We start from the raw sequence: 63,329 nt of genomic DNA on the forward strand, positions 1-63,329 counted from the left end.
TATTTGAGACTAGAGTTTAGCAGAACACCTTGAGCATGCGCAAGGCACTTTGAAACCCCGACGTCACTTCCCGTCACACATTCATGTGGGGCACTGGTGTCTCCAGCACTGCGACAGACGTGCAGGTGCAGAGACACACCAATGGCCAGCCCAGTTAGGAACAGTCACGTGGACGAGAGACACAGCACAGCGGTACATATACACATTTACACACATATGTACACAATAGGACATATTAAGACATAAAAAGGTCAGTCTCGCCACAGGTGACAACACAGGAGGCATTATGCTGAGTGAAATAAGTCAGAGAGAGATGATCACCCTATCCTTTTATTTATTTTTAAGCATATTTTATTGGTTATGCTATTACAGGTGTCCCATTTCCCCCCCTTTATTCCCCTCCACCCTGTACACCCCCCCACCTTTGTCCACCTTTGTTCATGTCTGTAAGTCATATGTACAAGTTCTTTGGCTTCTCCATTTCCCATACTATTTTTAACCTCCCCCTGTCTATTTTGTACCTACCATCTATGCCTCTTATTCCTTGTACCTTTTCCCACATTCTCCCGCTCCCCACTGATAACCCTCCATGTGATCTCCAATTCTGTGATTCTGTTCCTATTCTAGTTGTTTGTTTAGTTTGCTTTTGTTTTTGTTTTAAGGTTCATTTGTTCATAGTTGTGAGTTTGTTGTCATTTTACTGTTTATAGTTTTTATCTTCTTTTTCTTAGATAAGTCACTTTAACATTGCATATAATAAGGGTTTGGTGATGATGAACTCCTTTAATTTCACCTTATCTGGGAAACACGTTAATCTGCTCTTCCATTCTAAATCAAAGCTTTGCTGGATAGAGTCATCTTGGATGTAGGTCCTTGCCCTTCATGACTTGGAATACTTCTTTCCAGCCCCTTCTTGCCTGTAAGGTCTCTTTTGAGAAATCAGCTGACAGTCTTATGGGAACTCCTTTGTAGGTGACTGTCTCCTTTTCTCTTGCTGCTTTTAAGATTCTCTCCTTATCTTTCATCTTGGGTAATGTAATTATGATGTGCCTTGGTGTGTTCCTCTTTGGGTCCAACTTCTTTGGGACTCTCTGAGCTTCTTGGACTTCCTGAAAGTCTATTTCCTTTTCCAGATTGGAGAGGTTCTCCTTCATTATATTTTCAATTGAGTTTTCAATCTCTTGCTCTTCCTCTTCTCCCTCTGGCACTCCTATGATTCAGATGTTAGAATATTTAAAGTTGTTCTAGAGGTTCCTAAGCCTCTCCTTATTATTTTGAATTCTTGTTTCTTCATTCTGTTCTGGTTGAATGTTTCTTTCTTCCTTCTGCTCCAAATCACTGATTTGAGTCCCAGTTTCCTTCCCATCACTGTTAGTTCCCTGTACATTTTCTTTTATTTCACTTTTCATAGACTTCACTTCTTCCTCTATTTTGCAACCATACTCAATCATTTCTGTGAGCATCTTGATTACCAGTGTTCTGAACTCTGCATCTGATAAGTTGGCTATCTGTTCATGGCTTAGTTGTATTTCTGGAGCTTTGATCTGTTCTCTCATTTGGGCCAGATTTCTTTGTCGAGGCACACCTGTTACACTTTAAGGGGCAGAGCCTTAGGCGTTCACCAGGGCGGGGCAACCTGCACTGCTGCTGCCTTGTGGTGCTGTATGTGGGGGAGGGGTTAAGGGAGGAACAGTGCTGCTTGCATGGCTCTCACCAGCTTTCAGTCACTTCCCCCACTATCCACAAGCAAATTGGGTTCTTCTGGTGCTGATTCCTGTGTGGGTGGGTTTGTGTATGTTCTAGAACACTGTGGGTCTTTCCAATGAACTCTCTTTCGAGGCTGGGAGTTTCTCCCAGAGCTGCAACCCCCACAGATGTTTTCAGCCAGAGGTTTTGAGACTTTCTTTCCCCACGCTGGAACCCTGTTTTGCACAGTCTGTCTCACTCCCCAGTTGTTCCTTTTGGTTTATCCACATGCACATGTAGGACCTCTCAGTCTGCCCGCTGCTGCCTTGCTGTTCATCCTCTACACCCCTGGCTTCCCATCTCCGTCCCTCCTACCAGTCTGAATGAATGTTTCTTCTTTAACTCCTTGGTTGTCAGACTTTCATACAGTTCTATTTTCTGGCAGTTCTGGTTATTTTTATTTTTAAACTTGTTTTTGTCCTTCTTTTGGTTGTGTGAGGGTGGCAAAGTGTGTCTACCTATGCCTCCATCTTGGCTGGAAGTCCTCTATCATCTTGTTTATATGGTGTATCTACACAAACAAACAAAACTGAGTTCATAGACAGAAAATAACAGATTGGTGGCTGCCAGAAGCAGGGGTAGGAGGTGGATAAAATGATTGAAGGGGTCAAAGGGTACAAACTTCCACTTATAAAATAAGTAAGTCCTGGGGATATAATGTATAGCATGGTGACTACAGGTAATAATACTTTAGTGCCTATTTGAAAATTGCTAAGAGAATAGATCTTAAAAGTTCTCATCACAAGAAAAAATATTATAATGTATGTCATAATGGGTATAACATTTATTGTGGTGGTCATTTTGTAATATACACAAACATTGAATAATGTCATATGGCATAATGTCGAGATATCCCTCCTGAATTTTTACCCATCACACGTGGGTGTGGGACCAGCCCGTTCTGTGTCTGTGCCTCTCCTACCAGTCGGGTGTATGTGGTTTCATTAATTGTGTAGTTGTCAGACTTCCATTCAGCTCAATTTCTGATAGTTCTGACTGATGGTTATTTTATATTTTAGTGATAACTTTTATGTGGTTGTGCGAAGAGACCAGCCATATCTGCCTATGCTGCCATCTTGACTGGCAGGCTTTCTCGGTTTTTGAAAAAGAAGAGAAGGTTGGCCTTTTCCTGCCATCACTGCTGGAAACGATTGGGCCCTCTGTGGGGACACAGACTTTTCCCTGAGTGAGTGAACGCTATGGGACGAAGAAGAGGATGTCTGGGGGCCTTGAAGAGGGAGAAAGTGACTTTTTGTGCTATCCACTCCTTGTCAGTAGAGAGCTGAGCTCCTACTTCCGAGCACAGTCCCTAGGGTCATTCACATCGTCTGCTGGCCTCCATCTTGTTCTCTATTCACACACACACACACACACACACACGTGCACACAGAGACTCCCATGTACACACAACTGCCCAGAGCATGCTGGACCCAGCTGATCACATGCTGAACCAACACCGGCCATGGATAGGTTTGGAGGGGCTGCGACATGGGCCACACCCAGGAGCACGTCCCACCTGAAAGGACACTGTCGTCACCAAGGCCCCCAGCCAGCCAGTGGCTTGCACGCCGTGTGCCAGCTGCTGTGGCCCTCGCCCTGTCTGCCTGGTGGGCGGACTGGCCTGCAGCGCTCCAGACTCCTTGTGGCCCATGTGGCCTGTCTTGCTCACAGTCCACAGACAAGCAACACGTAACTCATTTTCTGGTCCGATGATGACAAGACAATCCCCAAAGTCCCCACTGGGCTAGGAACAGTGGCCAAAGTGCCTTCTGGCCAACACCCGTCTCTTTGGACAGTGACCATTCATTTCCCAGCTGTGTTTTCAGCAGAAAATAATTAAGGCTCCAAATGCTGCCAACGGGGTGGCCCTGTGACTGTCCTGGAAGTAGCCCCACAGAAGAGCTTCTTGCCCTGGCTGGAGCCCCACCCATCGGTCCTTGCTGGGGCCATGGTAGTCCAGCTCACGGGCACTGGTTGCAGCTGTCCTCTCCTCGTGGACGGCAGCTCTTACGGCCTCTCTGACCTCAGCCCTGCCAGCCAGCTTGCCCGCCATCCTGTGCGCACCTACACCATGTTGTCCGGCTACAGAGCCCATTCTTGTCTGTCCTCAGAACAACCTGGGAGCTAGGTTTTCTCAGTCTCATTTTACAGGTGAGGAAACTGAGGTCAAAGGCCAGCCAGAAGAGGACCAGAACTCTGAGCAAGCCAGCCCTGGATTTCTCAGCATTGTCTCCCCTCCCCCACACTCTCCACCTCTAAAGCCAGGTCCTGACTCCACATCCTGCGCCAGCACAGTCCTCTCTAAGCTCCACACCCATACCCAGCAGCCTGTGGACTTTCCACTGGGGGACAGGTGTCCACAGGCACCCCAAATTCAGCAAAGTTCAAACATTTGCCCCCACCTGCTCAGCCTGCTGCCATCTAGTGTTCCAAATGGCTCTCCTGTCACCCTCAGAAATGGATATGAGGGCCGGTCCTGGCTCTCTCCCCACTGCCACCTACTGATAGCAGCACAACCTGCCAGAGCCGCCCCGCTGCCTCCCCTCCCACCTCAGGCCTGCCCCAGAGCCCCACTCTCCTGCCTCCCACTGCCCCGGAGAGCTTCCTAAAGTGCACAGCCCACGGGCCACTTCTGCTAAGGACTTCCCCAAAGCCTCCCACCAGAGGGCTCGGGAGCACTGGATGCAGCACGCTGGTGCCAGGACAGCAAACGGACTTGCAGCGAGCACGCCTGCATCCCTGGCAGGCTCCCAGCTGCTCCATGAGCTGTGGGATCTGCGAGATCACCCACTGCCAGGAGCAGATCTGCTCCATGGGTGGGTGGTCCAGGTTACTGCAGCCGTGGGCTCACAGGTAACACAAACACATGTGGTGCCACCCGCATTCTCTGAGAGACTCAGGCCTTTCCAAGGGTTGGTGCCTGGAGGACCCACCAGCCCTGGGTCCCTGCTCAGTGACTGGACAGGCTGCCTGCAAGCCCCACACATGGCTTAGTGTGAGGAGCGAGGCCATGGAGTGCCCTGGAACCAGTGCCATGGCCCCTGGGGGAAAGGCCAAGAGAGCCAGGAAAGCCAGGTCCCCACCCAAACAGGGCAACGTGCCTGAGAAGCCAGCATGCATGCCTTCAGGCAGGGCTGGATCCAGAGGCACAGACCCACTTTCTGTTGCTTTATCTCCGTTCCTGGCTCCTCCCCACCAGGGTCAAGCTAGCTACGGGGTCACCAGTCTTGCATCCTGATACCTCAGTCACTTCACTGCAGAAAAGCTCCTCTTTCCCGGTGGGTAGCACTCAGCGTCCTGCGGGGCCAGTTGGGACAGCCAGTGCCAGCCAGGGGGAGCACAGCAGAGCGTGGACACCAGCCCCTCCAAGAACACAGCCACGCTCAGCTCAAGCAGCTTCTGCCCCTTGGGTCGGGGCCAGCTCTTCTGGTGGGTCCCGAGAACCTGAAAGTCCAGGACACAGCCTGGAACCTTCCTAATCTCAGCCTAGTAGACGAGAAGGCAGGAAATGAGAAGGTAGGGTTGGAGTCTTCACAGGAACCCACGCCAGTTTCCTCAGAACCAGGAGGAACTTCAGTGCGGAAATCAGGACAGTCCTGGGCTGCACCCTCGGCAGGGTGACTGAGCATTTTCTGAAGGGAGTGTGCAGGGTTAAGGGAGGCCAGTGGGTTGGCTCAGCCTTGGGGTGCCCAGGCAGAGCATAACCACCCTGAGACCTACAGGTGCAGGACCCAGACAGGGCAGTGGGGGGAGGCCACCAGACAGAGCCTGGGGCCCTGGGGAGACAGCAGCCCTGCCCTCCTCAGACTCTGGCTGGGTGTCTGCCACCAACTGCACCCAGCCGGACATTCAGGGCCCCAGTGAAGGTCAGCTTCCTGGGCCAGAGGAGGGAGTGAGGAGTGGACCTGCAGGGACACGTCTAAACACCTGGCCAGAGGCAAAATCACCAGAGAGGACAAGGCTGGACACGGGCTCCTCAGAGGAATGCAGTCTTGCCCAGGCAGGATCCACCTTGACCCTGACCTCTGTCTCTCCCACCACGTGGTGGTGAAGTGAGTGGGCCGGCAGCTCCACGCTGCCCTTGGCTGCATCACAGTGCTGCCCCCTGAGGGTGTGCTCTGGGAAGCTTTGGGCACCCCACACTTGGGCACCTTCTAGGGGCCCCTGGGCAGAGCTGTTCAGAACCACTCCCCTCCCAAATTGCTTGCAGAAAGGCCATCACGAGCACCTCTCTCACGAAGCACCCAGACCTGGCCCTCTGCCCACCCAGGTAGCCCCCGTGCAGCCCTGGCGACCCCTGGTATGTGGGAGGACTCTGACAGCCTGGCCAGCCCTCGGACCCTGCTGGTTTTCTGAGTCTGCTTCTCTGGACTTCCCACTGAGCGTGTGAGCTCCTCACCTGCCCCCGCCAGCAGTGTCGCTGGGGTGGGCTGAACGGCCACGCAGGGGCCCACTGCCCTCACCCTCTACCAAGCACTATCCTCAGAGCTGCGGGCAGCTCCCCGGGCCTGTTTCTTATTCCCAGCAAGCTTAGAATGGCTTTCCCATTTACAAAGGGTCGAAATAAAAAAAATATATATATATATATATATATATGCAACGTGGATCCTCTGTGCCCCATAACCCTAAAATATTCAGCAGATGAATTCTCTGCTGAGTCCCTGCCCAGCTGTCAGCTGGAGGCCCAGCTCCTTGCCTCCCAGAGTGCGCAGGAAATGCTCTGGCAAAGGAGAGGCACCGTGGGCCGTGGGTCATAGGCTGCGCAGTACCCAACCTCTGCTCTCCAGTCCTGCGGCGCCGGTGCTTGCCCCCATCGCTGTGCTTGCCAGGGCACCGTCCTGGAAATACCTCCCTTAAATTTTTTATTTGAAAGTGCATCTTATAAGCTCTGGGTCTCCCTTCCCCTTGTTGATCTCTCCTCCTTGGCCAGCTTGAGTGAGATAAGAGGCCACATACTAAATCTGACAAGCTCAGGGGGCCCTATGTGCCAGCTTTAGAAACTCAGAGACCAAAGTAGCCACATAGAATGGTCTGAAATTATTAAAACTTCCCAGCTGAAAGCCAATCCTGGTGGGTAGTCAGGTCCTAGGCCTGGATCTTCCCCGACAGAGGTCGCATCTTTGCCTTCACTGAACCTGTGTATTGTCTCAGATCCTGCACCCAGGATAACAAACCTTGGAATGTCAGGGTGGGTTCCTTTTTCCAGACCCCTCAGGACACAGTCACTGCACCAGGGGGAGACCACAACGCCCTCCTAGTTATTGTGTCGGGTTAGTTGTTGACTACCCTTCACCTGCCTGTGTAAGCGAAGTATTACATGTTTACCCACGTGCAGTTTTATCCAATCTCAGAGACACGCCCGCTGTGGTTTCTCCCGAATCGCTGATCTGTCCGTCAGCAGTGGATTTTGTGTAACCCCTACATTCTCTCCGCTGATGCCAATGTATCAAATAAGGTGCAAAACTGCCATTCTCTGGAGCATTTTCTCCATCCCTGGAGATTTTGCTTTCCAGTAATTGTAGTCAGCTTGTCTCGAATAAACTCGTGAAGATTTTCTACAAGTTTCGGTGTTTCTCGTGGCATCAGGACACATGAGCCGAGCGCCCGCAGGCCCCACTGCTCTCTGTCACCCCATCGTTTCCTCGTCTCCACTCAGCCTCCCTGCCTGTGTCGCCTGCGTGGGCCCCGGGCACTGGCCCAAGACGAGGCGGAGCAGATTCATAGTGGAGCCATTCTTACTTCCTGTGCCTGACTTTGCTCCTGCCTGCCCCAAGGCCCTTGTGTGTACGCTGTCCCTTCTGCCTGGAATGTTCCCCACTTCACTGGCCACTGGAGCACCCTCTTAACTTACGAAAGTCACCTAGAACCGGAGCCCATGCCCTATTTTCTATCCCCCCCTCCCCGTGCACCAGTGCCTGTGTGTGTGAGGGGGACCCAAAAAACCCTGGAATTTATGTATGAAAAATTGTGTATTTATTCTCACACGTTTCAATGTCAGTCGCCTTCACAGTGCTCTTCATTGGATGCACTACACCCATTGAGACTTTTTCCACTGCTCAAAACAGTTTTTGAACTTGCTGATTTTGATGCCTTTTAGCGCTTCTGCTGTTTTTTGTTTCGCCTCTTCCACATCGTCAGAACGTTTCCCTCTGAGGACTTGTGTTTTGTGAAGGGAACAGTGCTCAGTTCTTCTTGTCAAGTCAGAAAAGAATTACAGATCAGCAAGCTGACTGGTTTACAGGCAAAGCTTGTTAGAGACACGTTCTCGTGAAATATTCCGGGCCTTGGCAAGATAGGGAGGGAGGCAGAGGGTGTTGGTAAAGGCAAAGCAAGGGCAGCGGCAGAAAGCATCAGGGCCTTTGCCCCGACTGGCGGTAGGTGTGGTGCCAGCTTCCCCCAGGGGGACAGGAATGTGACAACTCAAAAGTAGGTGTGTGTGGAGGAATCCAGAACCCTTCTCTTACTCCAGACCACGTTTGTCTATCTTGCTGTAGAGCAAATACATGACAGGAGGCGGTTAATTAAAGTTGGGGCACTTTCCCAAAGTTATTTATGGGCTCTTTCTGCGAGCACTAAGGAGACCCTTGTAAAACATACAGTGACCAGAGGCAGGCAATTAACCAAAGTTGTTTTATGGGCTTTTTCTTTGAGGGCTATGGGTGCTCTCCCACCTTCTTCCCGCATTCTGCTAACTACTACCCAACATTTCCAACAGGGGAAACAAACAAAAAAGTCACTTGGGGAAAGATTGGGTGAACATGGAGGGTGGGGCATGGGGGTCATGTGTTTTTGGTCAAAAACTGCTTGAACAGTCATCCTGGTGTGGCCAGGTGTGCTCGTAAATCACCCATCATGAAATGGGCAAATGCACTGAAAGAGTCTTCAAAAAAAAAAATTCACTGAAGCAGAACGCAGCCTCTCACAGCAACACCAGTTGGCACAGATGGGTGCCTAGCAGGGGAAGCCAGGACTACAAGGGGCCTGCCCTCCAGAAGATAACTCTGGCTTTCTTGCGGTCCTCCCTCCTATGTGCATGTTGGTGTATGGGTTTGCCCAAGAAGCCTATGAGCTCCTCCTGGATGCACGCGGGGTTGGTTTCCGCTCTGCACCCACTAGCGCAGCGCAGGCCAGTGGAAGTGTCAAGAACTTCGTGGCCTAAATCATAACTGAGCTGTATTTCACTCCATTGTCATGAATATGAGACCTTCCCCAGGTCTGGCAGGACTCCAAGATGTGCTTTTTTGTGTCTGAGGAGCTCTGTGCCTGAAAAGATTGAGCCCGGAATATTTCCCTGCTCAGAGTTCTGTGAGCTTGTGGTGGGCGGGGCCACAGCCCTGGGCAAAGGCAGGCAGGGCTGTCCCCGGCCTGCTGGTCCTCACCAGAGCCTCCAGGGCTTGGACTGCGCTCCCCACTCCCCGCTGTCCCAAAGCCAATGCTTGGTGCCACCCCAATTTCTGCTGGTTTCACCCAGACCCAGGCCCTCTCCTGGCCTGGCAGACCAGAGCAGGGCAGGGCAGAGCAGAGGCCCAGCTTTTCTGGGCACAACGGCACCAGCGGAGCAGGGACAGAGCAGTGTTCCTGGGCCGGATCCGGGCTCTGCAGCGCAAGCTGAAATTCTTTCTCATCGAGAACCAAACTGCCGCTACAAGACAGTATTTGCAGTGCGACCATATCGTTGTTTGAATAATAACTGTATGTGCAAAGAATAACACCAATGAAGTGTAAAAACTGACAACTTTTTCATTCTGTTTTTCCTAAAATGAATATGCATTTCTTCTGTGGAAAAAAAATTATACAAGTTAATAATTAGCTTTCTATTTTTTAAAAAATCAACTGGCACCATAAAAGAACACGCTAGCCCGCCCTCGAGGCAGACCGCATCCCCCTCAGTCCCTGCAGGGGTGTGAGAGGTGACGGGCCCCGGCTCTGTGAGCTCCTCTGGGAGGGCGCCTCTGTGCAGCCCTGGCCTGTGCAGGGCGGGATGGGTTGGAGGGGGCGCGGGGCACTACAGCTTTCCCCTTTTTTGTGTCCAAGCCAAGCTTCTGAGGCCTTCCTCCCCAGTGCCCTACTCTGTTAAGGAATTCCTGCCTCGCCCTCCCACCAGCTCTCCATTTCTGGCTGTCCTTGAACCCTGGTCAATCTCTCAGACTCTCCCTAGCCATGGGCCTTTCGCACCCCACTCACTGCCCATCCACACCACCCCAGCCACATAGGAGGGAGGAGGGTGCAGATGAGGTGGCTTCCTGCCTCGCCACTCCTTGTCCTACCCATCTGAGGTCTGAGCTGAGGGTTAGTGGCTCTGAGGCAGGGCACTCACCTGGGTCAGGACACCTGGGGTGTCCTGGGCTCCCCGAACCCTGTGCACTATGGGCACCATTCAAGGACTCCAACAGAATCTCCTCCCAAGGCAGACGGAGAGGAAGTGACCAAATACGAGGCTCCCAGCTGCAGGCCTCAGCACACTGCACCCCCACCCCTTGACCCTCCCTCCACCAAAGCCTGGGAAACCCTGTGCTCCATGGCTCTGGGCTGGGTATCTGGGCCCAAGGAGCTGTCATCGAGGTCTGCGTGGCATGTCTGCTTCCAGAGGGCTGTGGGGAGGTCGGGAGGAATAGGACAGCACCCTCAATTGCTGGGCAGCCCTGCCCAGCTGGGGCACCTGGAGGCTGGTGGTGAGGACCCTGATGACAACGTGGGACCTGGTAGAAGCTCGGTCAGGACTCCCGCAGGAGGTAGAGGGCAGTGTCTACCACAGCACGCTTGCCAGTGGAGACCACGTTCTTTCAGGGAGTCCCAAGGAAAGCATTCAGAGAGACCCACGCGTGGGAAGTTGTGGCATGGTACAATTAGAAGGCTGCTCACAGGTCTCCAAGCTCTCATCTCCATCCCTCCTGCTGTGGAAAAAGTCCAATTTTGTCTTCATCAGGGCCAGAAATAAGGCCAATGTACACAGATTCTGTGCCCCAGGCCCCAGGCGGCTGTGAGACCCACAAGGCCGCATAGAGCACGCAGGGCTGGCCGTGCTGCAGGGAGACGGATGGGGCTCTTTGTTAGCTGGGAGGGCATTGTGCTGGGCCCAGGAAGGACTGGGAGCGTTTCCAACATAACCCATCAACTTTCCAAGCTTTTGTGGGATTCTGATGGGTCCACCCCCTAACCACACCACTTCCTACCTCTTCCAGGGTTGGTTTTTATCCAATCCAATCTCTTTCCCAGGCTAGAGTAGCAGGCCTTCATGGTCGCCTTCTTGGCTCCTACCACACATGGGCTTTCCTCTTGCTTTACTGCCCTGTCCCCTTCCCCCATAATCCTCACTGGGGACCACTGGTGGTTTCCTGGGGCGTATGTGAAGCTGTAACTTCCTGGTGAAGCAAGCAGACTTCTGCTCCCTAGTTGACTTTGTTTAATAATGTCTGATTCCCTTTGCTTTCTTCCTTTATTGATACCTAACTACCTAGGCTAACGCTACAAACCCGTGACCCTCCCCACGACCCAGTGGGAATGTCGCAAGGAAAAGCAGCTGAACAGGGCTTGTGGCAGGGAGATAACAGACATGCTCCGTGTCTACAGGACAGACGTGGGGCTCTGCCAGACTCGGGGGCAGATCTCTGGGTTGCTTGGGAAAAACCAGGTCAGTAAGCAAATCTCCCAACTGTATAAAAGTTTACTTGAGGTTTGAAAAAGAAAACCTGCAGGTGAAAAAGGCACGTCTGTGGTGGCTTTTGCAATTCTCAGTGCGTGGTCCACCCTCCTAGCCAGAGGGGTCTGGTCATTTTGTAAAGGGGTGCAGCCAAAGCAGGGACCCCACATAGGGATTTATAATGGGAACCAGAACTCAGCGTCCACGAAATATTAGAAAAAATATATATATATGTAGGATGTCCTCACCCCCACAAGCCTGAGCTGGGGGTGGGATGCATGAAACAGGGCCATTGAGAAGAGCTTGGAGATGATTGGCTCCACACCACAGTGCCACACCTGCCTGGACTTACTATGGCAGCCCAGTAAAGCTGGAAAATACTCTAGTGCTGGCAGCTGTGGCCAGTTGTGGGAGGAGTCAGAAACGGGGCTGCAGAGGAAGATTGGCGCTGGGATTTAAACCCAGGCGCGGCAACCATGTGGCGTCTTTTTGGGAACATGTGGCTTGGGCAGAGAAGAACCATTGACTTCTATTTCTGTTTTCTGAGAGACAGTGCCCCAGACTGGGCAGAGGGGAAAGGAAGGATTGTGTGTTTGTGGGTGTTCTCAAGGACTTTGGGATCTCGATGAAGACATTAAGTTATTACTCTTAAGTTTGTATAACTCTTTAAATAAATAATCCCTTTCCTCTTCACCAATCTCTGGCATTGAGAGATGTCTTTCCCTGGTGGTGGGCAAGTGAACCTAGTACGGGGTGGGGGAATCCCCAGAGCACAAAGGTGGGTCCATTCTGTTACAGTACATCATTCAACACCCCCCCTACACCCCGGGTCTGTTCTGTAACAATTTCTGGAAAGTGGAGCCTGACCCGGCCATGGACATCAGCCGTGACGCCGGACACCACAGCCCGCTGGTCCTGGCCCTGCCCCACCAGGTGCTGTGGGCCTCTGTTGCTCACTACTCCGGCTCACCCTCCTGGAAGCATGTGCGTGGGCCAGGTTGGGGGAGCCATGTGTGCCTGGCCCCATATCCTCCCTCGTGACAGGGCCAAGCCTGGCCTCCTGTCCAGACCAGCCCTCACTTCCCAGCTGTGTGACTTTGGGCAGAATGCTTAATCTGACCAAACCCCAGGGCCTGCTTGGGCTGTACCTGGACAAGGTCCGTGACAAGCTCAAGGGCAGGAGGAGGCTTCAGGCTGCAGGACCTTATGCACTGGGGCCACCAGCTACCTAACTGCTTTCTTGCACCTCAGCTTGCAGTCCCAGTAAGTTGGAGGAACCAGGACTCTACCTGGTTACAAATGAAAGAAGTCGCCTGCAAGTGTCTCGAGCAAAGACCAAAGTTTGCTGCAGTCAGGGGTGGGTCCTGGCTTTGGGCCTGGCCCAGTTCAGGGCCCTGAGAATGATGAGCGGGCCCCCAGCATCACCGGTCTATCCTGTCGCCAGCTGTGCCACCACAAAGGAGACCAGCTCATCTTTTCTGTTGGCTTCCCCCATCCAGGTGCTGGAGGATCTAGTGGCCATGTGGCCCAGCCCTGAACACTGTGCTCCCAAAGACTCTTCGGGGCTGGTCCCCATAGCAAGGGGGACACTGGGCCAGCAGCAGCTTTGGAGACCTCCACAGGGGTCATAGCATTCATGCCACTCCTCACTATGGAGCTGTGGACCCCAGAGACAGGTGGGAGACAGATCTGGGCTCTGCTAGAACCTTGGGGCCCCTAGTGGCTGGTTGCTAGCAGAGGGCTGCTGACATCATCCTGTCCTCACCTCGGTCACAGAGGGTGGAGGCTGGCCTGGAGCAGAACAGTCTGTCCTGTCCACTAGCTCTAGCCCCCGGCATGGGACTTTTGCACATTCCTGTTCATTCCTCCCTCTGGACTCTGTTCTGGTAACTTCCCCAGGCCCTACATTAACCTGCATCAGCCCAAACCTCAGCCGGGACCTGGCAGAATCTGGCCCCGCCCTCAGCCCTGCCTGTCCTTCCCTGTGTGCCCCCCTGGAATTGTCTGCGTCCCAGCACTTTGGAAGTGCCGGGAGGGCCCAGGCTGTGTCCACTTCCACTCCGCACTAAATGCTTAGCACCAGGACAGGCAGGCACCACGCTGCTGCCCGGGAATGAGGGTGACCCAGCAAGCAGAAGCTGAGCGCAGTGGCTGCTGGACCAGCTGCAGTGCTCCAGTCTGGACGATTCCAGCCAAGCTCCCTCCTTATTGTCACTGTGATTTCCTCAATGGGCAGATGTGTGCCATGGCCACCTCCTCCCGCAGGGCCTGCAGAGCCCACGTGAAAAGAGATTACATCAGGAAATGCTCTAGCCACGACGTAAAAAGCTTCGTTTTGTTCTCTAACAGGGCCGGGGAAGATCTGTTTGGAGTTTCAGGATTTTTTTTTTTTTTTTAAGTAAAGTAAAAAACACCAGATGGCTTCAAAGTGCGCAAATGCTGGGCCAGTCCTCGTGACCTCCCGAGGGAGACTGAGGCCGGGAGCGCAGTGTGGAGGGGAGGGGACGGCCGGGAACTAGGCTGGGAGCGCCGGCCTCTGTGAGTCACCGCGGGCGGGATGGGGGTGAGGGGGCTCCTGGCCCCGGGGAACGGGAGCGCGCCGGGGGCACGCCCGCGCAGCAGCTAAGGGGCAGCTTCCCGGGAGCAGCTTCCAGCTGGGCTCCGGACCCGGGGAATCCGGGAACTCCCGCCTCCGGTTCCAGCTCTGCGGTAGGGACCGAGTTCGGATTCTACCACCGTCTCCATCGCCCATTTTGTCAAAGTCCCTTTCTGTCTCCGAGGAGCCTCGGTTTTCTCATCAGTCAACCAGGCGCTGGAGTTCTCTGCTTCGCGAGCGGGGACCAGCCTAAAGGCCACCTGGAGCTGGGTCTCAGGTGCCCTGAGGGGTCTGGCCGCAAGGGGGCGCACACCGCAACCCGCGAGTCACGCCCGGCCACGTGCTCTGGGCCCTATGCCGAATGTCCAGACCCTCGCCGTGTCCCGGGCCCGCGTCCCACCGTCCGCTTTCGCAGACGGAGAAACAACCACCTGCCCAAGGTCCTGCGCTCCCCAGCGTTGGTGGCCCAGTCTGCCGGCCCCTCCCCCTCCTCCCAGCCAGTCTTCAAGACTCCTTGCCCGACGCCCGCGTTCCGCGAACGTACTGGCGCCTAGAGCAGCCTCTCGCCAACTCCCTGGACTCCAGGGGCCTAGTCCCGGCCGTCGTCAGGACAACCGGGGGCCAGTGGGGAGCAGGGAGGGGAGGAAGCCCCGCCTCAGCCCCGCCCCTGGCGGAGGGCTGTGGGCTTTAAGGGCCGGAGGCCGGCGCCCCGAGCGCCAGTGTGCACAGAGTGCGTAGTGTTGGAGGAGCGCGAGACCCGGGAGCCGCGAAGGACGCCAGCAGCGGCCACGATGTGTGGTGAGTGCGGCCCCTTCCCTGCGGCGGCGCGGACTCCGGCGCCCCAGCCTCTCGGCGCCTGAGCCCGAGAAGGGGTTGCTGGGGACCTGGAAGCGTCGCGGGATGGGGGCGTCCATCGGACTGGTTCCCCGGAGTGGGTGTCCCAGGGTGGTGGGGGCAGGGGAGCGCCCAGTCCCGCTCTTGCGCTTGGCGAAGGCGATGCGGCCGAGTCTACTCAGAGCGGAGGGAATTGGTTCTGTCTGGCTGCAGGACGCTTGCAACACAGTGATGACCACACCCCCTGTGCAGTGAGAGAGCTTTTCTCTGCTTGCCCCAAGTATCCCACGACGCCGGCCTTGCTAGTCCCGGGCGCGGGGTGCCCCAGCCAGCTTTCAGTGCCCCGCGCCCACCGAGGATAGATGACTCCCGACCTGCGCACTACTGGCAGCATTGGGACCAGCCCTTAGTGTTCTCCCCACGGGCCTGCGCACCCTCCTTGCGTCCCAGCATGAGCCCCTGTCCCTAGATATGTGGATTTTGTGTTGTCGTCTCTTTGCTGGAACGCAGGGAAGAGGCAGCAATGACCTCGAGCTTTGGGGCCAGGGAGCGGGTCCAGAGCCGTAGTGGGGTCTGGCTCTGGGCTTCCTGGATACCGCGGCGACCCGTAGCTGTCCAGCAAGGTAGCCCTGCCGAGGGGAAGGCAGCACGGCCCCGAGTGCACATCTGCAATTCCTTACTCTCCTGGCTGGGCCGCCTTCGCTGGCTGGAGAGAAAACTGGGAACTTCTTCTGGGACAAAAGGTCACTGTGCCTTTTTTTTTTTCCTTGAGTAGGATTCAGTTACCCACTCCAGCCTCCTGTGGCTGGAGGACCTGGTGGAACTTTTGAAGCCATGAAAGGCCTCTGTCTAGCTTCCCGAGGGCTGCGAGGTGGGGTGCGCCAGCGGGGAGCCCTGGGCCAGAATCTGTGCAGGCCTTGTTTCTGAGGCCAGGCTCTCCTGAAAAAGTGAAAAGGGAACCACCAACCAAGGAGCAGGCAGCCGGCATCGGGTGCAGCCTCGCCCAGCCCCGGCAGGCGTCAGTCTCAGTGCTGCACCCTCAGTGCGGCTCTCTGGGCTACGAGCATCATTTGTGATTTGGAGGGCTGCCTGTGGGCAGTTCTGGGGAGGCAGATGAGGCAAAGGCGGAGGTTTTGCCAGAAACCCACTGGATTTGTCAGTGTGGCATTCAAGGCCCTGGGCCAACTGGTGGTCTTAGGGCCAAAGTAATGCACTAGGAGGGTCCACAAGTTTGTTCTATTTTATTAAAGGGCCACTCATGTTCTGTCCCCCAGGGAACAGATGAGTGCGTAGCCCAGACTCCCTGTGTCCTACACTGGTGCACGGCACCCCACCCAGCGGCCTCAGGGAAGTCCCGGAGCCACTGTAGAATTCCCGATGGGGAGGTTGGCTGTGTTTCCAATAGCCGGGAAAGGTTCAGCTGGGTGTTTGTGCGTCTTTTGCACCTCTCCGGCACGTGCCAAGCACACAGATGTCTAGAATTGAACATACTGGTCTGGTTTCTTTGGATTGTGGTCTGTGTATGTTTAGCAAATGGTACTGGGTTTCCTTTTACGGTTGTTTTGTAATGAATTCATTTAAGGTTTAAAAAATATAGTCAGCTTTACAGACACACATAGAAGAAATGTGTATTCGTTTAGTACAAAGATATGGCAGAAGTTGCGAAGGTGCACCTGAATGAACCGCTTACCCTCTTCGTTCTGCATTTGGGGAAACTGAGGCTCGGAGAAGTCTGTGCACACCTGTGTCTGAGCAGGAGGAGTTCGAGGCCTTTTCTCCAGGCTGGCTGTGGCCCAGCTGAGATCTGCCATCGCCAGGACATTGCCACGGGGGTTGGCAGGGGTGGGCAGGCGTCCCACTGCTGGACCCTCCTTGGCCGTGCTCTGACTGGCCCTGGCTCTCCCTGGTCTTCACTGCTTCTCCCACAGGAAGCTGGACCCAACACTGGCTGGTGCCCACACACTAAGCAGATGAGTCTCAAAGTTTCAGGGCACTGAGCATTTAACGGAATGGCACTCAGGTGTTCATGGTATTTTTGCTGAGTTTCTGCCAGTAGATAGGTTACTATAGTCCCTCCCTCTCACCCTTCTTCCCCTCCCTCCTTCCTTCTTCATTCAGCCACTAGTGGGTTTTGCGGGCCCTGCGGCCACATGGGCATATCCCCCCCTTGGATTCAGGGTAGGCAGGCGGAGGGATAGTTTGGAGGTGGGGTGCTGACCAGGGACCAGACAACTGCTGAGGTCAATGCTGTTACAGAGGGAAGACCTCGGGCATGGGCTACAGCTGGAAGCCCTATGCCCGGCCAGCCCACAGTCATCTCTGTTTGGTGCACTGGATTTCAACTTTGTTTTTTACATTAGTTATCAAATTACATAATCGGGGAAAACTCACATAAGTAGGTGGAATTTTTTACTTTTCTTGAAAAAATTCAGAGATGAGCAATCCTGAGTCCATATTTCTGAATAGTGCACAGTGGCCCATAGGAGGAGGGGTGCAAGCTCCCCAGTTCTCCCAGCCCCCACCCAGCAGGTGGCACCTGTGCAGTCTGAACTTGGGACCCCAGCACAGTGGCAGCTGGGGGCACTGACCAGCCTGGGTGGAGAGGGGTCCGCGGGACAGTGCCTTGGGGCCTGAGCCCCACAGAGGGTGAGTGACAGGTGTGCCCGGTGGCCGGCCCAGCACATGCCAGGGCGTTGCAGCCTGGAGTGGCACGTGTGGGCATCTGACAGAAAGGACTGCACTTCCGACCCACAAAGTATTAAATCTTGCCTGTTCTTCACTGCTGGAGGGAATAAAGGACTTGATTATGGAGAATTGGAGAATTCTTAGTTTTTGCTAAAAGGCACAGAGAGACCTTGCCTCGGATTCATCCTCTTTTGTCCCGGGCAGTACTAGTTCCGCCGGCTGCTGTGCCATCACCGGACTTGCTGGTTTCAGACGGCGCGCACCTGTTCTCACTTGGCTCTGGACACTGGAGGCTCAGAAATCAGCACCACTGGGCCAAAACCCACTGCCCACCATGCCACCCTCCTCCCGAGGCCCGGCGGTGGGGGGCAGGGGGATGGTAGGGGGCTCGGGTGGGAGGGATTGGTTCCTCACCTCTGCAGCTCCTGGGGGCTGCCAGCGTCCCTTGGCCAGTGGTTCGTGGCTGCAACTTCCACCTCCTCCAGGCCCACTCCTCTCTCTTGAGGACATTTGTAACCACATCGGGGGCCACCCAGAAAATTCTGGGTCATTTTCCCTCTCAAGAGCCTTACCTTAGTCATATCTAGAAGGACCTTTTTAAAAAATATAAAGATTCCAGACAGAGATTCCAGTGATGAGAACCTGATATCTTCAGAAGCCCTTAATCATCCTGTGACAGGTGGGTTCCTGCTTTCAGGTGCCTTTCCCAGGAACAGCCCGTGCGGCCAGTTCCAGACACTCAAGCCACGGCCACAGGGACGTTGCCCACATCCCCGCCCGCAGTCAACTCGAGTCCCCTGGGCACAGCACTCTCACACTGGACCCACTACTGGCAGAAAGTGAGCCTAGGTGTCCACTACACACCCGGCCTTTCACTGGTGTAACACCCAGTTTAACCAAATGGTTTTAGTCCCCGCGTCATATCCTTATGGCTCTCGCTGCATCTTGCCCTTCACACATGTGCATGCACTTCCCAGTCATACCCTCCCTTCTGGAAGCAGGCCTGGCTTCATGGCCCAGAATCAAGAGAGGCCAGGACCCCACCCTCCCACCCCCCAAGCTCTGTTTGCTTGCACAGCGATCTTCCGGACAGCTTATCAGGTCGCACGGGGTCTTACCTTGGGGCTCAGCGGAGGAGAGGGCAGCCCAGGAGATAAGGGGAATCGGCAGGAGCTCACCTTTGTCCCAGGGCCCTATCACATGTGACACTCCTTCCCTCCCTGCAGCAGTTCGGTTTGTGGAAGGATGTCTCAGGAGGGCCGGGGCTGGAGTGGGTGGGCCACAGACCCTGGGCTCAGGTCGCTGGGCTTCGTTCCTCTTTAAGCCATAGGAGACTCAAGACACAGAGCCCACTACTTCGTGATGAGCAGGTAAATGCTTGACAGCTGGCTCCCTGGTCTGCCGGTTTCCATGGCGGGAATACTGTCACCGTGGCTAACCTCAGGGCATCAGTGTGAGGTCCCTGAGTGTGGAGTGGGGAAGAGAGGTGCACGGTAGCCTCTGCGGAGCCAGTTCTGTCAGCTCTCTCCTGCCGCTGCCCGAGTGGTGGGACTCCCGTGGGCACTCTCGGAGCGGGGGCCCAGGCTGGCGGCCGTCCTCCACCCTGTCGCTATGGCTCCCCGCCCCCATCGGGCAGCCTCACTCCTCTGGGGTTCCCACATTCTGAGACACCTCTGGGTGTCTTGTGATGTAGCATTAGTAAAGGATGCTTTTAAATTGAGGGATTATATTTATATGGAGCAACATTCACTCATGAGGGAGATAACTTGAGGCTCCAGATACTCTTGGGAAAAAATTCCGAAGATTAGTTCAGTTAAGTAATTTACAATTAAGTAATTTAACCTGAGCATCTGCCTCTTTCTCATTTTCAGTGGAAGTGTTTCTGTCACTGGTAATAAAGTCTGGCTTTTTTAATAACCCAATGTTGGCAGCTTAAATAAGACTTTATTTATTCACAATCTAGAGTATATAGTTCTTCCCCTTTGGTGTTGGTGAAACCCTCATTTGACCAGAACACCAGGAGCTTCTTTTTTTTTTGAAGTTTTTTTAAAAAATATATTTTATCGATTATGCCATTACAGTTCTATTTCCTCCCTTCATTCCCCTCCACCCTGCACACCCCTCCCCCACCATTCCCCACCTTTAGTTTATGACCATGTGTCTCAAGTTCTTTAGAGTCTATATTTCCCATACTATTCTTGCCCTCCCCCCTATCTATTTTCTACCTACTGTCTATGCTACTTATTTTCTGTACCTTCTCCTTCTCCCACTCCCCTGTTGCTAACCCTCCATGTGATCTTCATTTCTATGGTTCTGCTCCTGATCTAGCTGTCCTTTTAGTTTGTTTTTGTTTTTGGTGTGGTTCTTAATAACTATGAGTTTGCTGTCCTTTCACTGTTCATCTTTTTTATCTTCTTTTTCTTAGGTAAGTCCCTTTAACATTTCATATAGTAAGGGCTTGGTGATGATGAACTCCTTGAATTTGATCTTATCTGAGAAGCACTTTATCTGTCCTTCCATTCTAAATGAAAGCTTTGCTGGATAGATCAATCTTGGTTGTAGGTCTTTGGATTTCATGACTTGGAATACTTCTTTCCAGCCCCTTCTTGCCTGTAAGGTCTCTTTTGAGAAATCAGCTGACAGTCTGATGGGAACTCCTTTGTAGGTGACTGTCCCCTTATCTCTTGCTGCTTCTAGAATTCTCTCCTTCATTTTAATCTTGGCTAATGTAATTATGATGTGCCTTGGTGTGTTCCTTCTTGGGTCCACCTTCTTTGGGACTCTCTGAGCTTCCTGGATTTCCTGGAAGTCTATTTCCTTTGCCAGATTGGGGAAATTCTCCTTTATTATTTGTTCAAATAAGTTTTCCACTCATAGCTGTTCCTCTTCCCCTTCTGGTACCCCTATAATTCGGATGTTGGAACGTTTAAAGATGTCCTGGAGGTTCCTACGCCTCGCCTTCTTTTTTTGAATTCTTGTTTCTTCATCCTTTTCTATTTGGTCATTTTTTTCCTCCTTCTGGTCCACTCCCTTGATTTGAGTCCCAGTTTCCTTTCCATTACTATTGGTTTCCCGTGCATTTCCCTTCATTTCAATTAGTTTAGCCTTCATATGTTCCTCTAATTTGTGACTATAATCAACCAGTTCTGTGAGCATCCTGATCACCAGTGTTTTGAACTGTGCATCTGAAAGTTTGGCTATTTCTTCATCGCTTAGAGTTATTGGCTCTGGGGCTCTGAGTTGTTCTTGAGCCATAATGTTTTGATCTGTTCGTGCCTGTTACGTATGAGGAGGTGTTCACCAAGGTAGGGCCACCCAGGTCGCTGGTTTGTGACGCGCTGTATGTGGGGGTGGGGTCAGAGAGGGACAATGGCGGTCCCCTCTGCCACTTTCCGCCACTGGGGCCTGCATGGTCTGTCTCACCGCTCGCTCCTTCACCGGTTTATCTGCGCTGGAATGTGTGACTGTGGTCAGCCCTCAGTGAGTCCACCGCCTTGCGCCCTCAGTGGGTCTGCCCAATGCCACTCCACACCTGGGATCCATCCACGGCTGCCAGCGTGCCTGGGTTGTGCGCCCGGGTCGGTCCGGTGGATCTTTCCTGCCCGACCCCGCTCTGCTGCTGGCTCTGCCCCTCTTACCAGTTTGGCTGAAGGGTTCATTGTTGTCAGACTTCCGTGTAGTTCAATTTTCTGTGGTTTGGCTGCGTTTTTGTTGCTAAAACTTTGTTGTTTTTAAACTTGGTTGTGTGAGAAGGTGCAGTGCTTCCACCTACGCCTCCATCTTGGCAGAAGTCCCCAGGAACTTCTTTATTTACACAAGGAGATGCCTTGCCCACCTCTTTCTCTGAAGGAGGCCGGTTCCTGCAACCTCAGGGATTCCCTGGGGCCCTCACTGTCACCCCTGGAGTCCCAAGATGGCCTGAGGCAGCACAAGGCTGTCCCCAGAGGGGCCAACCCCCTGGGCCCTGAGCCAGTGTGTGAGAGCCCCATGGTGGGGCCTCTGCCCTTCCTCTGCAGCCCTTGCGCTTGGCCAGTGCCCTCCACTTCCTGTGGCCCTTGCACAGAAGAGGAGACAGCCCCACCGCCCCCAGCAGGCCACACTCACACCCACACTCACACTCACACTTTCACACTCACAGGCACAGATGCTCAGGAATTTTATGAGGCCCAAACCCAGCTGGCCATTTCCTCTCTCTGAGCAACAACTAGTACAATTTGGGACTGGTGATAGTATCACACTGGACTTGGCTCATGGACTGAAAAGCAGGAGTGAGATGCTCAGTTTCTGAGAAGCTGGGGATGGGGGCGGGGGAACATGTGTGTGCCCTTCGTCTGGGAAGGGCCCCCTGCTGGCTGGGCAGCAGTGTGGCTCTCCCAGTGCAGCCCCGGCTTGTGTGTGGAACTTTCCGAGCACTTGCACGGCCGGGGCAGTGCTTTATTCACAGCCACTGCCCAGAGAGAGGGGGGGTGTTTTCCAAAACTACAGCCACAGAATCAGAAGGTGGCCCCCAGCCAGCCCACTGCAAACTTGACCTCTTCACTCATCCTCCAGGCCCCAAACAGCCTCCCCTGCTACTGCACTCTGAGCACTCCAGGGGGTGTAGAGAAGGTTCCAGGAGCTCAGTACCCCTGGTTCTGGCCAGGCGTTCTTCCAGTGAGGTCATTGTCATGACCTGTCACTTAGAGATGGAGGTGCCCTGGGAGGGATGCAGCGGGGGCCAGGCTTGCTGTGGTCATGGGCCCTGTGGGGAGTCCCAAGCAGGAGTATCCCATGGTGCACTGGGGGCCCCCAGGGGTGGGGGGGGTCAATCAACATGGCTGGAACCTGCCCTGGGGACGTCAGAGGTCGTCCATAGGAGCCAGGTGGGCACCTTCCCTCAGGCCAAGTCTCCAGTGTGCCAGCTGTCCTCACTTTTCAGGGCAGGATTTTAAGACAGGTTTGAACAGAGGTTGGAGGCACCTGCAGGCAGACAGACTGTCTGGGAATGACCTGATGCCCTGTCTGTCCCTGCAAGTCACAGACTCAGCACAGGGCACTGCGAGTGTCAGATAAGGTTCTGGAAGTCTGGGCGTGGGGGCCCCATAAATGCTGGCAGTGGTGGTTGACTCTGCACCCTCCGCAAGCAGAGCTCGGGGGTTCTTCTGGGGGTTGATGTAGAAGAGGGTCTCCTCACTCTGGCCCTGGGGTCATCACAGTGCATGGGGGCAGGATGGTGGCAGGTTTATGGGGACATGAACCTCGTGCTTGAGGGTCTCGGGATGACCCTGGACACTGGCAGTGCCACACTGTCCTTGTGAGAGGGGCTGGCCCTCAGGGCACTCAGCACTGCCCACCTCTGTCCCTTCTGCCTGGCACGTACTGAGGTTTCAGAGAGCAGGTGTGCTGTGCGCGGCCGGACGGGGCTGTCTTAGGCCCAGCTCAGAGGTCACCTGCTCTGATCCCTCTGTGCCCAGTCCGTCCATCCTTCCTCCCTTCCTCCCTTCCTCCCTTCCTCCCTTCTTTCCCAGTGGGGAGTCAGTCGAAAAGCTGGGACGCAGGGCTACGTAGGCAACACGCAGGGTCACTGCAGCTTTTTAAAGAGGAGGCGTGCAGAAGGCCTGCATGCATCCGACCCAGTGGAAGGCGAGCCGCCTATGGGCGGAGTCAGCCCAGGAGCTCCGCCCCTTCCTGCCTCTCAGTCCCAAGCCCCTCTGCCACCTGGGCCTGCTGGCCTCTCTCTGCCCACCCCATGCAGGTGCCCTGCGCCTGAAACCCCTAGCACGGTGATGGTGATGAGGCCTTTGTGAGCCACAGAAATGTTTTGGAAATGAATTACATCTTGACCAGCCCTGGCTGGCATGGTTCAGTTGCCTGGGCATCGTCCCGAAAACTGGAAGGTTTCGGGTTCTATCCCCTGATAGGGCATGTGCCTGGGTTGTCGGTTCATTCCCCCTTCAGGGCACATATGAGAGGCAACCGATCAGTGTTTTTTTTTCTCTCTCTCTCAAAGTAATGAAAAAGGTGTCTTCGGGTAAGGATAATCAATAAGTGAACTTTGACCAAGCTGCAGCCTAATCACTCATTTGGTGTAATCATGGTTTCCCCAGGAGAAACCCAAGAAGAGCTACTGGCAATGGTTGCATTTTACCCTGGGTGTTAGGATGACCCTCTCTCAGGGTGTCGGGTGGGCCCCGGCACTTGCACCTTGCACGGCCAGGAGGGAGGCCCCCACCTGCTCCTCTTTGGGGACTCTGACTGTGCAGCGGGCACAGACTGTCCCTGGGCTTTGCAAAGGCTCCACAGGGTTCAGCGACTTGTATTTAGCAAGGGCTGCCGGCATCAGTCACCGCCCTCTGTACCTTCAGCAGTCACGCTGGTGAGCTGGAGGGAAGAGGCCCACAGGTGGGTGACCCAGAACTTGTCCTCCCACACACCGCAGGTGTACTCAGACTGCGTTTTCTCCTTTTGGGTGGGGGTCCTTCAGGTGTGTGGGGCCAGGGAGCCCCGGGGACTCGGAGTCAGAGTGGGCTGCGTGGCCACTGCGTGCCCACCACTCTGAGTTGCAGAGCCGCACACGCTGAACTGGTGCGCACGGGCTCCAGCAGAGATAGCTCAACCTCGCCCAGAGCCCACATGTGGTGGGAAGAAGCTTCTGCCCTGACGTCAGTGCCCTCTCGGGAGGCAAACACTGGCCCTGTGTTTTGGGGGTCTCCCCCCGCCCCATCCCCACCTAGTTCACACACACTGTATAGTCTGCATTTTCCTCTTGACACATCCTGGAGAGGTGGCCTGTTTTCTGAGAGAGCGGACGGCTTCACCTGGTTCCTGCCAGGGCTGCCTGTCCCCGGCTCCGAAATGGCTCTGCCGGTGGCCGCACCGTCACTTACCGTGTCCCTGTAAGGGACCAGGCTGTCCCAGGCCTCAGCTACCTGGAACAGCAGCCAGCAGCTGCTTCCAGGGGAGCACACTGGCGTCTCTGCAGAGGCGTCTGTTGGAGGCCGTGCTGGGAGGCTGCTCTGAGCAGCAGAGGAGCCCCTTTCAGTGTTGAGAGGGAGCCAGAATTGCCTTCCCCAGGGGGCACATGAATTTAAACTCTCACTTACTGTCAAGTCCATCTTTACTGATCTCAGAGGTAAAAAAAATGGATTCTTTTGGTAGCTTTCCTTTATTGTGGACCGAAGGGATTCCAGCGGGAAATTCTGATGTGAATTGCACCCAGAAAGACCCGGAAAGGCAGCTTTCTTTTATTTCATTATTTTAAAAAAAACGGCAAGAGCACAGTGGAAAGGCTCCCTTCTTCACTTCACCACAGGGAGAGGTTAGGGACGACCAAGAGGGGGATCTTTGAGGGGAGGGGGGCCGCACCCAGTGAGGGAACGGACTTAACAGATGTCAGCCTGCAAGACCGGCTTATGTTGAAAATTAAATTGACGCCTCCTTGTGCAAAGGCCTTGAAAAGCAGCCCATGGCAGCCCCTCACCACAGTAACCTCCCAAACAGTGCCCTCGAGGCTGCCCAGCCTTCAGGCCGGGTGTGGACACCGCTGGGGATCTTGAGGACAGGACAAGGACGAGGAACCTGGCACTGTCCCAGCACACAGGGCTGTGGCAGCAGCCCCCACCCCCACCAAGGAGGCTGCTCCAGATCTGAGAGCCAGAGCCCCCTGAAGGACTTACGTGCCTGACTGTGAGTTCAGAGTGAAGTCTAGCCCAGAAGGAGGGAATTGCGGGAAGGGAGGGTAGGTGGATCGGAGAGCAGCACCACAGAGCACTCTTGTAAAACCGTCTCAGATTGAAGTCTCCCCGACTTGGCGTGCCGGCCTTTGTGCTGGCTGTGGCGCCTGCTGCTCCTGCTCCCTGGAGATGCAGGTGCAGTACTAGAACAGTTTCCAGGAGGCCAGCAAAGACTCACAGCTTGAAAGACTTCAGAATGAGCCTGAGTTGCTCCCTCCTTCGTGGTCTCCCAGAGCTGGGTGGTCTTCACAGGTGGCTGGAATTTGCTCATGTCCCCCCCAGGGGGACTAAAGCTCTGTGAACTTTTAAAGAAACAAATTAGTGTTCCTAAAAGTTCTACCTAAAAATAGATGGTGCTAATAGTCGTATGACTCTGTGAATAGGCTAAAGCCATAGCATTTTGCACTTTAAATGGGAATCCACTATGGTACATGACCTTTATTTCCCAATAAATCTGTTAACATTTTTTAAAATGTTTACATTAAAAGGTAACTGTCTTTTTTCGTAAGTGAAGTGATAATACATCCCAGCCCAGCTGCACTGCGTTCAGGTTTGAGGTGTGGGGCAGAGGGTGTGCGCCGCCCCCAGGTGCTCAGCAGGCGGCCGCGCTGGGAATGCGCCCGCACTGCACACACAGCCTTCTGTTCAGCGCCTGGTGCCTGAGCTTGGGCAGCCAGGAGGCCAGGAACAGCGGCCCGTCAGAGCTTCCCCCACTGTTCCCAACGGAAACCGCCTGTAACTGCTCAGAAAGCATGGTTTGCGTGCTTTTAACTATAAACTCTGTGCCTGGAGAGGGGGGTGAAAATATGTCCTGCGTACAGTAACACACAGTATGTAAGAATGCAAACTATTTTAGCACCATTTAATTTTGTAACCTATTTTCAACTGAGTGTGTCTAGGCAAATTTTCACAAGTCAGCTATTCATTGTGAGTTGACTCTACTTACTGCTTAGGAATATCACATTCATTTCATTAAAATTTAATCATTCGTTCAGAGACACTGTATTGACTTCAATCAGCTGGAGATGTTATGGGGATCTTGTGCACAGTCCTACTCAGTCCTCAGATGTCTCAAGAAGGCTGTCCTTCCCGAGGGTCATCTCCTGAAGAAGATTTTCCATTTTCATTGACATGGAAGGGACATAAAACATTGTGAAAGTTTAAGGTGTACGGCATAGTAATTTGATGGTTTGATAAGATGATTACCACAATAAGATTTTTTTTCTTATTAGGAGAACTCTTAAGAGCTACTTTTTTAGCAACTTGGAAATAAATGATGAAGCATTAACTGGAGTTATCATACCCATGTTGCATCCCCCGAACTCAGTTGTCATATAGCGGGAAGTACATGCTTTCTGACCACCTTTGCCCAATCTCTCCGTCTCCCATACCCACCCCTGGCAGCCAACAATCTGATCTCTGTATCGTGTGTTTGGTCATTTTGTTTAGATTCAACCCATAAATGAAATCATAGAATGTTTTTCTCTGACTGACTTACTTCATTGAGCATAATGTACTCTAGGTCCATCCATGTTGTTAAAAATGGCAAAATTTCCTTCTTTTCATGGCTGGATAATATTCCCTTGTATATATGTACCGCATTTTCTTTATCGATTCATTTGCCAGTAGATACTTACGGTGTCTTGACTATTGTGGATAATGCTGCAGGGAACACTGGGGTGCGACTATCCGGCAGGCTTTTAGTCTTGGTTGGACTGTTTTGTTGTCCCAGAAAAGTGTTGGAGAAATAAAGAATTGTTAATCCATGGTGGTTGGCATCAATTCAGTGCCAACAAGAACCTCCAATTTAAAGTGCAGAGAAGATAGCAACTGCATTCAGTGCAAACAGTTTGGTTGTGAGACTGCTCCAGAGCGTCACCACTCAATTATGATGCAGTGTGGCTGCGCGAGGGCCCTGGGGCCCAGCCCCTCTCTGACTAGACAGCCCCGCTGGGCTTTGGTCTGTGTGTTCTGTTCCACATCCGTGTGCACCAGTCTGTGCCAGACTGCTCCGTTCTGGTCCAGTGGGATGTTTTGGTGTTTCAGCCCCTGCTGGGCAGGCATGCTCTTGGAGCCAGAAGAGAGCAGACTTGTATAGATACAAGTTTCCTCCTCAGCCTTTGATTGGCTTGTCCTCATACAAATGACTCTAAATCCTTGCAGTTTGATTGGTCCAGAAAGCACTGCTCAGATTGACGCTACTCTGATTGGTTGTTGGAGATGCTAATTGGGATACAGCTGCATAGCTCTGATTGGATAGGGAAAGTAGCCTCAGTCCGGTGGTTGAAATACAATTCCAGGGACTCCTTTATCAGGGCTGGCTCAAAGGGCAGGAGTACAGGCCGGGCAGGCGGTTCAGTGCAAGCTTCTCTCCGAAGCACAGCTTGCAGGAGAGCCACTGGATGCCCTTCTTGGTAGGCATCTTCTTTCCCAGAATTGAAATTGGGAAAATAAACCTTTTGACCCTACCCATGCCCTAGGCAGCCCTGCCTGGTGCTGGGAATGGTTAAGTCATGTCCCCTTGGTTCTGCTCTTGGCTGTGGCCCAGTCACAGCTTCCCGGGCTTCTGGGTGATAGCAGGTCTGACATCTAAGGCTGCTGTAAGCTCCTATTGACACCTGTGTGGGAACGCTTGGCCCAGTGCCTGACACAGGGTGAGCTCTCAACAAGACGAGCTACCACGAATATGCCAGAAGCCCAGTAACATTTTCATGCTCTGTACTATGGCTTCACCAATTACTACTGATTCAGGGTCTTTGAACAAGGGCCGTGTGCTGAGATGCGGTGATAAATATAAAGAGAGGAGTGCCAGCCTGTGTCCCTGCCAGGGGGTACAGATGTCCCCCAATGTAAGCACTGGAGTGGCCCTGTGGGCGTGAGAGCCTGGCCTGCACAAGCCTGCCCTGGGAGGGGGCTGGCCCTGACCTCTGAGGAGGGCAGGGCAGATGTGAGGACAGAGGGGTGACCTGGCCGTGCATTCGCAGGGCAGGACGGAGACAGACCAAAAGTCTGCAGTCTCAGCCAGGGGACTGACTGAGCGGAGGAGTTTGGGAAGAGCCTGCATGGCGACTGTTATTTCCTATTTAGGAAAACAGGTTTTTACAAAGAAAATAAAGCCAAACAAAACCTTCCCAGCTATGGGCCTCCCTCAGAGGTATGGACCCTCCAGGGCCAGAGACGGTTTTCATCCTGCTGCTGCGGGAAAGTGGTGCTTCTTGACCCCAAGCAGCAGGGCCGAGTGGGAAGTGGAGCAGAGGCGCAGCACCCATCCCCCACCGGCTGCGGGAGGCTGCTGTGGCCTCCATACGGCTCTCCCCAGGAGATTTATGTGCCAGTCACAGAGTCCACGCAGGGGAGCACTCCCAGAGGCCCGTGGGCGGTCAGGCGGTTTTGCTGATCTTGGCTGTTGCAGACTCTACTGCCATGAGAGCCTTGTCTCCCGCCCACACGTCCGTGGAAAACTCCTTGGTGGAAGGGCGAGGCCAGGGGGCAGGCGGGGGTTCATCACCTGCTGCGTGCGCCGCCCCGAGAGTCTTTTTGTGGCATGGAAGTGGTGCTCATGGCGGCCTCCTCTGTGTGCAGCCCGGATGCCCTCCCTCAGGGCTGTGTGGAGTCTGAACGCCTGGCCCCTGTCCCAGGCAGGACCCCAGCAGCTGGCGAACGCTCAGTGTCCCCTCTTTTGACAGGGATCTTTGCCTACATGAACTACAGAGTGCCCCGCACCAGAAAGGAGATTTTCGAAACCCTCCTCAAAGGCCTGCAGCGGCTGGAGTACAGAGGCTACGACTCAGCAGGTAGGCCCCGTGGGTCCCGAGGCGAGGACGCGCTCCTTCTGTCTGAAAACTGTAGAAAAGCCGAAGGGGGAACCAAGGCAGAAGAGGTCTGCATCTCACAGGCCTCCCGGGCATCTGTCTTCGCGGCCCTGCTCCTGCCCTGGTCGGGGTCGGCTGGGGGCAAGGACAGATGGGGTCGGGGTCGAGCATGGACATTTCACTGCATTGTGACTGAGGCATCCTGTCTTTTCACGCCTTTTTTCCACTCACCCCACACTTTCCATCCCCCACACTCCTCTGAACGATCTTCCCCAGCGGCTGCACAGCTCTGCAGCGGGTGGCCCTCTCGAAGTGCGTCCCCACGGCCCGGCTTCATCCGTTTCCCATTTTTAATGATGCCGCCCGAGGAACAAGGGAGGGCCCATCATTCCGTGTCCCTGTCGGTGGGAGCTTACCGGGAGGCCAGCCCGCAGAGAGGGGGGCAATGGACAGCAAAGGCAGTAGGGCTCACGTCCCTAAGGGCACCCTGCCCTCTGCGGCAGGTGCAGTGGCGCCTGACCCTCCCTGGTGGCCGCCAGGGCCCAGGCACACAGTCACAGCCTTCTCTTTCCGAGTTGATCAGGAGACGAACCTTAACCTCCAGTACAGAAACTCCTGTTCCCCCGCAGGTGTGGCGATCGACGGGAATGACAGCGAAGTCAAAGAAAGACGCATCCAGCTGGTCAAGAAAAGAGGGAACGTCAAGGCTCTGGACGAAGAGCTTTACAGTGAGTGGGGGACGTGATGGGTGCGGGCAGCGCGTGGGTCGCTTGGAGACCCCGTGCCCCACCGGTGTTTAAGACAGAAAATTCTGGCTCGTCTGGGCCCACCAGGTAGAACTGTGTTTTCCAGAGTGCGGGACAGTTTCAGTTAGCCAGCAGTGGGTGAAAAAATGTTTTTAAAAAAAAATTTTGGTACTTATGTATCTATTTTCATTTCTCTGGAATGCGATACTGCTTTTCCACTTGGAGTGAGGTACATGTGTTTCATTTTAAAGTAAGTTCACTCACTCGGCTGAGTGAGCTGGGTGACTGATGAGCTCGGTGTAACCAGCAGCAGGGGTCTGAGAAAATCTCGAGGAGGGTGGGGGGGCCCCGGGGGCTTGCCGGTGGGATGTGCTGATGTGTCCCTGTGGAGCGACATGACCTTGACATGTTAATTCTGTGTCGATGCTCATTTTGAAAGTGTGGCAGATAGATTTGTTTTCCATCTAGAACAAGCCAGTGTGGACTTGGAGGTGGAGTTCGAGACCCACTTCGGCATTGCACACACGCGCTGGGCCACCCACGGGGCCCCCAGCGCCGTCAACAGCCACCCACAGCGGTCGGACAAAGGCAACGGTACGTACAGAGGCCTCACTCCCTGTCCTGGCCCATGCCAAGCTGGCCTGTGCCCGCCAGTAGGCACAGGCCACTGTGGGCCTGTCACAGAGCAGGACACAGCCATTGCTCATGGCAGCCCCTCTGGTGGCCTGTGGGCTTCCCACCTCTCCCAGTGGCTCCCATGTGCCAGCTCCAGCTCATGGCTCCTCACCACCTCACCCCAGGACAGCTCTCCACACCCTGGTTCCTCTAATCACTCCTCACCTCTTTCATGGGGTGGACTGGCTGCTCTGGGGCTCCCAGCGGCAGCTCTTGGGGGCTCTGTGGTCAGCCCCAGAGTGTTCGGTCCACTTGTAATAGGATGCAGCAGGCGTGTGGGCTGCAGAGAGGGCTGAGCCCTTGATTTCTCCCAGGGCTCCAGGCAAGGGCATGAGACATTGCCTGGGCCCTCCTGAGGGTCCCCGTTCTGGGTTGGGCCTGGGTTGGCTCCTGGTCAGGAGCCCCAAAGACACACAGCAGGGCATGATGGAGGAGGGTGTCCAGCAGGGAGAGTGATCTCTGGAGTCAGCAGGGAGCCCACTGAGACCCCCTGGCACAGTGCAGCTTCTTGCCAAGCCCTGCATCAGAGCAGGGACAGATGCATCAGACATGCTCTGGGTGCTCGTTCCAGGCATTTAGCTGAGCGTTCCCCCAGACTCGCTGCCGTGAATCCTCCCAGGAGTGGGCCCACCAGAGTGAGCAGCACCCTCCTGCCCAGTTTGGAAAGCGAGGCCTCCTCCGCAAAACAGGGCACCCCACGCACCCCTCTCAGCAGAGCAGCTGGAGGGAGTGCCAGGGCCAGGCTGCACGTGTACCCGCGTGGTCAGAGTCGCAGACAGTGAGGCTTTTGCTGGGACTTTTCCCTGCATCTTGTCCGTAGGACCTCAGGGCATCCCACCACCGGGGCAGGCACCCTGCACCCAGGTGCCCAGGACCCAGAACATATGTCCAGCTGAACCCTGAGCCAGGCACGGGCTTGGCCCTGGAACAGCAGTGTCGGGGGAGGAGACGCTGTACCAGGCCCACGTGCCCGGAGATGTTACACGCCCCCTGCCCACCCGTGTGATGAGGCGAGCCCCACGTCAGTGCAGACGCTGATTCTGCGTCACCGAGCAGGGAGGCTCCCAGGAGATCCCCCCACACCCCAACTTGGAAACGCCCGCCCTGACTCAGGATGAGTCATTAAAAACAGAATGACATGGGAAGTAAGAGAAGATCAGTGAAATTTCTTTAGCAATTTATCAGTGATAGCTTCAGAGCATGCTTTTAAGGAAGGCTGACACCCAGCAACAGCATTGCGCAAGGAAGACACACAAAGGAGTTTTCACAAACAATACGTAGGTTCTAGGAAATGCTGAGAAGGCAATAGATTGAGGTGAAAGTTAGGAAAATAGTGTAAGAAACAATGTTGCCGTAGACATGGAAGCAACAGGAGGAGGGGGTGGCTCTGGCAGCAGTTCGTGCAGAAGAGGCCCAGCAGTGGTCCCCAGGAGGGACCAGAATGAGCAGAGCAGTAAACACACGGAAGCTGTAACACCGGTGAGCTGGGCTGGCGCACCTGCTGAAAGTGACTGTTTGACTGTTTTAACTCGTGCCCTCTCATTCTTGGGGGTGACCACACAAAAAAATAAGCAATATGCTGTCAAAAAAACATACAGAGGAAATTACGGTAAAAATAAAAGGAATAAAGGCAAAGGTTTTAAAAGATGGAACAGGAAAAACCTGTCCCATACGGAGGAAAAACGCAAATTGGAGATCCAAAGTTCCACTGAGCCAGGGTGGTCAGTGTTTGCGGTGAACGCCCAACGTCTGGACGCATCCTGGTGGAATCATTGGGTCTCAGGGATGATGAAGAGTGTTCCCATTTTCTGGGCTGAAGGGGGTATAGGGTCACTTGCTCAAAAAAAGTTTCAGGCTGGCCTCAACTATGTGTTGAGGTGTGCAGTGGCCACCGAGGGCACCTCCCTGGTCCTCCCCACATGCCCCCAACCTGTTCTGGGAGAAGCCCAAGGGCACAGTTTGCTGCCGGGGTGGGGAGGTGCAGGCTCTGCAGAGAGAGGTGCTTGTGGTGCCCCCGCGGGCATGTGGGGGAGCCCAGTGGTGCTAGAACTGCTGGGGATCCTCCTCTAAGAAAGCCAGGGGATTTTAAATGGAAACTTGAAGTTGTTCACATCAAATCTTTTAAAAAATTTTTTATCCTCACCCGAGGACATGCATATTGATTTTAGAGAGGGGGAAGGGAAGAAGAAAGAGAAGAGAGAGACATATCAATTGGTTGCCTCTTGCACACGCCCCAACGGGACTGAACCTGCAACTTAGGCAGGTGCCCTGACTGGGAATTGAACCCGTGACCTTTCAGTTTACAGAACAATGCTCCAAACATTGAGCCACATGTGCCAGGGCTCAGCCCCAATCTTTTTACAGTTCAGTGTGGTCAAACAAGCATGTGCATGGACCACTCTTCTTTGGGCCGACGGGAATGCCTGGAATTGTTTCTGGGTAGTGAAGGGTTAATCGCCCCCATCAACCCAGAGAGCAAAGCTTATGTGGTGACCGTGCAGACCACGAGTGGAGTTCTGTCTGTGGTCAGGTTGGTGGCTGCTTTTCCCTGAAAGAGGAGTGTGTGTTTCCTGAGGCTGAACTTGTAGTCCCAGCAGATGTCAGTACTAGTGACTGTAAGTGACGTTTGCCTAACAGACATCCCTGCAGGACAGCATTTACAGAGTTTCAAGCTCCCTAATATTTCCCCTCAAACCTGTCTTGAACATCACTCCTTCACAGCCTCTCTCTCTCTCTACTAAACTTGTCTTCCAGAATTCGTGGTCATCCACAATGGGATCATCACAAATTACAAAGACCTGAGGAAGTTTCTGGTAAGATACTTCTCCTGGGTCACGACTAAGTCACATGGTCTTGGTGTCCCCAGAAACTGCCAGCCCAGCTCGTTTCCCTCCTGCAGCAAAGGCAGAGCTGAGCGAGCGGCAGCCACTCTTGGCCACGTCACCACATGGGACACAAACCTCAGCCCCGGCCCAGCTGCCACCTCAGGTCTTGCTGGAGGAGATAGCAGGGCGCTCACGCCCACAAGGGCCACTGTGGAGCCGCAGAACCGAGAGAACTCACACTTCCTCCCGTTAAAGTGTCTGCACTGAATTATTGACTCACGCACCGCATGGAATGTGGGGCGGGAAGGCAGATGGAGAGCGTCTCAGGGAGGAGAGGGCTGTGGTGCTGGCCGGGGTGTGGGTGGGTTTGACGCAGCTCCTGCTATCACTCTGCCTGCTGTGACTTGCGAGGTCTTGTGCTGTGTGACTCTGGCACCCATTTCTTATCTTTTTCACGTTTTTATTGCTCGTGCCTTAAGTCACTCTGAGGGCAAGTCAGAAGGGAGGAGAGGAAGCTGGCCAGGCCAGCGTTTTGCAATGACCATCGTCTGACCCCGTGTGCAACCAAATATTCCAGGAAAGCAAGGGTTATGAGTTTGAGTCAGAAACAGACACGGAGACCATCGCCAAGCTGATCAAATACGTGTTCGACAACAGAGAGTTCGAGGACATCACGTTTTCAACCCTGGTGGAGAGAGTCGTGCAGCAGCTGGTGAGTCCCAGGCCCCACCTGTCTGAAGCATCCCTTCGTTTCGTGTGAGCTTTTATCAAGCATGTTATTTGTGCCAAGCACCTGAGGATTCAAGTTGGCTCGTCTGTAGCTCCTGGCCTTGAGATGTTACATTCTTGTGATATTTGGAGAAGTTCTGAGGTTTGGGTGGTAAACATCAAATGAAGTGCCTTGCCTCATTTTAACACCTCTGAAACTGACAGGCCCCTGGGTCGCGGGTTGCACGTTGTTTGTTGTGTTTTCTTTTCAGCTGGGCTGTTTGCTCCATTAGTTGCCTGCCCCGGATGCATTTCACTGATGTTGGCTTAGAATTGTGGTCTTGCATGCTGTTTCAGTAAAGCAAATATTTGTCCCAGGGAGCAATGGCCCAGCGTCCTTCCTGAGTGTGCATGGATGGCAGGAAGCAAGAGGATGTGAAGGACGTGGGTGCGGATTGTCCAGAACTTTGACTGGAGAGGACGGGTGCAAAGAAATGGCCCAGTGACAGGGGAGGCTTGCAGTTCGGAAGGAGGGTTCTGGTTTGGAGATAGACATCAGATCAGTTTTGTGTGTAGAAGGCAGTGATCCAGGAGAGAGAGATTCACGACATCCCAGAGGGTTGGACCCACAGAACCTTTAAAGGCCTGCTGAGACGCCTACCCTGAGGGAATTATCCAAAAGAGGTCCCTACTTGGAGGGGGGGGAGCAGACCCAGGCCCCCCTGTGGATAGTGGGGGAGGAGGAGAGGCCTCCAAATCTCCCAGAACCTGCCTCTTGGGCATCAGTGCTGCCCAGCAGCTCCTCCCCGGTAGGGACAGCCTGGGGACAGTGTTCAGGCTGAGAATCCACCACACCTGGGGTCAGAGGCTGTTGCAGCCCCACCAGCGTGCTTTAAAACATATCACCCCTCGGTGTTTTCAGAGCCTTTCTTTAAAAGTAACTCTACTGTGGAGTCCTTTGCTCTGAGACTCCCATTTGGGGGGGTTACAATTTAGTGGGCATGTTTATGAGAGTCTGGCCCAGGCGTCAAGTGTAATGAATGTACTGCATAACGTGCAGGAAGGCAAGGTGGCTTTGCAGACAGTGCTCCCTCTTTTCCAGCCATGATTTTCAATTTCAGGGATACCTCCCCAAGGATGGCACTTTTCAACTTCAGCAACTTCTCTTCCCTGAAGCAACACAGCTCTCTCAGGCAGAGAATGAGAAGTGTAATCTGTGCAGTCCTGCTCTGTTGTAGACCAGAGATTTTCAAGTGGTGCGCCGCAAAGATTTTTAGCACACGCAGTACCTGTCTATTTAGTCTGGGGCACTGACCTCTTTTCCCTTAGGTTGTCAAATGAAAACTGATAGCAGCCAACAGAACAGTAGTCGTCTGGTGTGAATAAATCAAAATTATACTTATTTTTTTTGTTGGATGAGTGAAAAAAACAATTTTTGGTGTATCACAGAATTTTAGTAGTTTATGTGTGCTGTGAGATGTAGAAGGTAAAAACGCGCTGCAGGAGACAAGGCCTGCAGGGCGAACGTCAGGGTGCTCAGGTTCTGCCTGGTGCTCCTGCATCCTGGACAGTGTGAAAGGCCCTCAGAGGCCTGGGGACGGAGATGTGGGGTCCCTCCGGCTTTGTGACTGAGTTGGCAGACTGGCCGTTGTACACTGGCAGCTCAGGGTCTTAGAGTTGCCGGGGTACCAAACCCTGGGGATTTCATGCGAAAATCCAGATTTGTAGCTGATCACTCCTAACCAGAGTCCACTAGGATCATGGCACATTAGTGCAGGATGGTCAGAATGTAGTGGAGAATTATGTACCAACGATTTAATGGAAATAGCATGTGGAGTCTTGAGTTAAGAGACCTGGGTTCTAGTTCTGCTTTGTACAAAGTAGGACAGCTGACAGTTGTCACCATAGAAATAATAATTGCCATGATAGCAACTCGTGCTTCTATTGGGTTCTCTGCATGGCAGGCAGTGTTCTAATGCATTGGTTCAGAGAAGCCATATAGCTAAGGGGGGTGGGGGGACCAGGATTTGAATCCAAGCTCCAGCGTGCATTGAGCTAAGCACAGGTCATGGAGTATTAGCCCCTTTCATCTTCACAGGTGCTCCCTGAGTAGGTACTGTCTTGGGGGGCCTGAGCCCTGGCCCCAGTGCTCACCCGGCCCCTGGTTTCCATGCCCTGTCCACCCCGTGCATCCCAGAGCTGGCACATGCTCCTCGTGGGCCTTTCCAGGTGTGGTTGCCGCTGCTCATGAGAAATCCACAAGCCCTGGTCTTTGTCACTCAGCACCACACCATTTCTGCTGCTGTTCTCCTGAAGTCACCCTGCCATCCTGTATTCGGTGCCTGGCACGACCCCAGGACTGCCCACAGTGGCACGGGGCCCCGGGAGTCCGGTAGGGTGTAGGCCGGGCTGCAGTGACCAAGCTCAGCTGGAGCAAGGTGTTCTCACTCATCTTCCTGTGTTTTCAGGAAGGAGCATTCGCGTTGGTTTTCAAGAGCATCCATTACCCAGGAGAGGCCGTCGCCACAAGGTAAGGCAAATGCATTGCTGTTTCCAGTAGTGCGTAACTAAGAGGTAGTAACTGAGCCTGAGGCATGGGGCCTGCAGGCCCTCCGGAGACCAGAAGGCACCGGCTCTGCCTAAAGGACATCAGGGCTGAGCAACAGAGACCACACCCATCCCCTCTCGGCTCAGAGCTTCCGACATGTTCAAAGGAAAACCAGAGTTGGATTTTTATTTGAAACCTCCACATTTTTAGAGGTCGACAACACACTCAAATTTAAAGCAAAATTACACTGACCGCAGAGTGAACCAAAGGGTCGAGGTTCGATTCCCAGTCAGGGCACATGCCTGGGTTGCAGGCCAGGTCCCCAGTGGGGACCACGTGAGAGGCAACCACACATTGATGTTTCTCTCTCTCTCTTTCTCTCTCTCTTCCCCTCTCTCTAAAAATAAATAAAATATTTAAAAAATAAATGAAGTAAAATTACATAGTAAAAGCAGAGCCAGCTTCCATGGGGCTTAAAACCTATATAATTTCAAAGACTCCCTTTAGAAAGAGCATGCAAAATTATGAGAACAAATAGTTCAAAAATTTACATGGAACCACAAAAGGCCCCACGTAGGAACAGCGATCCTGAGAACGAATCCAGAGGTTTGAATCCAGAAGGAAGAGGCCTCGAGGGCCCAGAGCTCTAGCTTTATCACCTGTGTGGAAGGGGGGGTCCAAGGGGGGGCAACCTACGTGCCCCTTTATTGGAGCTCCCCAGGGTCCCCAACACTATAGATTTACACAACTAGGTGTGTGAGTGACATCCTGTTTTTTTTGTTGTTTTTTTTTTAAGATTTGATTTCTTTTTAGAGAGGGGGAAAAGAGGGAGAAAAAGAGGAAGAGAAACATCAATGTGTGGCTGCCTCTTTCACGCCCCCTACTGGGGACTTGGCCTGCAACCAAGGCATGTGCTCTGACTGGGAATCGAACCAGGGACCCCTTGGTTCACAGGCCAGCACTCAGTCCACTGAGCCTCACCAGCCAGGGCCAACATCCTGTTATTTTATATTTAGATGGGTTGGTTGTCCATCTGTCCATTCATCTGTCCATCCATGCATCCATCCATTTGTCTGTCTGCTTGTCTGTCCATCTGTTCATCCTTTCATCTGTCCATCCATTTATCTATCATCCATTAGTCCATTTATCTGTCCATCCAACTAATATTTGTTGAGCACGTACTGTGGCAGAGGGGCCCTGGGGACCTGGTGACAACCAGACCTGTCCTGCCCTTAAGACCTGGACATTTGTGCAGAAAGTCAGAGCAGGGAAGAGATGGTGATGCTCTGGCGGAGCAGGTGTCAGCCTGGGGGAGGCTGGCAGAGGACCAGCGTGAGGGAAGGCAAGGGCACAGAGCGGGCGCGGTGCTGCTGGGGTCGGTAGTTAGGCCAGGATGGGAGGGAGGGTACTGGTGGGGCCTGGCTCCTCCGGTCTCAGTGTGTGCTTAGTGATGCCTGTCGTATGCCAGGCCTGGGGGACAGCAGTGAACAAGGTCACATGACATTTGAAGGCTGGTGGGCAGTGGGAACGTGGGCAGAGGCCCAGCTCTGCAGGGTCTCAGTGCCCTGTGGGCCACACTGGGTACCATAACAAGTGCACCTCTGGCCCAGGGAGGCCGATCCGAGAGGGCGAGGCTCTGCCTTGCAGACTGTCCAGCTGTCTAGGCAGGAAGTGCATCATGACTTCATTTTTCTAACACGGGAAGTCTTCATTTGGAATTTTATTCTTTCAGATCATAGAATTATATGATACCAGTTGGTCCTGATCGAGTTTAAAACCCCCCCTTTAAAATCTGCTATTATCATGGTATTATTCTTTTAAATGAATGACAAGACAGTGAAAAAGCATTAAACTTTATTTTTCTAAAGTGTCTATAACTAATGGCTTTATAACCTGCAGGACAGGCTTGGGGATGAGTTGGGAGCGTTTTATGTCACAAAGTCTGGAGAAGCCACAGAGCTCAACCCATTAAAAAAACAAAACCAACATTTGGGGGAAACATTTGCCGAGAGAGGCAAATAACCGTGGGACTTCCTGCTGTTGTTACTGTGAAGACCGTCTAAGCAGCTGGCCCTGGGCCCAGAACTATGTCTCTGACATGCTTCATATGGACGAAACGTTGTCCAAAATATCCCAGGTGCTCACGGCGCCTTCTGCAGGGACACGGACTTTGCCCCTCTTCTGGGGAAGTCCGAGTGGGGTCCTAACAGGCAACGCTACTGCAAAACAAGACTTGTCACTCGTGAAGAAAGATTCAGGGCCTGTGCTGAGTCAGGACAGGAGACCAAATGGATAAGTATGGGCTGGACGAGGGCTACTTAACATATCATTCGTGAGTAGGTCATTGATGAAAGCTAGCAAGAAAACAGTTGATGTAAAATATTACTTCATTGTATTCTAATTAATGTGTCTGGGACAGTGCTCTTAAGTGGTCTATTAATACATTCTTAGTGTTTTCTTCTTATTAACCAGTTAACATGTAGGGGAGGAAAAGCCGGTGCCCTTTGGTAGCTATGGGAACGTCACTGTCCAGGTTCCGGCTAAAAGGGGCAGGGCTGGAGAGTGTGAGTTCCAGAAGTGAGCTGCTTCCTGTGGTGCACACCTGTTGTGAATTTGATTTGCATGCTGTAATGGATCAGAGGGAGCAAATAATTAGGTTTTGGAGGCAGGATGCCATTAAAATCATGGAATAATACCTTATAAATACATTAGCTGTGCAGGTTGGGAACCAGAAAGCAATTCCATAAAGCACTTGACTGATGGGGGCCGTCTGCTGCTGGCAGCTTAGCCAGGCGGAAGACACTGGGGGCCTGGGATGGGGCCCATCCGCAGGTCGGCTGCCAGAATTGCCCGGTGCCACCCCTTTGTGATGGACATCCCAAGCTTCACTGAGTGCCCCTCAGGCAGCGACAAAACCCTAGAAGGCGCTTTAAATAGTCCACAAAGTGGAGCAGAACCTATCAACTGAGTGCTCCCTGAGGGTGGAAAACACCTGAGCTGGGGGTGGAGGGCGGGGCAAAGAGAGCCTTTGTGCAGACCCTGGGCCTGGCAGGCTCCCTCTTTAGAGATGGGCAGGGGGCAGAGGCAGGCGGAGACCAAGCGCACCTGCCACCACCAGGGCCTTGCAGCAGGCCAGCACCCGTGGGGACTCGCTGGGCAGATGGGTGGCACCACCGGAACGAGCTGGGGTTCTCGAGCTAACCCACAGGTCCCTGCTCCAAGCCTGGGGAAGCACCTCCTGCAGGACCTCTGGGAGCCGGCCGTGCACTCAGAGGACAGCAGCCTTGTCTCGGGTGTGCCAGGCGATGGCCGACTGATCCCCTCTTGTCCCTATAGGAGAGGCAGCCCCTTGCTGATCGGAGTGAGGAGCAAACACAAGCTCTCCACAGAGCAGGTCCCCGTCCTGTACAGGCCAGGTGAGTGCCTTCTGCAAGGCCACTGGGTGCCGTTCCCACGCAGGCCTGTGCGTGGCCCCAGGTCCAGAGGCTTCTCAGCAGCTGAGGCTTGGCTCCGTATTCCCAGAAGCCTTTTTGTTAATGGATGTTCTAAAACACTGGTGACCTGCCTGTAGCCCTGGTTTGTAGGCAGCTGGGCCCGGGTTCCAGTCTCGATTTGGTGCATTCTCTTTGTGGCCGTTTAAATGCTCTTGCTTTCTGGGGATCCTTCACATGATTTGGCTGACACAGCCAAAGCTGAAAATCACAAATTTCGCTCACACGTACTTGGAGGGGAAATGGGCTGCACGCTTTGTTAACCAAACAGAAGAGGCTAACGGGACGGCGACTGCTCCCTCACCCCAGGCAGCATCGAGAACGCCAAGAACATCTGTAAAACGAGGATGCAGAGGCTGGACAGCTCGACCTGCCTTCATGCCGTGGGCAATAAAGCTGTGGAATTCTTCTTCGCTTCCGATGCAAGGTAGCCTAGCCTCATGTCCTTCCTTCCCTGGGGCTGTGGGATCAGAATGACTGGCTGCACCCACCATGTCTTATACACCCCCACTGTGGGAGCTGTTCTTTTCTCCTGGCTCAGCAGGGGTGGTGGCTGATTTCAGTTCTTAGTGGCCCTCCTCTAGGAAAGAAATCAGGGTGATGTCCCATCCCTCCCAAAAGGCCACCCAGTGCACTGATGTGGACTCACGCTGGGGAGGCAGGGAGCAACCACCTACCTGCAGCCATTGAGCACCATCCCCACCTGACTCCCATGTTTTCCTTGCCCCAGTGCCATCATAGAACACACCAACCGGGTCATCTTCCTCGAGGATGATGACATCGCCGCGGTGGCTGATGGGAAACTCTCCATTCACCGGGTCAAGCGTTCGGCTAGTGATGACCCATCTCGAGCCATCCAGACCTTGCAGATGGAGCTGCAGCAGATCATGAAAGGCAAGTGTCTTCCGAGGTCTGGAGGAGCAGCCTGGGGGGGCAGGCGCTGCAGCCCTCCTGCCTGCTGGGGCCCTGGAAGAGGTTGCAGGTGGTCTCTGAATGTGGGAGCTTGTCTTGGCTCCTGGGAGGGAGTGTTGGACTATATCCAGGCTCCAAGTCCCCTGCTCGATGTGACCAGGCCATCAGCTGCCTCCGTTCACTGACCCTGGGGCCCTTTCCTCTACATCGTTTCTTCTCTGGGCAGGAGACCTGCAGGAAAGGGGACCAGGGACCACTTTCTCCTTTCAAGGAGAGCCTCTTTCCCTGCACCCAAGTTTGCCTCTCTGCACCCCCTTCTCCACAGGGCAGCCTGGGTAAACTTTTAAGAACATGAGCCAGAACCTTTGCCCTGCCATTCTGAAAATAAAAGGCACAACCCCCCCACAGGTAGCCTGGCCCCACCTCACTCTACCCTCTCCTGTATGCCCCGCCCACCTGGCCACCCGGTCACACAGGCTCCGGGCTTGCCACTGGGGGGACATTGTCTTTGCCGTCCCTCTCACAAGATGGGCTCCTTTTGATCATGTCCCCTGAAACGTCACCGGTCCGAGAGCTCTTCCCTGCCCCCATGTCTGCCTTGGCCCCACCCCACCTCAACTGTCTTGTTGCTTCATGTCGCCTTTGGTCCAAGTCCACTGTGACGGTGGCAGGTGGACACTGTGGTCGGGGTGTGTCCCAGAGGGTGCTCCCACCCTGTCTGCACACCCCCAGGTCTCCTGCCACAGCACCTGTCTGGGGCTTTCACATGCTGTGGCCAAAGGGTCCCTTTGTCCTCACTTGGCACCAGTCAGATCAGAACCCAGCACACGCACGTGTGGCTGGAAAGGTTTTCTGTAGCTCAGACGTCATGAGGGAGAGAGCGGCTCGCGTCTTTGGCCTTTGGGCTGAGCCTGTGCTTCCCTGGGCAGAGCAGGCTTGGTAGCTAAGCCTCTCACCTTCTGGCCTCTCTGAGTGTCGCCCAGGAGGATGAGCCCCTGATCTGTTGTCCTCCCTCCTCCCTCCCCCATGGGAGGGGCTGGGTGTGCAAACCGAGGCCTGACCTGCTTCCCTCTCACTCGTCACCACGGGCGTCAGGTGGGACAGCACCTGGGGACCCCACTGCCCTGGTCTCCACGTGTGTCATGCCAGCTGCATAACGACTTCTGTCCTGATGAAAAGATGAGCCGTGAAAGTGTGGCCGGACGGCCACTGACCTGTCTTGTTGGCGCTGGTTTGAGCAGGTAACTTCAGCGCGTTTATGCAGAAGGAGATCTTCGAGCAGCCGGAGTCCGTCTTCAACACAATGAGAGGCCGGGTCAACTTCGAGACCGGCACAGGTAACCGCGGGGCTTGCCCCCCACCCCTGCCCTCGCCGCGCAGCCCCTGGGGGACAGGGCTCGCGCCAACTGACCCCCTGGTGTGCCCCACAGTGCTCCTGGGTGGCCTGAAGGCCCACTTGAAGGAAATTCGGCGGTGCCGACGGCTCATCGTGATTGGCTGTGGAACCAGCTACCACGCTGCTGTGGCCGTGAGTGTGATGCGTGGGCCCCTGGTGCCAGGGGTGGGGGTGGGGACCTGTGTGCCCCAGGACCAGGCATCTTACAGCCTGGCCTTCCAAGTTTGGGGCCTGGGAGCTAGCGAGAGAGCTGGCACCGAGTCCCTCTCCTGCGGTGCCTCCCTGAGCACTGGGACACCGAGGCTCCACACCACGCTCTATCCCAGTGTCCCCGGAGCACTGTGACTGACTGCAGTCCCCACGCTTGTTGGCTACAGACACGGCAGGTGTTGGAGGAACTGACTGAGCTCCCCGTGATGGTTGAACTGGCCAGCGATTTTCTGGACAGGAACACACCCGTGTTCAGGGATGACGTCTGCTTCTTCATAAGCCAGTCAGGTAAGGGTTTGTGCCGGCTCCCCGCAGTGCACCTTCCTGCCTGCTCCGCCCGGTCGTGAACGCCTCTGCACTGCCCACACGCCACCCCCTCGTGCACCTGGGCATTTAACCGCCGGCGCCATCAGTTCTGCCCCATTTTATCCCACCGTATGGGGAGGACCATGCAGCCAGGGCTTCTTCCCCCTCCCGGTGTTTCAGGTCCAGGGCTTACGGGACCACCCACCAAGGCACCATAAATGTGCGCTGGGTTTCACTGAGAACGTTCTTCAGAATCCTGCAGCTTCAGGGCTGTGTGGCTATTGTATTGGGCAGTGCCCAAGCTGCCCAGCAGGGGGAGGCATGGTGAGACACTGCTGCACAGTGGGGCGCAGGGCACCCCCAGCTCAGCAACTCCACCCAGGTGCCATCCTAGCCCTGGGCTGAAGCACTTGGCGTAGTCAGATGGGGCAGAGGATCGGAGTGTGGCGCAGAGCCTTACGCGTGAGTGCTGGTGAGCCCTGGGAGGGTTTGTAAACTCTTTAATTATGAAGAATGTACAGGCCTTTAAAGAAGTGGAGATCCCCTTAGGGAACCGCCGAGTTGGCAACGATCGGCCCGGCAGGCCTCGGGTTGGCCACACCCACATGAGCACCTTCCCTCCACTGGGTGACTCGGAGGTCAGTCCCAGACGTTGTGTTATTTCACCCAGGAGTACATTAGAGCCGACCTCTTTTTGATAAATGGAAAAAAACCCAACCACAAAATGGAAGCAGCACTGAAAATCTTAAAAGATAATAGGGCTTCCATGTTGCGCTGTGAATCCTGCCCCATTTCAGTGACAAGTCGGGACACTAAGGCAGACGCTGCCACCATTGGGCTGAGCCCTGGCACACAGGAGCTGCCGCCGGGGCAGCCTCCGCTGCCCGCAGTGCCTTTGGGTTTACAATCCCATCCAAACCAAAAAACGTGCCATGAATTGGTGGGACCCACTCACCAAAGAACGGAGGTGGTCTTAACATAGAAATGATGTAGTGTGGCAACCCCTGAACACCTCCACAGCAGGGGTTCGAAGTTTCATCTTGTTTAGCCCTTTGCATTAGTTAAAAAAGACAGTTCCAAAAACTGGAGGGCAGGGCTGGTGAAGGCAGAGCCGTCCTGCTCTGAGCCCCTGAGCCCCAAACCCCACTGACAGGGAGGAAGGGCGGGCGGCGCGACACCCAGCGTGTGCAGCAAGAGTCTGGAGAGAGAAAGGAGAGGAAGGCGCGCAGTAGGGGCAGCCTGCGCCACAAAACAGCCAGGAAGGGCCCGGCAAGGGCAGTGGTCGAGTGGACATCAACCGAGTTCGGTTTTGTGGTCTGGGTCGCACTTGACTTAGTTTGAGCTCTTTGGGGCTGGCAGGAGTAGGGAGGCAAATGCGTGAACCTATTTAAATTGTTTTGTTGTAAAAATAATTTTTGTCTACACTGGGAGGCAACAGGAAGTGTTCCTCTTCAAAACAAGATTTATTTGAGAAACGCCATTTGTGGGGGCATTCTTGCTTTTTAAATGTGAAATCTTGGCACATTCTAAATAAGGCAGCTCAGAGCAATAGGAAGGGCTCCTGGCTGAGCCCACCCAGGTTGGTGCTGACTCCGTCCCCACAGCAGGCGGCCTTGAGCAAGCGAGGCCTCAATTTCCTCTTCTGAGTCCCTGGTCCTCAGATGAAAGTTGGGGATGGCGCCCTCATGGCATCGTCCTGTGAGTCAGAGAGATGGCAGTGGTGGCAGCGGGTGAGGAAGTGTCTGCCACACAATAGTGGTGAGATCTGGAATCTAAGAACCCACCAGCGGAGTTGTTGAGCATGCATTTTCCCTTCTGGGTGCAAACTGGCTGTGTCCGGGCACGATTTCTGTGTAAGAGTGGGGAGGGAGGGGGGGAGTGAATGAGTGGGGGCAGGGGCTCGAGTGGGCAGAGCCCTGCACCTGCAAATACACAGCCAAAAGCAAGGGCCTCTGTGGCAGGTGAGACCGCAGACACCCTGCTGGCGCTGCGCTACTGCAAGGACCGTGGGGCCCTGACTGTGGGCGTCACCAACACCGTGGGCAGCTCCATCTCCCGAGAGACTGACTGCGGTGTCCACATCAACGCAGGCCCCGAGGTTGGCGTGGCCAGCACCAAGGTACAGAGCCCCGTGAGCCCCGGGGGAGGCCGTTGGCTGGCGGGTGGACAGTTGAGGCCAGGGGGGTCCATGATCTGCCCCTGTACGGAGTAGCCACACGCACATCTGCCCCTCTGCCAGCACCGCTGTTTGCCCACAGGCTTACACCAGCCAGTTCATCTCCCTGGTGATGTTTGGCCTGATGATGTCTGAAGACCGCATCTCCCTGCAGGCGAGGCGGCGCGAGATCATCCACGGCCTGCGGTGCCTGCCCGGTACGTCCCGAGTAGCACTTTCCCTCTTCACCTTCATGCCCAGAGGGCTGTTCTGGGCGCCTTCTTCCCGACTCTGTCAGTGATACTGCTTTTTTTTTTTTTTAAGATTCTATTTATTTAATTTTAGAGAGAGGGGAAGGGAAGGACAAAGAGAGGGAGAGAAACATCAGTGTGTGAGAGATACATCAATCAGTTGCCTCTTTTGCGCCCCTAACTGGGGACCTGGCCCGAAACCCAGGCACGTGCCCTGACCAGGAATTGAACTGGCAACCTTATCATTCGTGGGACTACACCCAAACGAGCCACACAGGCCAGGGGAGCGGCGATGTTCACGCACCCTCCTCCTCACCACTGCACGCCTGCAGAAGCTCCCACTGGGCCAGGCCTGGAGTCCACACTCTCACCCAGCCCTGGAGCCCTGCATGCCGGGCTCCCGCCACCTCTGACTTCACCGGACGCCCTTCCCTAGGCCCCGCTCTGGAGGCCTCACTGACGTTTTATCCCCAACAATGCCAAGCTCTTCCCACCACAGGGCCTTTGCTCTGTCTTGCTCCTGTAGAAACCCCCTTCCCCCAGCTCTTCAAACAGTGATAGCTCCTCATCACAAGTCTCAGCCCAAATGTCACCTCCTGGGGCCCTCCCTGGCCACCCTGACTAACAGTTTCCATCCCCTGCCCCAGCTCTCTGTGAAATGTCAGCCAGTTCCTTTTCTTTACATGCTATGCCCTTGCTTGTCTCCCCCAACTAACATGTCAGCTCCATGAGCACATGGCCTCATCACAGGGCCTGCTGGACGCCGGGTACCTGGCAAGGGAGGGCACACAGTAGGTGCCCAGGAAAGGCCTGAGCAGGAGCATGTGGCCCGAGTGTCCTGTCCCAGACAGCTCCTTCACAGTTTCCCCAAACTCCCCTTGCTCAGTCCTGTCTCTCACCATCGGAGAGGTACGGCGTCTGTTGCACAGTCACAAGCTCTTTGGGGGAACGTGGTTCCAGTCATTATTCATTCCCTCAGTCACTCACTCAGGGCTCACACATGGACCCGAGGCCGGCCTGGGACAACCAGGACAAGCAGCAGCTCCTTTCCTTCAGCTTACACTGCAGGGACGCACAGAGACCTCTTGGGTTTACTTGGTGTAGCCCTGAGAGTGAAATGGGAAGACCTTGCCCTGTGGCCGGCAGGTGGCTGGGGCAGCCCCTATAAGAGACAAGAGACAGGGCAGCCCCGGGTCCTCCCCCTGCCAGGGGCCAGGGCCAGACCCAGAGAAGACAATAAGGAAAGCTACCACCTAACCACACAAAGCCTCAGGGTCTGAATCTGGCCAAGAGAACATGCCGGAAATTTATTGGCAAGAAAAGCATTCTTTAAGCAGATAATAACCTTGCACAAACAGGACTCTGTCCCAGTGTCTAAGTCTGCAGTTCTTAAGACATGGTCCCCAGGTCCTTGGGGGCCGCAAGGCCTTTGCATCAAAACTGTATTCATAGTAATATATTGTTTCTAATAAATAAGACATGTTCGCCTTTTCGATGTTTGCGAAGGCAGTGGGGGCCACCACTGGCACCTCCTCCCACTTCCCAGCAGGGGAAGCACCCTCTTCAACCACCACGCACCCAGCTTCACACACGAAAGCCCCAGATGACGTGGTAAAGTGCACCCATCTTCTTACAATGCAGTACTTTTTAATAGTCATGTGACCAATGGGAAGCATGCAAAAGCTCTTCTGCTAGACCCTGAAGCTTGAGGGGCGTTTCAAAGGAATGTGATTGAGGAACAAGCTGACTTGGGTTTGTGGCAGGCATTTTCTCGAAAATCAACCAAGTGAGCCTAACGCTTGGAGAAAAACCACTGACTGTATTTGTTACTGATGATAAACTTCCAGCTTTCAACAGAAACTTAACATTTTGCAAAACTGAGGGCTTGATTACGGTCCCGGCACTTACACTGCTGATGAGGCAATTTTAACAAATGTGACCTTGAAAAAATGTTTTGTAGCGAACTATGTCCATTTGCATAACTAGCGAACCAACACTTTTCAAATGGACAACATCCAAGGTTGCACAGTCATGAGGGTGCCAAGGCTAGTGCGGCTCAGGGGGCTGAGCACTAGCCTGGGACCTGCCAGGTCAGAGCACATGACTAGGTTGTTGGCCTCGTCCCCAGTAGGGGGCGTGCGCGAGGCAACCACACATTGATGTTTCTCCCTCCCTTCACTCTCTCTAAAAATAAATAAGGTCTTTAAAACCATGCACGTGGAAAAGACCCACTGAGATAAACACAAGGAGGCCAGCATGTTTTAATGTAACAGAGGAAGAATTTACTGACATGACTTCACATTCCACATTTGCAACCACCATTTGAAGAAATTGGTGCTTCTTGAATTTAGTGTAGTATCAAAGAACATTCACAATGATTTTAAAAAGCTATGTAACTATTTCCCCCTTGTCCAACTGCGACTTCTATGTGATTGCATTTTCTTCCTATACTTTAACTGCAAGATCAATCACAACAGACTTAAAGAGGAAGCAGATGTGAGAATATGTGTTTTATATGAAAGTCAGACATTAAAATGATTAGCAAAAAACGCCACTCTTCTCACTAATTTTTACAAAAATGTATAGTGGCGTTTTTGTTATTTTTGTATAAATGAATGAATATCTTCAATCGGACCAGTTTCTAACCTGGTAAACATTGATAGCTATAGCCTTCAAAGACAGAGACGCTTAGGGATTTACAGTAATTTTTAAGAGTTTACAAGAATCCCGAGACCCAAAAATTTGAGAATCATTGATCCAATTTACACTGGCTTTGTCTTGAGAGGTGGCCGGGGGCCCAGACAGAGCTTAATTTGGAAAGTCAACTGGGACTCAGTTGCCTTACCTGTAAAACGGAGCTACAAATAACGTTTTCTTGCTTATCTTACTTGCTTGGACAGTATGAGTACAAATATGAGTCACTATCCCAACAAAACCCTGTCCAGAAGTCACGTTATTTACCATATTCTAAGTAAAACTTTTAAATTAATGCCAGGAGGCCAAGTGTACTAAGCGATGTGCATTCCTAAACCTTGTCCTACCCCCTGTGATTTTTGTCTGTGCATCTTGTCTTGAAATCGCCGTGACCGGCCCTCCCCTCGACTGTGTGCCTGACTCAGAGCTGATCAAGGAAGTGTTGTTGCTGGACCAGAAGATCCATGACCTGGCCCTGGAGCTCTACACTCAGAGGTCGCTCCTGGTCATGGGGCGGGGCTACAACTACGCCACATGCCTGGAAGGAGCCCTGGTGAGCCCCCTCTGCCCAGCCCCCCTGCTCGGCCCTGCCTGAGGGCAGGCATGGTGGACACCCCGGGAAGCCAGCCAGGAGGAGGAGGGGGAGGGCGGGCCTTGGGCTAGGGTAAGGGAGCACCTGAGGGCCCATTGTCCTCCACGTGAGGCTGCGTGGCATGCCAGCTCACTACCAGGAGCTGCCAGTTCTAGCCCTGGGGACATAAAGGGGTGGGGGGTCCCAGTCTTTTATCCTCCAGGGCACAGGGGCAGTACAACCTTGGGTGGGCTCCAGCTGGGTTAGCTGAGTTTTACCTCCTGAGCATCATCTGAAAGATGGACAGTTATGGTCCACAGTTTACCCAGGAGGAAACTGAGCCTCCAAAAAGTTAATCTCACTCAAGAGTGCGCAGCAGAAGTGCTTGGCCTAAGATTCGAACTCAGGCCCACATGGCCTTCACTTTGTCTGCACCATTACAAGCAGCCTGCCTGGGAGGACTTGGGCAGACCAGAACTGCAGGGTGGGGCCCCTGCGGAGCTTCCCTGGCACCCTCAGACTTCTGGGAGGAGCCGGAGGTCCCGAAGGAATGAGCTTCACAGGCCCTGCATTGCTTCAGCCAGTGACTGGCTCTTGTGCCCCGCCCGCCCCACCTGCAGTGGTAAAGAGCCATGCTGGCCAGCAGCGTGAGAGAGAGTGACAGGGCAGGGCAAGGTCCAGGGTGTCCACGGGGGCTCCGGCGCTGCCAAGAGGGTGGGCAGTGCTGTCCAGGGAGGGTCTGGGTCCAGAACTCGCCCTTGACTCACTGTGTGCTTGCTGTTCATGCTCAACCGAGGTGACCGGCAGGCAGTGTCCCAGGTGAGAACCCAGCTTGGCTTCCCCCTTTCCCCTCCCCCACCCCTACCGTTTGAAACACAGTGCCACCCGCAATAGGTGGACAAAAAAACAGCCAGAGATTGATGGGGCGGGGCAGACCATGAGACCAAAGGCGGGGAGGGCATGCCGCTCCTCGGGCACAGCGACGCGAGGCCTGGGCGGGGCGTGCTGTCGGCCCCCCATGCCCCTGTCACCCGGGGGCTCAGCCACGGTGCTGCCCGTGCTGCTGAAAGAGGTGTATTCAACTGTGTCTCCAAGTTAGTCTTTGGGGAAAGAAAGGGGCCTTCACGCTGCTGCTGGCCCCGGTCAATGGTCCTCTGTTATCACTCGGGGGCCAGCTCTCCAGCTGTCTGCGGCTGGCAGGGTGGAGCCACACTCTTAACAGCGTTTCCCGCCCCAAATAAACAGTCCCGGGGGCAGTGAGAAACACATTTGTGGTCACTCTCGCCAGTCCAGTGGCGGGGTCAGTGGGGCTGGACAGAATGGATCTCCCTAAACACAAGGAAAATGCCAGCAACAGCCCTGTATGTGGGATTTTGCTTGATACGTAAGTTGGAGCAACACTTAGCAATTTATCAATGGTCCAGAATTGGGGGAATGATTAATCAGATAGTCAAGTGGAGGGATATCCAGACAGAATACAACGCTGTCATTACAAACCTGAACTGTGAGAGGCCATGAGGCCTAGGCAAAGCTAGACTGACGCTGACTTGTCTATCCAAGGGGGGCAGCTGTGCCCAGGAGCTGGCCTGGTGCACAGGCTGCGTGCTGGGCTTCATGTGAGCCCTGGACAGCAGCTGGCCCTCTCCCTTGGACCTGGCCTTGCTGACTGCCCTCAGTGCTGTTGACCACTCCATACGTTCGTCTGCCGGTTGGCCCTGCCATCCAGAGCCACCCCTCCCCCAGTGGGCCCTCCCCTCTGGCTGGCATGACCCAGCCTCCTGTGCCCAGGATGACACTCATCCTGCCTCGTGTGTCCCCAGAAAATTAAGGAGATAACCTATATGCACTCAGAAGGCATCCTGGCCGGGGAGCTGAAGCACGGGCCCCTGGCGCTGATTGACAAGCAGATGCCCGTCATCATGGTCATCATGAAGGACCCCTGCTTCGCCAAGTGCCAGAATGCCCTGCAGCAGATCACGGCCCGCCAGGTGAGGGCGCTCACCGGCCCCGGGCCACTCTCTGGCCCAGGACTGCTCTCTCCCCCTCGCCTCCGCACACACCAGCTTCACTCATTGCACCCGCCAGGGAGCAGGTGCAACCACACACTCTCCTCCGCCCCCTCGTGAGTGGCGCACTCATGCCCAGAGGGACTAGCCAGCTCCCAACTGTGCGCACAACAGCTCCTGAGTGAGGCCCGGTGACCTAGAGTGCCCAGAGTGCCCTGGACCCTCGGCGAGGGTCCAGGCGAGGAGGCCAGGGAGGCACACCTGGCGGGATCCCTGAGGGCAGCGCTGGCAGCGCCCCCTGGAGTCAGTCCCATGTCCCAGGTGCAGCGCCCTGTTCTCCACCTGCCTGCCTGCATGTCAGACGGCAGCTGCACATTCCGGGGGGGGGGCCCGATTACCCACACTTCCGGATTTCCTGCCAGCCCCTCACGTTCCCAGATTCCCTAGAGTGACTCATAAAACTCAGGCAAACACTATGTGGTTATTGCAGTGTGATTATGCGGGTTCAGATCGGGGTCAGCCAAAAGTGGAGACTCACAGGGCAGGGCCCCTAAAACATGAAGCTCCCGTGTCCCCAGGTGCCCTCCCTGCATAGCCGTGCGCATCGCCAGCTGGGAGCCTGTCTGAGTGAGCTTCTGGCCCCAGGGCCCAGGATATTTATCGGGGCTTCATTATGCAGACACGGTAGATTGCACCATAGGCCAGGTGACTAAGCTCAATTTCCAGCACCTCTTCTGTTCCTGGAGGTCAGGAGGTCAGGCTGATACCACGTGGCTTGAAGCCCCAACCCTCTAACTAGATGGTTGGTCCTCCTAGCATGGCCAGGCCCTGTCCTGAAAGTGTCCTTGGGCCTACCACGTATCACCTCGTTAGCATAAACTCAGGTGTGGTCCCAGGGTCCCCTCATGAAAAACAGACACTTCTGTCACTTGGGAAAGCCCAAAAGTTTAGCAGCCCCTTCCAGGAACCAGGGACAAGGAGCAGCCAAACTCTTCGTCATACTACAGTGTCCCAAGATGGGAGGGCTGAGCCCCACAGGTCCACTCTGGGAGCAGCCCAGAAACTGGGGGCAGGGGCAGAAACTGGACCAGGTGCCCGAGCCAGCTGCCACCACCTCCTGCTCAGCATGGAGGTCAGAGAGCTGTCGACACAGTCACCCCACTCGGTTCTTAAAACCTTCCAGTGGCTTCCGACAAACCAGCGACCTGGAGCCTGCGTCATCCAGTTCCTTCCTTCCATTTCCGCCTTGCGCCAGCTGCTTCCTGCCTCTGAGCCTTGGCGTTGGCTGTTCCCTTTGCCCTCCACGTTCGTCCCAAAAGTTTAGAGAGCTGGGCTCTCCTCACCCAGGTCTCAGTCCCAACGCCCCCTCAACTGAGAGGCTACCCCCAGGCATCAGCGGTGTCACCCAATCACATCACCTGTCTCATTTCCCAAAGGTCGTCTCCGCTTGCTCATCTCCCAGATGTTTTGTTGCCCACCACACCCCGAGCCCCAGCAGAGCAAGGGGTGGCTGCGGCCTGCCCTTTGCAAGGCACACAGAAGCCGCTCAGCAATGGGCATTGAGCAATCCGAGCAGGAGGATGAGGGCCGTGCTGGGGAAGGGAGAGAAAACCATCAAAAAGCCTCAGATGCTTTGTCCCACACCCGAGTCACCCGCAGCCCCCTCACCCACAATCCCCGCAAGAGGCAGACATCACTGTCCCCGTTGCCACGTCGACCCCCAAAACTCCGCTGTGTGGGAGGGGCCCTGCTTTGGGAGACTGCGCCTGGTGATCACCTCTCTCTGCTGCAGGGTCGCCCGATCATACTGTGCTCACAGGACGACACCGAGAGCGCCAAGCTGGCCTACCGCACGATCTCGCTGCCCCGCACGGTGGACTGCCTGCAGGGCATCCTCAGTGTCATCCCCCTGCAGCTCCTCTCCTTCCACCTGGCCGTCCTCCGAGGCTACGACGTGAGTGGGAAGCTGCCGACCCCGGGGAAGGGCGGGGCGTGACCCCAGAGCCCCCTTTCCTTTTTAAATACTTACTCGGTGTGTCAGCCCCAAAGCAGTGTCGACTAGGTCTTTCATCGCCAGAAAGAGTTTATCATGGGGAATGAAGGAAGGGCTGCAGCCCAGCTAGAGCAGACAGGCAGCCAAGTGCATTCTCTGGCCCTTGTCCAGACAGAGGGGCGTTTCTAGGAAGGACACAGAAGCTACAGGAAGGGAAGTTAGAGCGCTGGAACTTCATTACAAACACAGAGTTCTCCCTGTAGGCTTCTTTCGGGTACACAGCTTGCTAGGGCTTCCCTAAGCCCCGGATCCTCCCACAGACCTGCCCAACCGAAATGTGTTCGTGGAGTTCCAGTTTTTATCAGGTGTAGATATTCACAGGATAAATACGTTCACTTAAAGTAAATTTTTGTAAGGTAACTTGTACCCCCCCAAAAACAGCTTGGGAACTGCGAGGGCTGTGAAGACTGTATCTAATATTGAAGCATAAGCCCGTCACCCAGAAGCAAGGTTAGCAGACACATTCAGTGCCTTATTCCCGCCGTTTCCTTGTGTGTATGAATTTCTTAGCATTTTTCAAGATGGTGTCGGGGGTGATATTTTACATCTTCCTTTTCAATGCGAGTATTTTCTCACATCTTGAACTTGTTGGAAGCAACACAAGAGTGATATTCCACCACAATCTTGTAACATGGATGTAACAATTACTTAGCCAATTTTCCATTATTTAAACTGTTTCTAATTTTGATTTGCAACACCTGCAGTGTATATGTTTGTACCTACAGCTTCACTCCACGCTGGGGATGCGTCCTCAGTCTGGTTCACATTCTGAGACCCCTCACGTAGATCGTCAACTTACCTTACGGAAAAGAGCCAGTTTATGACCTCACCAGCAAGTGTTTAAGAACATACAACTCATTGTGCAAAGTAGAAGTCTGATTATAATTTATCTTGAGAAGATTTAAAAAATGTGTAACACAAAAAGTACAAGAAACAGAAGCGACATATGCCAACATTTGGTCCTATTTGTTTCTTTTTAAAAAACGTACATGAAATGAGACACCCTCAGACAGAGTCGAAGCCACTTCGTTGGCCAGCCCCAGGCGTCCCACCCCCGCCCTGCACTGAAAGGCTTCTCGGGTCCAGTGCGTGTCCTTGGACGAGCAGCCGCTACTTAACAGTGCACATGGGGCCGTTGTCTTCGACAGCAGGAACCACGTTTTTTCCACAGTGGTGCTGCTCAAGACAGGTCAGGTGCACAGTAAATGTTTATTGAGTGCACTGGACACAGGAGAGTGTGTTGGAGTTTTCTAGAGTAAGGGGTCACGTCCAAGGCACGTGGGTCTCAAGGGAGCCCGTGGTTGGCGACCGGAAACACTGTCTTCGTTTGAAGCACCGTGGTCATCGGTTTTACAATACAACACTGAGCCCTGCCTGATCCTGAGCAGTTACTTTCTTTCCTTTTAGGTTGACTTCCCCAGAAACCTGGCCAAGTCTGTAACCGTGGAATGAGAGGGAATGAGGAGGCCATGACCATGTTGAATCAGGTTCAAGACCTACCCTGGTGACACCAGTCTCATCTCCTGGATCCCGCGGAGCCTGACAGCTTCCACGTGCCTTGTACCCCAGCGCTTCGCTTGCGGCAGATCTGGTTTCTCTGTGTCCTGAATTTGCCAGAGGAGAAGGGACTTCCTGTTCCCCGTGGGGGTCAGAGCTGACTGACCCACTGCTGTGCAATGTACAGCTAGCTCATCCGAGTAACTGTGAACCTTTTTTAACCCACGCTAGTTAGTTTTAAGAGACAAAATATTTATAATGACAATTGTATAGCTTTTAAGTTATTTTTCTAGCGTGTGGCTTGCCATAGCGGGGTCCTGCCCAGACTGTGCCCCCCACTGCCCACGGCACACCGTCTCCTGGCCGGGGCATTCATCTCGGATTGGAGCACAAAGTACTTCCTCTTGACTCCTTTCTCCTTCCTCTTCCTCTTCCTCTCTCCGCTGCTCCTCGATCCAGTCCCCCGACGTCAGGGAAGCTCTCCCCAGACCAAGTCCTGTCGAAATCTCAGCTCCCTTCCGTGGCCGCTCCTTTCATCTAAACTCCTCTCCCCTCCACCTTCAGTTTCACCTGATCGTGACTCTGTTCAAGCCCAGGCAGCATTTCGGTCCCTGCTCCTGCCCTTAGCAAAAGGCTTGAAATATTCCGTGCGAGAGAGTAGTTTCCAGCGGGTTCCTCCGTCCTTTATTTAAAAGAGCGCACTGTCAAAGAACTATGCAATTCTAGCACAATAAAGACAGTATACTTTTTTGTCTTGTGCATTTGGATTTCTGTTGATCTCATTCTCTGCGTGTATTTGGATTTGAGGGCTCCTCAAAACAGGGCTCAGCAGTGTCTGGTGGGAGCAGCCCTGTCTGCTGGTACCGATACCGTGAGCTCTGTGCCTCCGGCCGGAAAATGAGGACTGTTGCATGGGACGGACACAAGGCAGGAGCTTGGGTGCTCTGCTGACGATCCGCTGGACAGAGCAGGAGGGTGCTGGGCCGCGTGACGCTGCTTGAGATGGGTGCCCAGAGCCTGAAGCCTGCATCAGATGAGGGCAAAACTGTCAGATCTCTCGTTCTTTCCCTGGTGACCCTGTTCTACTCACCGATTCTATGAACACAGTCAGGCAGGAAAGCAGAAAGCCAGAGACAGAGTTTGGAAGGCATGTGGGGTTGGAATTTAGACTCCCCTGGGAAGAGCCGTCCAGGGGCTGGCCTGGTGTCCTCAGACCAGCCAGTGAGTGTGTGTGCGCTGTCCTGCAGCACCTGTGAGCCACGGAGCTACCTCCCCAACCCTCCCACGTGCTCCTGCGACTTACGGGGCCTGGACACCCGGGAACCACGTTTCCAGGTTACATCTCCCAGTGAGAGGCACTGCTGGGAGATTTGGAAGACAGTTTAGAGATCACATTCTATATTCATGGACATATCCTAGTAGTTGTTTCTCCTCTGGCAGAGGCAGACAGAAGCATGGCTTCCGCAGACAGAAGGTCCCACTATGGTGCCGCTCCACCAAACACCCACCACTGGGCACTCTGGGCAGGGGGTCCACCTGCGGCCATTCCAAAACCCCAATTCTGGAGAGCTGGCAGGAGCCCAGGGGCTGCGGTGGCGCTCTGTGACCTCCGCTCCCCTGCTCTTCTCACACAGTAATTAACCAGACGCAAGTCCTGCAGGAAACGCCTGACCTGCTTTCCATCCTCCTGACCAGAACACTGCCCATCCCACACCCGAGGCTAGGAGACTTTTTCCAAACTAGCCAGACTGTTTTTATCTGGACAAGAACCAGGAAAATGAACTTCATTCACCCCTAGGCCTGAGAGGTGATGGCCACCCTGACTTTTGTGCTAGCTGTTTTTCTTCATTGTCCTACCACCCTCATGGACTCTGTCCCCAAACGAGAATCTGCCAGTCTCGAAGGGAGAGGACAGCCCTGCACACACCAGATGGAGGCTCCAGGAGGGGGTGAGTGGACCAGTCTCAGGGGTGCGGTCTGACTGGGTTGGTGGAGCACCTCCCTCTGCGGTAATGGTGCTCAGAGCTAAGAGTTTTGAGAACTTGCATGTCCAGGAATGTCTTTACTCCTCACACGTGACTTGAGGGTTCAGCTGAATACAGAGTTCAAGTTCAGAAAACATGTTTCCTTCAGAACTGTGAAGGTCATGCCACATCATCGTGTTCACAGCGTTGCAGTCGAGGGGTCCAAAGTCCCTCAGAGGGGCCTTCGCAGACGACCTTCATGTTTTCCCCTTCAACCCCTGTGCTCTGAAACCCCCCAGTGAGGTGTCTTGTCTCATTTCATCAAGTGTCGGTTTCAGCTCAGTAACTCGTGCCTTTTGGATCTGGGAAATTTTTTTCTTGCTTTTTAAATTCTTTTTTAATTTTTAAATTTCACTTTATATTCAACATTATTTTGTGTTTGTTTCAGGTGAACGGCATAGTGGTTAGAATGGGAAATTTTCTTGAATTATATATTTTTTTACTTTAAACATTGTTTTTTAATTTTTCAATTAGAGTCAACAAACAAAATTGTATTAGTTTCAAGTGTATAATGCAGTGATTGGACATTACAGAACTCACTATGCAATCACCCCTAAGTGCATTGAGCACTCTTATAACCCAGTACATTGCTTGACTCCATTTTGTTTAGTTCTTTTTCTGGAGTTTTGATCTTTTATTTGGGACACCTTTCTTTGTCTTCTCACTTTGGCAGCCTCCTGCATTTGTTTCTTTGTATTAGGTAGAGCTGCTACATCTCCCAGACTTGACAGGGGGGTCTTATGCAGTGGGTGTCCCGTAGGGTCCAGTGCCACGGCCTCTGATCCCCCGAGCTGGGTACTCGAGGTGCCCCATCCCATCCCATGAGGGTGTGCACACCCTCCTGTCATAGTCGAGCCTTGAATGCTGTTGGCACGTCAGTGGGAGGGGTTTACCCCCAGGCCAATCCCCTGCGAGGATGGGCTGCAACCACCAAGGAGCATCAACTGAGAAGGGACCCGCCCCACTAAGCAGACTTACTACAGGGGGGCTCTGGTGCCTGCTAAGTCCACCCCTTGCATGTGTCCCTTGTGGAGGACGTTGAATGGTTCCTGGACATGGTCTGAGGCTGTCCACTGGGTGTGCTGGCTCTGGGGCCCCTCTGGAAGTGCAGGCCATGGTTAGCCCCAGCTGTGCCCTGCCAGGGCCACCAGGCCTGAACATAAAGTGGTCTGCAGAAGGCTACTACTTGTGCTGGGCTTGGAGGTGCCAGGAGACACAAAGCTGCAAACCAAGGCCGGCTGCCCCTAGTGGTGAGCCTGGGGCCACTTAGCGAGAGGTACCAGGCACAGGAAAGCCTGTTTGAGAGATTTCAGGAAAATCTGAAGTATGAACCATGACGGGCCACTTGTATGGAAAAGCCACTGGAAAGAGGTTGGGCTGGGCCAGGAAGATGGGCCAGGTAAACAAGGTTAGCCAGGTTGCTGGAGTCAGATATGGTGCTGGCTCTGTGGGAGAAGGGCCTAAAAAAGGAACAATGGCCTCCACCAGCACTTCTGTCTGAGATACGGCTGCCCCTCCAGCTCTCGCCCTGATGCCTGGCAATTCAGTTCTTCCCTGGTGCCGAAGCACAGGATCTCAGAGTGAGTTAGTCTGTGGGCCCTTTAAGGGGAGTGCCTGGGCCTGCAGAACCCCCCCCCCCACACACACACACACACACCTGTCTCAGCCACAATCTGAGCTGGTTTTCACAGCCAGAAGTTGTGGGCACTTCTCTTCATGGCTCTGGAACCCTGGGCTGGGGGGCCTGGTGTGGGGCTGAGACCCCTCGCTCCTCAGGGGGGGACTTCCCACAGCCGAGATTTCCCTCCCAATCTTTATGGCGCATGTGGGGGTGGGAGCAGCCCGTCTGCATCTGCGCCCCATCCTACCAGTCATGTCTTTAGTGGTAGGACTTCAGTTCGGCTGGACTTCAGGCGGTTCTGAATGATGGCTGTTCTGAAGTTTCATTGTGATTTTGTTGTGTTTGTGGGAGGAGGCAAGTATGGCATTTACTGGAACCTCACCATCTTCACCAAGATCCCTTGAGTAAGTTTTTTTGTGGGTTTCTTTCCCTGGGTTGTTTTTTTTTTCCCCACTCACTGTTATTCAGAGGTCAACACTGCTGGAATGGCCTTTAATTTCTCATCTTTTCTACTGTGCACCTTGTCCTTTTGCTCTATCGAATGGGGGTGTCCTCAACTTTCTCTCCCAACCTGTCTACTACAAACTTTTTTTTTTCATTTCTGCCAACACACTCTAATTTCCAAGAGCTCTTTTTATGCTCTAAATATATAAATACGTATTTTATGAGACACATAGTATCTATAAGGAACCAAAGTCCATGCTTGACTCCTGCTGCCTCAGTTTGCATCGAACGCCCTTCCCTGTCCCCACACGCCGCGGTGCACGCACACCTCCTCGGCTCCTTCTGGCCCTGGCAGCTTCTCACTGTCCTCGTCTTCAATGGCCTTACAGCTTCCAGGATTAGTGGTGGCCATCTCATGGAATGCCCCGCATTTGGGTTTGTCTGATGCCTCTCTCGTGGCTAGACAGGGGGCATGTGGTTTCAGGAGGAAGACCCTGGAAGCGAAGTGCCCTTGTCATCGCTTTATATCAAGGGCACAGGTGTCAACATGTCTTCTCACTGCTGTGCTAAAGGGTCACCTGTCTGAGGTGCTCTATTTCCCCCCTTCCCGTGCTGAACTCTTCGGAAGGAAGTCACTCTGCGTTCCCCCCACGTACAGAGGACGGGGTTGCACTCACCTCCCTGAGCGGGAGCGTCTCCGTCAATTATTTGTTATTCAGTACAGATTTGTTTGTTCTTCCCCATTTATTTTATTTAGGAAATCCTTTACTTCTACTATGAATTCATGGGTATTTACTTTGTACTTGGAGTTGCAACCCGATGCCGTGTTGTTTACTCTGTCACTGCAATCGTTCCCACTCGCTCTCATGTCCCGTAGGACATGCGTCCGCATTGCGCCTGCCTTTTGCAAGCACGCCCTTACTTTCATGCACTGCAACATGCTGCAGGCTCATCTCGTACGTGCCCTGCCCTGGCCCTGGCCCTGGGACCTGCCCAGTTTCCTTTCCTGGAGACCAGACCTGGGCTCGAGGTGAGCTTTTGTTACCAGAGTGTCATTGCTTCCAGGCCACCTCAGCTGGGACAGCCAGGATGTAATTTGTCTGCTGAATAATTCTTTCAATGGCTGGTTCTTGTTTCAAAGATGCAGTATTTTTTCATTCTCCCTGAAGCCTGCAATGATATATATATATTTTTTCCTTTGGGAATTTTCCTCTCCATATAGTCTGTTTCTTTCCAGATTTTAGTCTTCTTTGCCATGTGACCTGGGGCTGTCCATTCAGATTCAAGGTGGTGGGGTAGTTCTGGGCACACAGTGCAGCCCATTGGCACTGAGATTCCCTGCTGGGCAACCCGGGAGAGTCTGGGGTTTTTCCGAGGGTCAGGAGGGGAGAGACAGGACTTTCCTTTAGGTTTTAGGGCTGGTCTGACTTCCAGAGAAGAGCAAGGGCCCAGGGGCTGGTGCTCTGTGAGCAGCCTGGAGGAGGGGCTGAGAGCCACCGTGGGCGGCATTCAGCCATGGAGCCGTCCCACTGCCAGTTTCCATATCAGCCCCAGGCCCTTGGCTGTGCCCCTAGCTCAGACTCACAATCAATCTCTCTTTCTCTTTCTCTCTCTCTCTCTCCCTCCCTCTCCGTCTTTTTGACTGGGAAAATAACTTTGTTTGTCTAGGGGCGTGGGCAGGTATCCAGTCTCAGTCCTCCGGGAGTTGCCTCTCGAGGCCAACCACCCCGGTGACCTCAGGCATGTCGATGCACAGGGTCAGGCTCAGAGGCTGGCATGCACACACTGTGACCATGTCTGGGCATCTCCGAGGCAGGGGCACAGGTGGACTGACATGTTCTTGTGGTGCTTCTCAAAGTGATTGTACTTTTGGATGCAGTGGAAGTCATCTTGGCAGGTGACCATGGTCCTCTGCACCTTCCTGTGGTCACCGCACCAAACAGGGCGTACCCTCAGACCAGGGAGGGACATGCCTTGCCCATGCAAGTGTCTTTGATGGCCTCTGTGGGCATCTTGAAACCCAGACTGAGATACTTGCAGAGTTGTGGCAGTTTCTTTTCGCCAGTTTCTCCAGCCTGACCATCTCCTTATTTTGAAGGATGGTAAGCATGTTCAGTCTGAATGTCTACCACCTTGACAGCTGCCTGAAAAATAAGACGCTGCAACATCCGGCTGTCTCATAGATGCCCAGACACCCTTTTTTATCACCAAAGAATAACCCCCAGACCCCTGCCTTTCCCAACTGTTTCCACCCATTCTCTTGCCACATCCTCACCTGAGCCTGACTGCCACGCCCAGCAGCAGGAGCCACAAGAGCCCTCCTCTGGAAGTTTTCAAATGGAATCTGGGACGGTCAGCCCAACACCTTCAGGTGGCAGAAGAGCTGAAGACACAGGGCGAAGGAAACCAACACACAGACGAGCAGGATGTGACTGACAGTTTGCCAATGACTTCCAAGGCCCCAGCCTGGTCCTTCAGCCTGCAGTCCTGAGGCCAGCTCCACCCCTGCCCCACCCCACCCCACCCCACCCCACCCCACCCCACCCCATCCTATGCAAGGAACCTCCCAGTAATTGTCCCCATTGGTCTAAGTGCAGTGTGGCCTTGTATAACATAACTGACAGTCCTGACTCAAGGGGAAAGGGGTGGGGGAGGGCCAACAGGAAGGCACCCCGCTCCACGTGTGGTCTGCGCCTCCACCCCAGGAGCCCTGGCAGCATCCCCCTCAGGCTGAGGCTGCTCCCCACAAGGCAGAGGCTGGGAGAGGAGAATGCCTTGCCTGGAGGAGCACGACTAAGTGGAGAGCCCCACTGGAACCCAGGCCAGTTCAGGGTGATGATGAGACGGCAGCCATGACACCTATCAGCCCCAGTGCCCTGGTGCTCCCCTTTCTGAGCGTGAACACTGGGCCCTTCCTCTGCCCTGCACTCTCTTCTCCCTGGTGGACGCCCATGTGAGTGGGGAGACGGGCACTGTCTGACACTGGGCAACCGAGGAGCCAAGTCAAGGGCAGGGGAGGGACAGTAAGGTATCAGGAGGAGGGAAGAGCCGGTGACTTTCGTCCCAAAGGATACACAGCCAGGACCACAGAGCTGAAGGTGATGGGAAAGGGGAAAGTGGGTGGGCAGCTAGAATGCAGGCTCGAAAAGGTTTTCGCCTGGGCAGGAGGGTGAGCAGGCCAAGGGCGGAGCTCCCACTCCGGAAATGAAGCCAGGGGGCATGGCGCCCTTCCTGACCCACCTCCTCCCTCACCCTCCCTTGAACACTTGACAATTCCACTCTGAAACAGATTTTTTCTTTGCATCGCTTTAGTATAATTTACATACATTAAAAGTCACCCTTTTAGGTATACAATATTGGGTTTTGACAACTAAGTACTACCACCATCATAATTAGAATATAGAATATACCTGTCATCCCAGAAAATTCCCATGTGACCACTGGTAGTCATTTCCCTCCCCTCACTTCATCTTTGGCAACCACTGATCTGATTTTGCTTTTTCAGAGCATCGTAGAAATAAATGGACTTACAGACGATGCAGCCTTATGTTGGCTGCTTTCACTTAGCATGATGTTTCTGCTACTTATCCATTTGTATTCTTGTCAGCAGGCCTGTGTTTTGTGTTGCTAGGTAACAGCCCATCGGTCAGCTATACCACAGTTCATCCACTCACTGGAGTATGGACCTACGGGTCATTTTGTTTTTGACTGTTTTAAATAAAGCTGCCATGAACACTCATGTACAACTCTTTGCACACTTTTCTCTCAGAAATAGGACAGCTGGGTGGTATAACTGGTGTATGTTTAACGTTACGAAACTGCCAGTTTTCCAAAATGGACATACCACTTGGCTTTCCCACCAACAGTGCATGAGATTTGCAAGGGTTCCGCATTACCACCACTCGATAGTGTCTTTTTCATTACAGTCATACTAGTGGTCATGTAGTGGTCGCTCACTGTGATTTTAATTTGCATTTCCCTAAAGTCTTGAAATCATTTCAAAATCAGTTCCTTTCTCTTGACACCTGCTGCTACAGCCTCACCTTGTCTGACAAGTGCCTTTGCAATAGCCCCCTAACGGGTCTCGTGTGCGCCTTATACTTAAAACTTCCTGTGCCATAGTAATCTTTCCAAAATAACCCACATCACTCACTTCCTTTCTTAACACTGCTCAACCACTGTCCTTTACCTCCACAGCTAGGGCCCCCAAGGGCCAGCAGGTAGGGGATGAGTCAAGTTGCAGCCAGGAGTAGGTAATAAGGAGTGGTGGGGACTGTGGTGAACTGGGAGCTTCTCCTCAACAGCAGCAGCCACTGAATTCCAGCTAACCACTGCCCTCTGGGAATGTAGGTCCCATGTTCCATTCTAACTACGCAAGTGAAAAAAACAACTGAGATTTTTCACGTGAAGGCTCTCAATTTTTAAGAGTTGGCAATTAAAAACCTCTCTGGGCTAAACAAGGCCTATTGGGGAGCTAAAGCCAGCTCAGTGCCATCCATGCCACTCCAGGTCCTCATAACTGTCCCATCTGCAGCAAGAGCAGGTGATGCGTGGTCCCCGAACACAGCACATAGGTCCTCACTTCTGAACCTTTGAGTCTGAGTACCCTCCCACTCAAACTGCTGGCCCAGCATTCTCCTGTCGGCTTTCTGGCGTCAGCTGGGGCTTCCTGCTGCCTGAGGTGTCCTCAACTGCTTCTCCCTGCCTAGCAGGCGAGTTAGGCTGTCAGTTGTGCTCATGTGTCCTCCTCGAATTAAAATCACACTTTCAACAGGATCCGCTCACTTGTTGGCCTCAGAATTCTGTACACTCTTCCAACCACGGACCAGTGCCTGTCCTTGCACCTCAGTTCTGTTCACTGTATTTCAGTGAACAACAACAAAAAAAATGGAATCCTTTCAGAAAACCCAACATATGTACAGGGGTGTGTGTGTAATGATTTTTGGTGCTCACTTTGCATGGGGTGAGTGCTGTAAGCTCAGGGCTGGAGTACGTCCCCTATTCGGAGGGGAAGCACTCGCAATCGCTCCCTCCTAAAACCACACCCCTGACAGCCAGACTTCATGAGTTACCAGTAAGCCTTGAAGGTGAAATTTGCTTCCTTGTTTTCTGCGGTGTACCTGGCTGAGGGGAGGACTGTTGTGGGCAGGAGGCCTCCAGGTGGCCACACT

The 63,329-nt window shown here is 53.8% G+C and overlaps 1 protein-coding gene across 1 annotated transcript; it reads left to right on the forward strand.

The window, feature by feature from the left end:
• The first annotated feature begins 14,366 nt into the window (after positions 1–14,366).
• Positions 14,367–54,828, forward strand: GFPT2 (glutamine-fructose-6-phosphate transaminase 2). The gene is made up of 19 exons (XM_037136388.2): positions 14,367–14,780; positions 28,900–29,007; positions 29,655–29,753; positions 30,240–30,365; positions 33,201–33,259; positions 33,849–33,983; positions 36,448–36,509; positions 39,864–39,943; positions 40,328–40,445; positions 40,749–40,912; positions 42,172–42,267; positions 42,361–42,458; positions 42,704–42,824; positions 44,804–44,961; positions 45,101–45,215; positions 48,368–48,495; positions 50,334–50,501; positions 52,312–52,473; positions 53,980–54,828. Exons 1-19 carry the CDS (start codon positions 14,774–14,776, stop codon positions 54,022–54,024), a joined length of 2,049 nt encoding a protein of 682 aa, XP_036992283.2. The 5' UTR covers positions 14,367–14,773; the 3' UTR covers positions 54,025–54,828.
• The last annotated feature ends 8,501 nt before the right edge of the window (positions 54,829–63,329 follow it).

Source organism: Artibeus jamaicensis, unplaced genomic scaffold, assembly GCF_021234435.1.
Source record: "Artibeus jamaicensis isolate MK-2021 breed Jamaican fruit bat unplaced genomic scaffold, CSHL_Jam_final scaffold_286, whole genome shotgun sequence".
Taxonomy (NCBI): domain Eukaryota; kingdom Metazoa; phylum Chordata; class Mammalia; order Chiroptera; family Phyllostomidae; genus Artibeus; species Artibeus jamaicensis.

Coding starts and splice junctions, on each gene's coding strand:
- GFPT2 (XM_037136388.2), top strand. Junction 39,944..40,327: donor CCCCGTCCTGTACAGGCCAG/GTGAGTGCCTTC, acceptor CCCTCACCCCAG/GCAGCATCGAGAACGCCAAG. Junction 40,446..40,748: donor TTCTTCGCTTCCGATGCAAG/GTAGCCTAGCCT, acceptor TCCTTGCCCCAG/TGCCATCATAGAACACACCA.